This window comes from Acinonyx jubatus, chromosome A3, assembly GCF_027475565.1.
Source record: "Acinonyx jubatus isolate Ajub_Pintada_27869175 chromosome A3, VMU_Ajub_asm_v1.0, whole genome shotgun sequence".
Classification (NCBI taxonomy): domain Eukaryota; kingdom Metazoa; phylum Chordata; class Mammalia; order Carnivora; family Felidae; genus Acinonyx; species Acinonyx jubatus.
The window spans coordinates 28564775-28635251 of NC_069388.1; the positions used below are offsets into that span (position 1 = coordinate 28564775).

At 51.1% G+C, this 70477-nt stretch overlaps 1 protein-coding gene across 1 annotated transcript; it reads left to right on the top strand.

The window, feature by feature from the left end:
* Window positions 1-21778: 21778 nt before the first annotated feature.
* On the top strand, window positions 21779-60641 carry TGM3 (transglutaminase 3). Its single transcript, XM_027069730.2, has 13 exons — window positions 21779-21910; window positions 33089-33262; window positions 33606-33848; window positions 34471-34589; window positions 35804-35932; window positions 38638-38815; window positions 38906-39041; window positions 48598-48701; window positions 49844-50089; window positions 53502-53810; window positions 56202-56359; window positions 59508-59641; window positions 60015-60641. Exons 1-13 carry the CDS (start codon window positions 21904-21906, stop codon window positions 60160-60162), a joined length of 2085 nt encoding a protein of 694 aa, XP_026925531.1. The 5' UTR covers window positions 21779-21903; the 3' UTR covers window positions 60163-60641.
* Window positions 60642-70477: the final 9836 nt, after the last annotated feature.

The following is a 70477-nucleotide window of genomic DNA, read 5'->3' on the forward strand; positions in this document are numbered from 1 at the left end:
GTACAGTTGTTTCCCTTACCTGTTTCCTCCCAGATCTAGCTCTTAGCTCTCCCACGTGGACATTTTTTTTTTGCCTTAAGCCCTCAGATATCTTCAGGTATCCAAAGCTCTAACCACCTCTACTTAGTACTCATGTCTAACACACTCCAAAATGTCTCCCAGAGCTTTTCGAGAGATAAACTTTGTAACAGACATGAGAGAAACAGAAATAGAGAGACAGAGAGAGAGGGAGAAGAGTTACTTATGGAGGAGAGAACAACCTAGGAGGGGGAGGTTGTGGGGACAGGAGAGTCCAGTCAGGACTTTTGAGTCTTTGGGACGGTACTGAGTTGTCTTCCGGTTTCCTAAACGGGCATTTTTCTTTTCCTCTCTCTCAAGGAAGTGGAAATCCAGAAAGAGGAAGTGACTTGCCCAAGAAAACAGGTAAGATCCTTACACTAAAAGATTCTTGGTCCTGTTTCCTTGCTTTCTGCCAAACGGGGACATCTGGGCTTTACAGTCCTGGAAGAATCAAAATGCATCTTTAAAAGTAGGCTCTGCTATTCAAGACAAAACAAAAACAAAAGCCCTGAGACTAAATACTTCTCAAATCCATACTCTTGAAGGTCAAGGACCCAGTAGTTCCATGATGCAAATGAATGGGCACTGGTGGAAGAATCAGCCGCCTGGAGGAGATCTCTCATCACATGAAGCCAGTGGGGAGAAGAGGGCTCAAACGTCACAGACCCTACTGTTCCTACTGAAATTCATTAGATTTTTGTAAATAAATGTTTTTCAACTTTCCATACGGCTTTAGAATGATTTCCAGGGACTTTAAATGGTCTATAATTTTCCACAGTGCAATGGTTGTCTCATGGTAGGAGTCGATTGAGTTTCCCATTCTGCCATTTACACACTCACTCCTCACAGTGTGACTTTTTCTCCTTGGTATTTACCTAAAGTAACCGAAAACTTACGTCCACCAAAACCTGCCCAGGGATGTTTATAGCAACTCTACGCGTAGCTACCAAAACTTGGAAGCAACAAAGACGTCCTTCAATCAGTGAATGGATAAATAAATGGCGGTACCTCCAGACAAGAGAATATTATTCCATGCTAAAAAGAAATGAGCTGTCAAGCCATGAAAAGATATGGGAGAATTTTAAACACATATTAGCAAGTGAAAGAAGTCAGTCTAAAAAGTCTGCATACTGTACGATTCCAATTACATGACATTCTGGAAGAGACAAAACAATGGAGACAGAAAAACGATCAGGGGTTGCCAGGGCTTGGGGAGAGGCAGTTGAGTAGATGGAACACAGAGGACTTTCAGGGATGTGAAAAGACTGTATGATACAGTAATGGTGGATACGTGTTATTCTACATTTGTCCAAATGCATAGACTCTACAACACCAAGAGTGAGCCCTATGGACTTTGGGTGATTATGACATGTTAGTATGGGTGCGTCCATTGCAACAAATGTCCCCTTTGGTGGGGGATGTTGATAATGGGAGAGGCTGTGTGTTGCTGAGATGAACTTCCAGAAAAGCTCTCGAAAGGGGCCATAATCCGCAGGCAATGCTCTTTGCCCTTCCACCTCGTGGCCTCAAAGACAGGGGTCCTGCCTGGAGGTATAGAAGCAATTCGTGAGCCTGGGGCCAGATGCTGGCCACAATCTCAGGAGGGTGGGACAGATTGTTGCAAGAGTCTGAATCTTTAACTACGTTATACCAGCTCCAGACACCTGGCCCCAGACTTTTCATTTAGTAGGAAAAATAAAACCACGTGTTTGCTTAAGTCACCATTTCTCCTTTACCCACAGTCAATTGAATATGTATTCATTGAATACATAGTCATTGAATATGTATGTACATATTCCTAACTGAATATGTATCCAGGAAAAAAAAACAAACAAGCGATGAGTATACAGTAAAAAGTCAGCCTCTTCATTTCTTTAACTACCAGGTTCTTAGGTCCTTTCCCCAAAGAAAAACCACTGTTAGTATCTTCTAGATCCTTCCAGATACTGTCTGCGGACATGCGCGAAAATGCAGATGTGATTGTGTACGTGTCTATTTTTTTCAGGGCTCTTCTGATGATAATTTAAGTCTAGATTCCTAAAAGCTAAGGGTAGGGGGCTGAAACATACAAAGATGATTTTGTTCAGAGATTCTCAGTGGCGGTCAGAGAATGAGTGGAGTTAGCCACGCTGGTTGACAATCGCTGTGTCTAATAAGAGGCGTTTTGATGAGTGTGTGGACAGAAGAAGAGGTTGAGCACTTCTGATTTCGACCAAACTCCTCATTTTCCGTGGGCTCCAAGTGAGATAAGTGACAGAGCCAGGACTAGAACCTATATTTCCAGGCATCTAATTCCAGGCTTCTTTTTCACCCAAATGCAATCATTGAGGACAGAGACTCCGAGCCTGATGAAGTCCTCCTGGCTGCTTTGCTGCAGGGCAGAAGGCGAAGAGGGGCCAAGTATTTGGGGCCTGTTGGGACTGCCTCGACTGAATAATTCCATTTCCTGTCCCTCCGCACAGGTCGTATGAATATTGCCACATCTCTAACAGCAAGACTTATTTGGACTTTCCAGACCTTTACGTTCCAGAGAGGTGAACAAAGCCATTCTCAGAACTCCACTCCCACCTCCCCCTCCCCCACCCCCCAGCCTTCCGGTTATCCCAACTCTTCCGGGACCCGGAGATTTCTAGCATCATTTGCAAGCCATTCTGCCAGGGCAAAGTTATTAACCTCCTTGCTATGAAGGCCCATGTTATGTCAGGACAAGTCTTACAGCTTTCTTTACGGGTGCATGAAACTAAGATCTCAATCTACTGCATGGGATATCCCTACTCGCCCTTGAGAATGAAAGAAGTTGGATAAATTTCATAAAGACCCCAACTGCCAATCAAATGCAACCAAGAGCCAAGACTCAAACTGAAATAATTCACTCATAAGCCATCTAGGGCTGAATTCATTTTTACTTAGCTATTCAATATGTACCAAGATCAAATCAGAATGGAAAGGGGACCCCCACACTCATTCATGGCTGCCTCGTCTGAAAAGATGCACGCTCACTTGGTGACGAAGCCTGATGTTCACGGGGGCTTGGCAGGCAGCTTATAAGGAGTTGATCCAGTGCGGCCTTTCCACAGCTGAGGATGCCTTTCCTCCAGTTTTTGTTTGTTCATAAGGACCTTGGAAGCCAGGGCCCAAATGTTCTCTCTTCCATACATCCTTTCTTACCCCATTTTGGTTATTCACCTGTTATAGAAGGTGAACCTACAGAACCTTGGTGCCTACTTCAGTCAAGTATATCCTGCTCTCACCTCGTCTGTTGAATTGTCAGCTCTTTAAAGGCAGGGACTCTAGTTTAGTTTTACTTTTTAAAAAATGTTTATATATTTTCGAGAGAGAGAAAAAGAGAGCGTGAGTGGGGGAGGGGCAGAGAGAGAGGGAGACACAGAATCCGAAGCAGGCTCCAGGCTCCTAGCTGTCAGCACAGAGCCTGACGAGGGGCTCGAACTCACAGACCGCGAGATCGTGACCTGAGCCGAAGTCGGACGCTTAACCGACTGAGCCACCCAGGCACCCCAGTATTTTATTAGTACTTTCTTAGAAAAATAAAAACTTCCTTTTCTTTTTTGCTACATTTTATATATATGTATATATAAAAATATACATATATAAATAATATATATTTTTATATATGTGTATTATATACATAATATATGTATATATGTATATGTAATATGTATATATGTATGTATATGTATATATATGTATATGTAATATACATATATATATATGTAATATACATATATATATATATATATATATGGACACCAGACAATACAGCAAAACAAAATCAGGAATACAAACCCTTTGCATTGTATTGTACAGCATTCTAGGCTTTTAAAATTCCTACACTGGCAGGTGCTTGGGTGGCTCAGTCAGTTAAGTGTCCGACTTCGGCTCAGCTCATGATCTTGTGGTTTGCGGGTTCAAACCAAGTGTGCTGACAGCTCAGAGCCTGGAACCTGCTTCGGATTCTGTGTCTCCCTCTCTCTCTGTCTCTCTGCCCTTCCTCCATTTGTGTTCCCCCCCCAATAAATAAATAAACATTAAAAAATAGTAATAAAATAAACTTCCTGCATTTGTTATAAAGATGCACCGAGGGGCGCCTGGGTGGCTCAGTCGGCTGAGCATCTGACTTCAGCTCAGGTCATGATCTCGCAGTCCGTGGGTTCGAGCCCCACGTCGGGGTCTGTGCTGACAGCTCAGAGCCTGGAGCCTGCTTTAGATTCTGTGTCTCCCTCTCTCTCTGCCCCTCCCCTGCTCACATTCTGTCTCTCTCTCTCTCAAAAATAAACATTAAAAAGAAATTTTAAAAAAAGATGCCCCAAAATGGAATCATCCTATACATAGTTTTGAATCTACTTTTATATTTCTTTTTTTTTATTTATTTTTACTTTTTATTTTAGAGAGAGAGAGAGAGAGCACACGAGTGGGGGAAAGGGGCAAAGGAAGAGACAGAATCTCAAGCAGGCTCCACTTCTAGCACAGAGCCCAACGCAGGTCTCGATCCCACAACCCAGGTATCGTGACCTGAGCTGAAATAAAGGGTCAGAAGCTCAACTGACTGAGTCACCCAGGTGCCCCATCTACTTTTATATCTCAATAAATCGTTAACATCTGTGATTATCTGGTCACCTTTTTTTTAAAAAATATTTTTTAATGTTTATTTATTTTTGAGAGAGACAGAGACAGAATGTGAGTGGGTTGGGGCAGAGAGAGAGGGAGAAGCAGGCTCCAGGCTCTGAGCTGTCAGCACAGAGCTTGTCACGGGACTCGAACTCACAGACTGAGAGATCATGACCTGAGCTGAAGTCGGACGTTTAACCGACTGAGCCACCCAGGCGTCCCAATCTGGTCACTTTTTTTAAATGAGAATTTGAAATTGGTTTTTTTTTTATTGTAAAGATGTGTGATATGGTTTATAATATGATTTGTAAAAATTGAGAGAATATGGAGTCGTATAAAGCGTCAAGATTTTCTTTCAATCACAACACAGAGACCGCTGTTTACATTGTAGTTCAATATACTGAATGTACTAGATTTTTTCCTGTGACAGCAAGTATATGTATATGTATCACATTCTTTCTTTCTTTCTTTTTTATTTATTTATTTATTTATTTATTTATTTATTTATTTCTTCGGTTTCACACCCAGCATGGAGCCCAACATGGGCCTTGACCTCACGACCCTGAGATGAAGACCTGACCCGAGATCAAGAGTCAGATGCTTAACTGACTGAGCCACCCAAGTGCCCCCGCATACGTTTCTTTAAATATGTTCATTCTTACACCCAAGTTTGGTTTTTACTGAACGTATCAATGGACATCTTTCGATGTCAAATATATAAACATCAACATCTTTCTAATATCGGCCTGTGTAGATCTGCCACAATTTAATAAACTTCCTACTATTGAGCACATTTTTCCCTAAACTATTTCCTCTTATTAACAGATGTTATCAATGGTTTAAAAAAAATTTTTTTAATGTTTTATTATTTATTTTTGAGAGAGAGCGAGACAGAGTGCAAGCAAAGCAGGGGCAGAGAGAGAGGGAGACACAGAATCCGAAGCAGGCTCCAGGCTCGGAGCTGTCAGCACAGAGCCCGACGCGGGGCTCGAACTCACAGACCGCGAGATCACGACCTGAGCCGGAGTCGGACGCTCAACCGACGGAGCCACCCAGGCGCCCCTCAATGATTGTTTCATATGCATTTGTCCTTGTACACTTTTCCAGGTCTTGATACGCATTACCCTCCCATAAAACGTGTTTGTTTTTCAATTTCCCAGAGTGTCAGAAGAGAGCCCCGTGCGCAACGGACATAATAAATGTTGGGAGGATACATGAATGGATTCCAAAGGCATTTGCCCCTCCCTCAAATCTTTTTTCTTTTCTTTTGAGACCTCAGAGAAAGATCAACGGAGGCCCCAGAGTAGAGGCAGGGCGTGCATAACCACCTCACGTCTCTTGGACCCTGAGAGGGCGTGCCTTGTTCTGAGTTCGCCTGTAGGTGAACCTCAGGGCTGGAGCCAGGGCCCGCTCCCTGTAGCTAGCCAACTCAGCCCAGCCTGTGCCTCCCTCCCTACCACACCCCCCTGGACCACCCTGCACCCCTGTCCAAGGCTTTAGGCCTCTTCATAAGTCACATTTACATTCCACAGGCTCATGCTATGTCATATGGCAAAAATTAAAGCAAAGCACAGCATGTACAAGTTACTATAAAGCATTCAGCACAGGTGTGATACTGAACATATTTTTTTTCTCTTAATAAAACTTATTTACTTCTTTTGATGGAGGGAGAGAGAGAGAGAGAGAATGAGAACATGAACAAGGCAGGAGCAGAGAGAGGAGCAGAGAGAGAATCCCAAGCAGGCTCCGAACCATCAGCGCCGAGCCCGATGCGGGGCTCAAACTCATGAACCGGGAGATCATGACCTGAGCCGAACGTGATTTTTTTTTTTAAGTCTATTTATTTATTTTGAGAGAGGGGGAGAGAGACAGAGAACGTAAGTGGGGGAGAGTCAGAATCGCACCGTCTACACGGAGCCCCGTGCAGGGCTCGAAATCACGGACCGTGAGATCACGACCCGAGTCGAAGTCAAAAGTGGGACGCTTGACCAACTGAGCCACCCGGGCGCCCCTGAGCCCCATTCGTTATTAGCACCTAACACGAAGTGGGGAAGGAGTACTGAATTTGGAATCCCGGGTCTCAGATTTGAGTCTGGCTTCTCCCGAGACACAGAGCTCCTTCTGCGCATTCACTCGCTCGCCTGCAACATGGCGGCTGTACTGAGATGGGCCTCCTGGGAGCTGGGTTAGGATCAGAATGAGGGGGTGAATACAAGAGCAAAAGGGGTGACCGTTGTACAAGTGTTTAAAGATGTTATTAACGTTTGCCGCTCCACTTGCTACATTTCCCTCCTCTTGGCCTTCCTAAGATGGGTTTCTCCGCTGAAAGAAAGGAACGGACTGACATGGTGCGGAGGAAAGCGGGTCCAGGGGCCTAGAAAGGCCCCATTCTAGTCCCGGGGGATTTGAGCTTCAGTGTCGGGTAAGAGGAGGAAGTGAACGACACGAACCCTAAACGCCCGTCTGGCTCTGAGATGAGGGTCAGTCAGCTATTCTGTGACTTCAGGATTCTGTGTTTTCTCAGAAGGCCTCCGTTTCCTCTTCTCGAAAATGACGGGGTCAGGCTGGGTGACCTCTCTGATCATTTCCTTCTGGGATTTTACACAACCCCGGTGACCTGCCCTCCGACACCCTGTCCTCTGGTGCCCGGGCTCTTGTGCCACCCACCACCGGGCCTTCCGGGTGGTGGCCTCGGGGAGCCCACAGGTCATGGGCTGTGGCTTCTTCTCTCCTCGCTCTTTGGCTTTCGCGCTGCTGCTCGCTCACCGACAGCCGAGTGACAGCTTGGCAGGGTAAACCACCCCTTCCATCAGGAGGTGTCAGTCCCAGGGTGAGCCGGGGCTGCCCGCAGCTCTGCCTTCCCCATGCGTCAGGATTCAGCACCCTCATTCTGTTTCAGGGTGGAGCTCGGCCTCTCCAGCCCATTCCCACTGTCCTTGGGCCCTGAGTGCTCTAGATCAACTCCTTCTAGATCATCTCCTTTTAGATCAACTCCTTCTAGATCATCTCCTTCTAGATCATCTCCTTCTAGATCATCTCCTTCTAGATCAACTCCTTCTAGGTCATCTCCTTCTAGATGAACTCCTTCTAGGTCATCTCCTTCTAGATCAACTCCTAGGTCATCTCCTTCTAGATGAACTCCTTCTAGGTCATCTCCTTCTAGATGAACTCCTTCTAGGTCATCTCCTTCTAGATGAACTCCTTCTAGATGAACTCCTTCTAGGTCATCTCCTTCTAGATGAACTCCTTCTAGATGAACTCCTTCTAGATCATCTCCTTCTAGATCAACTCCACAGACTTCCCAGGCAGGGTCCCATGCTGTCCCCTGCTGAATTCCCTCCTGCCTGGAATGTCTCCCTATGATCTCCTTCAGGGCATGCCTGAAAGGCGTCCTCCTCAATAAATAACTCTTATCTCCGCCATCTTATAAATCATTGCTTCTGAACTCTTTCCACGAGCGCTACACAGCTTTTAGCTCTTATTGGGTTCCGTCTTTAAAAAAAAAAAATGCAAGGCACCTGGGTGGCTTGGTCAGTTGGGTGTCCGACTTCGGCTCAGGTCATGATCTTGCAGTCCGTGGGTTCGAGCCCCGTGTCAGGCTCTGTGCCGACAGCTCGATCCTGGAGCCATCTTCGGGTTCTGTGTCTCCCTTTCTGTCTGCACCTTCCCCACTCGCTCGCTCTCTCTCTCTCTCTCTCTCTCTCTCAAAAAATAAATAAATAAATAAACATTAAAAAAAAAATGCTGTTGCTCCCAGTCTAACTCCTCCGGGGCTAGGGGTCTCTTAGCACCAACGACCCACTTCACGCGAGCAGGCATTGGACGAGAAGAGCACACCATGAGTTACAAGGACATTTACGCGTCCACTCTTCCTTCAAGATTTTAGTTTGTTTGGGCAGGAGGTGGCAAACTTGGGCAGAAACTTATGAAGGTCAAGGCTCTGAGATTCCTCTTGGGAATGGCCTCGCCCTCCTGTTCAGCCCGAGTTCCTGAGACCGGCATCCCCGGTACCAGGAACAGTCTCCTGAAGGACGGACGCAGGCTTCACTGAACCGGCTTCACTGACAGCCTCTGCTGTCCGACAAGCCTGGATTCGGATCCCGGTGCTGCTGCTGGTGAGCCATGTGACCCTGATACGTTACGTAGCTTTTCCCAGCCTCTGGTTTCTTATCTGTGCAGTGGAATAGGACTGTCTCCCTCACAGGCTTGTCACGAGGCTTGGAAGTTAACTGCTGTGGAACCCCTCAGCTCGGGGCTCAGGACACGGCGGCTGGCCACGGGGACTGGTGTACTCCCTCCTAAAGAGGCATCACCGAGGCATCTAGATTGTGTTTTGTTGGAGCCCGCTGAACGGCACAGGCCAGGTTCGAGAGGCTCGGAGGTGGGGAAGTCGAGGCATCTTGTCACTTGCAGAGGGCTTTTAGTACATCCTGTCACCATTCCTCCGACTGCTCTAAAGGGTGAGGGGGTGCAGGCCTCGTTACATTTTTCAAAGGAGAAACCTCAGGCTCCGGGAATTTAAGCCGTTCACCCAAGGTCAGTGTGATGATAAAAATACGCGCTCGCGATGAGGGAAAACGGGTCTCAGACTTCGACGTAGATTTGCTTGTTTCCTTGCAAACCCTCTTTCCACAACACGCTGGCTGGGTCAGGAGGAGGGGAGGGGCTCGCTACGGGCCTTGGTAATGATGAGACCTGGAGACAGAAGGAACGGGGAAGGTGTTCCAAGCAAGGGCGTTTTAGTATCGAGGCAGGGACAGTCAGGTTGGATTGGAGGAAACAAGATGAGATGTGCTTTCTTGAATAGGAGGAAACAATGGAATTAAGGTTGAACATACACTGGAGGGCCTTGAATGCCAGACTAAGGAAAGTGGGCTGCGTTCCCAGGAAAGCCATTGAAGCTTTCAGAGGAGGGGACCCACGTGATCTCGCCAAGATGGGGAGGGGTCTCTCAATCATGACTCATGAGAAATGGTCGAAGGAATTGATGTCTAACCTGGAAAAGAGAAAACTCGTGGTGTGGCGGCGGGGGCGGCGGGGGGGGGGGGGGGGCGGCGCGTAAAAATCCGTTTGCCAGATTTGGAGGAGAACAGGGTCATTGCTGGGTGAAGGGAGAACAGACAGTTCACGTGGGCTCAATGAGGGATTGGGGGGGGACCGAAGCAGCAGGGCAGATGCTTTAGGGAGACCAATTCTCAGCTCAAAGGAGGGAGAACTTTCTGGTCCTTTCAGTGCTCTCGAACCCCAGTTTACCGACAGTTCATGGCACGCCCCTGGCCCCGGGGTGCGCTGGGGATGGGGCAGTGATGGATACGGACAGCTCCTGCCCTGTCCTGCCCTGCCTTCATGGAGCCCCTGTGAAGATACACCTTGAACAGAAGCGCCCCAGAAATGGATGTTACAGCCGGAGCTGCCTCGCGCGAGTTTAGGCTGCTTTGACAGGTGCAAGCCCCCCACCACCCCCGTCACGGGCGTTTTCAAGAGAAATTTGTCAGGAAAGGGGATGCTTGTGCTCAGAGAAAGCCTGGGCCGCTGACCTCCCCATAAGACTCTGTGCCTCTCCGCAGGTTGCAAAATCTCTGGCAACCCTAAATCCCATAATTGGAGGGAGAGAGAAAAAAAAAAAAAAGGTAAATGATGAATTAACGTTGCCTTTTTTTTTTTTTACAAAGCCCAGACTCGCACGTTCATCTTAACCGAGGCCACGGTGCGGAGTGTGGCCGAGCAGGAATTTCATCCTGCGTGTCGCTGGGTGACTCCACCTACGAGCTGAAAGTCATTTAGCTAGAATTGTGACATAAACATGCAAATTATGGCCTGCCTGCAGGTCGGGGCTGTGTCTAGAACCGTGGTGCAATCCTCCAGCACCTGACATTAAGCCGACTCCGGGCAGACTCTGGTGGCACCGGTGGGGCCCTGCCCCTGGCTAGCAGGCTGCAGGGGAGCGGGCTGGGGCGGCAGGGAGGGGAGGAAGGAAGCCAGCCTGATGTCTTCGCCACCCCACCCTGTCTACGGAGGAGCGTCGTATGTCATATCCACGATTGCATCGCGTTGAGCCTGGCTACAACCCTGGGAAGTGTGTAGGTAGGCCAACGAGGAAACTGAGGCCCAGAGAAGTCAAAGGATCCTACCAAGGTCACACAGTGGGCCAGCCACAGAGCCCGGCTTTCCGTCAGGGTCTTCTGGGTCTGACCTGGGCGTCTTTCTACCACACCCGGGTTAAGACTGATCAGCCACAGACCCTTCCAAGGGAAGACCAAGCGGCCAGGCGCAGCTGTCCGTGCTTGGTGGGTCCCAGTGAAGAATCTGCACCACTCGGGACGGGGGGTTCTGTAAGGATAATCAGAATACTAATAACGTCGATACTAACGGATGGCATTGGGCTATGCCAGACAGACATGGGCTAAGTGCTTCATTTCCTGTTTGCTTTGATTCTCGCTCTATTTCAACCTGTCAACTTCACTAACGAGGAGACCGAGGCTCGGAGAGGTGAGGTGACGTGGCAGAAACAGAATTTGGGCCCCTGTCTCTGTTACCTCTGGGTTCCTCTCCAAGGGCAGCACTGCCTCCCGGTCACCTCTGCAGGTGGCCTTGCTAGGTCACTGAAAGGGTGGGGGAAGAAAAATTTCCTCTGCCCCTCAACGCTCATTCTGGCTGGTCTATGAATGAAACCGATAGGAGCCAGATTAGCAGGAGGAGATCGAATTTAATTACATACATGCGGGGAATTCACATAAACGTGAACGATTCCCGAGACCGTCAGGCAAGATGAGGTATCTGTGCCATCTTGGACTAAGGGGAATGGGGTAGGGGTCTGGGGCCTCCGAGCGAAGGAAGGCAGTGCACCCCTGGAAGAACGGGAAGGGCCAAGGTTTGTTGGGTCACTGAGGAACAACGGGACAAAGGGAGGATTTGGATCAGACAGGCCTTGCTGGGCTCCTCCCTATCTACCAAGCCAAGGTCATGTCACACTGCCATTATCTATGGTGATGGCACCCTTCCTGGAGCAGTTCCTTTGTAAAAAACCATTTTAGGCCACTGGGGAGGTGGGAGGCCAACGTTTCTGCCTGACCTTGATTGTTTTCAGCTTGAAAAAAATCCACGTGCCCAGAGTAGAACATCTTAGGGCAACTCACGCTGAACCCCTACGGTTCCGGCCACTGAAACTTCCCCGGAAGTTTCCCATATTAAAAGATGAGCCCGGGACTGTGGAGCGAGAAAAACGGGCTAGTAGCCGAGTGGCGAGGGAGCTGCAAAGGGAGGGAAGACACAGATTCTAAGGAGGACAAGCCGGAAAGAACAAGGGGAAACACGTGTGCCCGCAGCCCCTTAAAGCGGCTCCCAGTCCCAGGAGTGGGGCTGTCCATAGTGGGGCCAGGTGTGGCCACCTGGCCCAGGGGATGGGCAGTTTGCACTCCACCTGTTGACAAAGAGAAGCTGATAGAGGACACAGACGGAAAAGGCGCCCATGGAGGAAATTGGGAGACAGGAAGTAGAACCGGAAGAGATACGTGCTCTCCAGCCGGCTCTCCGATTCATAAATGCGGGAAAGTATGAATAAGGAGAGTTTGGTTTTGTCGTTGCTGTCGGGTCGCGGCGTGAATGTAGGGTGCTTTTTGGTTGCTGGCCGGCTGGTTTAGAGGGGGGATAAGTCGTCTGCTTCGTGATGCTGCTGGCTTCTGGCGCCTGGGAATTGGCCCTGGAAATCCTCACTTTAAGGTCAGCTGTAGGGCTTGTTGCCAATGGTCTTGAGAGCAATGAGCTGGGTCTGCTTTGGTGTGGTTTGCATGATTCCAGGAGGATTTGTTCTTTTATTTTGATCATGGTGTAGGTGGTTAGCTTTACCTCGTAAGGTCTTCCCCAGCGAGGTGACAGCTCACGTTTTCTTCTAAAGACCTTCTTCTAAAGGCCAGGAGACTGGGATGGTTGGGCTTGTCCAATATTCTGGACCTTTATAGGAGGCAAGGGCACTGCTTCTGGACATCGAAGCCCCGTTTCTTGACAGAGTTTTCCTACACTCCTTTTTCTGTCTAGACTGCTACTGTCCCCTTGCCCTGATGATCGAGGGTGATGCAGGGTATGGAATTTTAATGAGTACCCCTGAGTTTTTGCAAGTCAGTGGTTCATCTCTGCCATAAAATGAGTTTCCCAGTCCGATTCAATCCATAAAGGGATGCCAAAATGAGAAAAAAAAAAATCTCAGTTATTAATGTCCTTGCCACTGCTGTGGCATGGGCTCATCCAGTTGGATAGCATCAATCCATCCACCAAACATGCAGACAATAACCAGTGAGAACAGCCCGAGGCCAAGGGCAAATGTACAAAATCCATCTGAAGTACAGGAAAGGGCAGGGTGGGCCTAGGAGGACTTCCTGGGGGGGGGGCATCACTTCCTTCCAGAAATTTGGTGAGATTCACAAGGAGTACACAGGGAAACCATTTGCTCAGAAATGTTGTGGATATCAGGGCAATATCAATTGACTCTTAGTTCCTTCACGATCCCCTGTCTGCACATATGTCCCATTTGGTGCAAGAAAAGTACAAGCCAAAGGATTAAAAAAAAAGGGGGGGGTAGGGGGCTCTAGGAGGTCCGTTTGGCCTGATAAATATATAATTCATCTGGTAATTGTTTGGCACTCTTTGTACACGACTGTCTTTTTCAGATGGTGGGGCCTGAGAGTTAATAACATCCGTCAAGGATAAAGGCAGTTTAAAAATTGGGTGAAGAGAGGTGTCTGAGAGATCCTCTTGTGGCCTTGAGACCATTTTGATACTCGTAAGGCAATCAAGGGGAAGAGAGTGGGCTCTCCGTGATCAGGGGATAGTAAGGTAGCTGGATTTCAAGTGTTAACAACCACGTAAGATGATGGAAGCGTTGGTCAAGAGCTGGTTCACAAGTGGTCTGTCACTGTGTAGAGGGGTGCTGGGTCTTACGAACTTGGAAGAGAGCAGACACCGCATGGGGAACACGGAGGGGAATGCGGGAGCCTAACGTAAGAGCGTTGGCTTTGTCGATCCGAACGCTGCCGCTGCATGTAGACGTGGGGCCGCACCTGATGCCGCAAGGTCTAACTGGCGTGAGCAACATACTACGAAATGTATCTGAGAGGCAAAAGATCGTCCTAAAATGCCTGCAGCAATCCCATGATTTTTATGGCAGTATAGATAAAAAGGTTGGTTAAATTCGGTAAGCCAAGAGCTGGGGGTGCTGACGATGTCAATTTCAAGGCCTCAGAGGAGGTTAATGTCTCTGAGGGCCAGGGAACATGCTCTGAGGGAACACGTCTGGGAAAAGGGGACACAAGGTTTGCAAGGGTTGCAAAATTAGGGATGCATGGGTAGCCTTAGCCAGCTGCCTCTAAAAAATTACTCTTTCGTTTGGGGAAGAATTTTGGACAAAATTGACTCAAGGCATTTTAGGGTGAGCTTTTAAATGCCCTGGGATCATCTCATGTCCTAAGCAGATAATAGTTGTTTGCCCCCATTGAAGTTGGAGCTGGACGCCCTCTGGCCTCATTCAGCTAGTGCCTTTAGGAGAATGAGGGTCTGTAAGAGCTTAGTTTGATTACAAAGCAAAAGATCCGTCAACATATTGAACCAGCGGTGGAGCCTCTGGTAAAGGTCACAGAAGCTAAGTCTGCTTTAAGTACGCGGAAGACATTGAGGGAGACTCCCAGTGTTCCTAAAGTTCACGAGTCAGTACTAAATTGTGTCCCTCTGTGAGTGTGGAAAGAAATTGTGAGTCGGGGTGCAATGAGATCGAAAGGAAAGCTGAGCAGCGATCAGTTACTATAAACCAGGCGTCCTCAGCATCAGCGGGAATCGAGGTAAGAATAATAGCCGGACTGGGGACTGAAGGGTACAGAAGTAGTACAAAGGCTTACGGCCCTTCGATCTTGCACCAAAAGACAGATATGATTCCAGTCTGCATCAGATGTACCTTCTTTCTTTACGGGCAAGCCTGGAGTGTTACAGGGTGAAGGTAAAGAAAAGCACGCCCTCCTGCAAGAGAAAGTCTAGCAGAGATTCAACTCCTCACTCGGCGCGGCCGGAGAGAGCATTCAGGCGTCCCTCGCTTTTCCAAAAGTTCGCATCACACTACTTGGCTTTTACGAAAGACCCACACTGGTCCCTGTTTTCGCTAACTGCCAGAAAATCCCAAGAGGATTTTTGTTGTTGTTGTTGTTGTTGTTTTTAATTTTTTTTTAACGTTTTATTTATTTTTGAGACAGAGAGAGACAGAGCATGAACGGGGGAGGGGCAGAGAGAGAGGGAGACACAGAATCCGAAGCAGGCTCCAGGCTCTGAGCCATCAGCCCAGAGCCCGACGTGGGGCTCGAACTCACGGACCGTGAGATTGTGACCTGAGCTGAAGTCAGACGCTTAACCGACTGAGCCACCCAGGCGCCCCGAGGATTTTTGTTTTTTACGGGAAAAGGCAAAAAGCATTTGTCTCGTAGTGAGCCCTTATAGAGAGAGGCTGCACACACCCTGAGCACCGTGAGTGCCCCCCCCCCCCCCACCAAGCTCCTTCCCCGGGAACTACCCTCAGCATCTCAGCGTCAAAACACCAAGAGCTTCCACGTGTCTGTGAGCATCTGTGCTTTGTCTTGATGTATTTTGTGCATCGGTTAGCAAGATGTGTCTTGAGGTATCAGCAGAGCCTAAGAGAGGTTAATTTTGAATCTTGGCTGTCGTGAGATTTCATAGGGGTGCTCTGCCTATGTATAGGGAGGGAAACCTGTACTGAGCTACTGCTAGAACCCATTTATTCCTTCCCCAAATTAATGCCATGCATGCAGGCTCAGCACTCAATCCAACCCCGTGTGCATGTGTAGCCCAGGAACCAATTGGGACATCTTAAAAAAAAATTTTTTTAATGTTTACTTATTTTTGAGAGAGACAGAGACAGAATGTGAGCAGGGGAGGGGCAGAGAGAAAGGGAGACAGAATCAGGAGTAGGCTCCAGGCTCCAAGCTGTCAGCAGAGAGCCCCACGCGGGGCTCGAACTCACAAACCGTGAGATCATGACCTGAGCCGAAGTCGGATGCTTAACTGACTGAGGCACTCAGGTGCCCCTAACTGGAACATCTTTTAAAGACATCTTCTTCAAAGGTGCCTGGGTGGCTCAGTCATTTAAGTGTCTGACTCTTAATCTTGGCTCAGGTCTTAATCTCAGGGTGGTGAGTTCGAGCCCTGCATTGGGCTGCACGCCAGGTGTGGAACCTACTTTAAAAAAAAAAATTAAATAAATAAAGACTTCCTCTTCAGAGGAATTAAAACCAAAATGAGTTTTTAGCAAGGGAAGTAAGAGATTTGGGGCTAGGCCTGAAGGAAGGGAGATAAAAATGCCCTTTTCATTGCATTTTATAGTGGCATTAAATCTACATAACATATTTCTACCTAAAAGACTTGCTGGTGAGCAGTTTGAAACTAGAAAGGTGTTGGGCACCTGGGTGGCTCAGTTAGTTAAGCATCTGACTTTGGCTCAGGTTCACGAGTTTGAACCCTGCTTCGGGTGAGCCCCTCTTTTCTCTTTCTCTCTCTCTCTCTGTGTGCATTGTGGGATTCTCTTCCTCTCTCTCTCTCTCTCTCTCTCTCTCTCTCTCTCTCTGGCCCTCGCTCACTTGCGCCCTCTCTCTCTCAAAAAAGAAAAGAAAAGAAAACTAAAGAAAAGACAAGAGAAGAGAAGGAAAAAAAAGAAAAAGATATTGGGGAGGGCTGGGATGTGTGCAGTGAAAGGCTGCCCAGACTCTCCGACAGCCTGAATGGGATCCGAGGGGACAGGTGGGGAAAATTCTTTGAGCCGATAGTGGAGAAAATCACACAGTGTCATTTAAGAAATGTTCCCCATCCTCTATTTTTGGCTTAATAGTGGGTTCTGGGGTGTGGCTAGATTCAGCTGACCCGTCATTTGAAGGGGAACTGTCCCTCAAGAGGAGATAAATGAACTTTCTGACGGTGATGGGGTTTAGGGAAATTGCTTCTTAAACTTTTCTTTTTCTTTTTTCTTTTTTAAATGTTTAGTTACTTTGAAAGTGAGAGTGGGGGGGAGGGGCAGAGAGAGAGGGAGGGAGAAAGAATCCCAAGCAGGCTCTGTGCTGTCGGCCCAGAGCCTGACACGGGGCTCGATCTCACGAACCATGAGATCATGACCTGAGCCAAAATCACGAATCAGATGCTTCACCGACTGAGCCACCCAGGTGCCCCAAGCTTTCCTTTTTCCAAACCGCGGCACAATTTTTCTTTTAATGTTCTAGATTCTTACCATATCTGCAAATGCCTGGAGGCAAATAGGGAACGGGTTTTGCATTCTGTCAGAGTCACGCTCTTGCCTTTCCAAAGATTCAGATTCAAAGATTCTTGCAAAAGCAAGAATCATTGCTTTAAAGTCTTTTTTTTTTTTCCCTTGCCCCCTGGAAGCCGGCTCGGTTGGGCAAAAAGGAGGTCTTGGAACCCCAGTCTCTTCCACTTCTGGTTAGCGCACCTCCAGATGGCAAGGACCAGAGAGATAACCCTCCCTGGGCTTAAAGTTAAGCTCTCAGTTAAGAACACAGAACACGATGAAAGCAAAACCTTTCCCAGTTTTTTATATATGCACATTCACAGCTTTAGCTAAGCCCTGGTTCTCTCCGAGCCACAATGATACCTCAGAAGGGTGGGGGACAGTGTGTTGTCCAGTGTGCCTGGTTGGACAGAAGTTTCCTTGAGGTCAGCAGGGGATCTAGTGTTCATCCGACCTATTCTATGGCCAACTTATTCTAACCCGGGAGTCTCTGGGCAAGGGGGCTAGTGCTCTAACAGCTCTCAAGTGCCCCACCCACGCCCACCAGTTTTGTGACGTTGGCTTCCAAGATGTCCCTTGGCGACAGCTTTTTTTTTTTAATTTAAATTTAAATTTTATTTTATATTTTATTTTATTTTATTTTTGAAAGAGAGAGAGACACAGAGACAGAGTGTGAGCAGGGGAAGGCCAGAGAGAGAGGGAGAGAGAGGGAGCCACAGAATCCGAAGCAGGCTCCAGGCTCCGAGCTGTCAGCACAGAGCCCGACACGGGGCTCGAACCCACGAACTGTGAGATCACAACCTGAGCTGAAGTCGGGCGCTTAACTGGCTGAGCCACCCAGGTGCCCCTTAGCAACAGCTTTTACCTCGTGGGCATAGTGACCCACAGCAAGCTTGTCTAAACAGACACTGGTCTGGGAGAACCATGAACTCAGCAGTCTGTGAAGCCGACTCCATCAGTAGGCTTATAGGACCTACGCTTGTGTTCGTACCCTTCTTATGACAAATGACACAGAAGACACAGAAAAACGGTGACTATCTCTGAGAGGAAATGGGTCAGTAAAACCCAAGAGCGCTCTATCAAATTTACCAGAGTCATTAAAACCGAGGAACGACTTCCCCATATGTTTTTTCCCTGCTCATCTCAATTTAGAGACAGAGAGAAAGGACTCCCTACTTTTGCTCCACCAGACGCCGCAGACAGAGATTCCGGGCTGCTGCCGTGGTAAGAATTCTTACCTCTGCCGGCTGTTTGTCCTAGGATCTCTCTCCTCTGTAGCGTCTCCAGCCAGGACAGTCTACCCTGCTAGCGGCGCCAACTATTGAGGAGGAAAAGTCTTCCTCTACTCCTCAAGGTTCTTCTGGCTGGTCTAAGAATTAACTTGATATGTGGGGCACCTGGGTGGCTCCGTCGGTTAAGCATCCAGCTTCGGCTCAGGTCATGATCTCGCGGTCTGTGAGTTCGAGCCCCGCGTCGGGCTCTGTGCTGACAGTTCAGAGCCTGGAGCCTGCTTCCGATTCTGTGTCTCCCTCTCTCTCTGCCCCTCACCTGTTCATGCTCTGTCTCTCTCTGTCTCAAAAATAAATAAACGTTAAAAAAAAAGTTAAAGAAAAAAAAGAATTAACTTGATACGAGACAGATTAGCAGGAGGAGATCGAATTTAATTACATACATGCGGGGAATTCACATAAACGTGAGCGATTCCCGAGACCGTCAGGCAAGATGAGGTATCTGTGCCATCTTGGACTAAGGGGAATGGGGTAGGGGTCTGGGGCCTCCGAGCGAAGGAAGGCAGTGCACCCCTGGAAGAACGGGAAGGGCCAAGGTTTGGTGAGCAGGTTGCTGCTGGGCCACCCAGGAACAACGGGACAAAGGGAGGATTTGGATCAGACTGGCCTTGCTGGGCTCCTCCCTATCTACCAAGCCAAGCCAAGTTCATGTCACACTGCCATTATCTGTGGTGACGGCTCCCTTCCTGGAGGAGGTCCTCTATAAAAAACCATTTTAGGCCACTGGGGAGGTGGGAGGTCAACGTTTCTTCCTGAGTCTTGTGGGCCTTGACTGCTGTCAGCTCGAAAAAAATCCACGTGCCCAAAGTAGCGCATCTTAGGGCATCAGACCCATTCAGCCGAAATGATGCACGAAGTTCTTAGGGTCTCGAGTCACAGCCAGTGGGGGCCGAGACCCCCACTCAAACCTCCTCGTCAGGGTCCAGCACTCTTTGTCATCCACCCCTCTGCTCTCTTCTTGGTCATGTACAAGAGCCAAGGTGGGGGGGGGGGTCACATTCTGCCTGTCATGGGTGTGATGGCACCTCGCTTGGCCAGCAGACTTCAAACAGGCTCTGGAGTTGTTCACATATGGGTGTGAATCTCCCGGTTTGCAGAGACTCAAGTTAACCCCGTTTCTCCCGCTGTGAGATAGCAATGATAGTACCTATGTCATAGAATTGCTATCAAGATGAGAAAAGGTAACAGATGTGAGATGTTTGATCTGCCCACGGCGAGCACTAATTTGACGGTGGTTAATATGTCCATGTTTGGGGCCCCTGGGTGGCTCAGCCGGTTACGATCTGACTCCCGATTTCGACTCAGGTCGCGATCTCAAAGTTCGTGAGCTCGAGCTCTGAGTTGGGCTCTGCGCTGACAGCTCGGATCCTACTTGGGATTCTGTCTCCCTCTCTCTCTGCCCCTACCCGCCCCCCCCCCCAAAATAAGTAAATAAACTTTCAACACTTCCGCGTTTACGGTGATTGATTGATTCACTTATCCAAAAATACGCGTGCCAAGCCCGACGCTAGGCTCTGAGAAGATGCGAGTAACACACAGCCTGTGTTTCCCAGAGCTTAGTCTAGGGATGGGGGCAGACGTAAACAGGTGATCTGGTGTGGTGACATGCATGGGTAAACGAGGTCCCAAAGTGCGCACGGCGCAAAATGCCCGTGGGAGCTGAGAGGATGGACAGAGGATGCTGATTCCTCTTTTCCAACCCACCTGTCTATTCCGTCTCAGCTTTCTCAAGGCCCAGCCTGCCCACCTTGTCCCTAGAGACTGAAGCTTGTCTTTGTGGTGCTAGATCTCCATTCCCCCTCCACCTCTGGGGGAGGCCTTGAATCGTCTCTGCTCTGTCATGAATCTTTGAAGCATTATGCTACATTTTATTATTTTTTTTTTTTTAGCGTTTATTTGGTTGTTTATTTATTCAGTTCGTTGTTTTTGAGAGAGAGAGAGCAAGCCGGAGGAGGGCAGACAGAGAGAGGGAGAGAGAGAATCGCAAGCAGGCTCCTCGCTCTCGGCGCAGGGCCCGAAGCCGAGCTCGAACCCACGAACTGTGAGGTCGTGACCTGAGCCCCAAATCACGAGTCGGATGCTTCACAGACTGAGCCACCCCAGCGCTCCGGCATTATGATGTTTTTAAATTTTTTTTTTTTAACGTTTATTTATTTTTGAGACAGAGAGAGACAGAGCATGAACGGGGGAGGGGCAGAGAGCGAGGGAGACAGAATCGGAAGCAGACTCCAGGCTCTGAGCCATCAGCCCAGAGCCCGACGCGGGGCTCGAACTCACGGACCGCGAGATCGTGACCTGGCTGAAGTCGGACGCTTAACCGACTGCGCCACCCAGGCGCCCTTTTTTTTTTTTTTAATGATGTTTTTAAACTCCTTTGTCGATCACAGGAAACCTTGGTGCTTGTAAATACCCACAAGAGGGGTTTGGGGGAAAATACGTAGATGACAAACAAGCACACACAAAAGGTAGACTGTCTGAGTCCCCCCCACCCCCATGCCCCCCTCCACCTTTTTTAAACCGGTGTGGAGCCTGGGCCCAGAGACAGACCATGCAGGACCTACCCTCCCTCTTACAGAGAGCACACGGCAGAAGTGGCATGAAACCGTGTCACAACTACGCATTCTGTGGCTGTCCCTGCTGCTTCTTTAGAAAGAGCAGTTTCCGGGGCGCCTGGGTGGCTCGGTCGGTTAAGCGTCCGACTTCGGCTCAGGTCATGATCTCACGGTCCGTGAGTTCGAGCCCCGCGTCGGGCTCTGTGCTGACAGCTCAGAGCCTGAAGCCTGTTTCAGATTCTGTGTCTCTCTCTCTCTCTGCCCCTCCCCCGTTCATGCTCTGTCTCTCTCTGTCTCAAAAATAAATAAACGTTAAAAAAAATTTTTTTAAAAAGAAAGAGCAGTTTCCTTTCAAGCTGGTTTCGTCCATTACGGTCCACGTCCATGCACTTCACATTGCACCACCTCATTTGATTGTTTCCACCACTTAGGGAGCAGAGAAGGGTGCACACGATCACCCCCTGGCCGCGGATGGTGGGGCTTCCAGGGCTTTGAGGTTCCGTGATGGCCCCAGGGCCCTGCCAGCCTCAGAACCTACCGCGTCAAGCTCCAAATCAAAGCTCTTTCTGCTGCAACTCTGAGCAAGCAGGCTGTGATGAGCGTCTCCTGCCTCTTGTGCAAGGAGGAGACACCAGCACCGTGTACCCTGAGAAGGACCAAGCCATTTTCTGCTTCTGGGTTCTGTAGAAACATTTCTTTGACCTCCCGGAGGACTTCTTAGCACCAACTCTGGACAAGGTACCTGGAGAAAAGCATGACATCATTTCCTAAACCCTACAATCCAGGAAGTTTGTCTTAGGGGAAAAAAAAAAATCATAAAAGTGAACGCCTGGTGTTTCTTATCTCCCTTCTTCTCCCTAAGCTGGTCTTGCACAAGCAGGATGACCTTCCATTGGGTGACAAGTATGTCGTAAGTGAAACGTTTACACGCACGACAGGAATGACCTGGTGCCTCGCCCACCTCATTAGAATTCTAATTGGATGTGTAGGAGAGGCTGCTATAAATGGTAAGGAGATCCCCAGCTGTCTCCCCACATCTTCTGTCCGTCTGTCCGCGCCATTCCCAGAGAAGAGGCAGAGGAAGGCGAACATGACGGGTGAGTGCGTGGCATCTACTCTACAGGTCCTTGCTGGAAGCTTCTCCTGGACCAGCCTGAGAGGCCAGTGTTCAGCTCGGGACAGCTGCCCCAGGGGCTCTGAAGGCTAGATCTTAGTATTTAAGGAGGGCATTCGAAGGCGCCTCTTCCTCAGTGGCTGCCTAGTCCCTCCAGCGTGGTTCCAGGGGTAGAACATGCTTGGAATGTAGTCCAGAGTAATGGGCCGTGTATTCAACCCAGCTGGACCTCACGTCCCTTGGACAGATGGACGAGTCTCGCCCCTTTCAAGCCGGCTGAGACCTGCTTCCCGTATTTCTCAGTGCGGGTTTTCCCAGCTGTCAGTCATGTCGACAAAGAAAAGCACATCTCAGAGCTCCAAGGGAGAGAGAGAGAGTGATGGCGTGTAAGTTGATTTAAAAAAAAAAAAAAAAAAAAATCATTAGCGCGGCTGGAATGTTCCTAAGTAAACCACACATCCGGAAGCACCGCAGGCTCTTTTTGAAAGGGACTTGATGAGCTGAAACTTCCCCGGGGCGGAAGGAGCAGGTGTACCACGGACCGTCCCTGCAAGCAGCACCGGGGAAGGAGGTGAAAAGGAGCTACAGAAAGTACAGGTTTTTTAGTTCTGCGGTCGCCGGTCGCCGGTGGAGGCTCTGGGCTCTTGTGAGCACCCCTGCCAGGCAGCGTGCTAATTATTGCCTGTCATGGGTGCTCAGCCTAGTGGGTTGCCAGAGACGCCAAACCCAAACAAGGCATGAGTCAAACCTGTAAAATATCGCGAGTGGGGGTTAGGACCTGGGGAAGGTTTGCCAAAGAAATCGCTCAGCACGATGCAAACGGCGAAGGCCGGTTACTTCGGAATCCCAAAGAGCAGGACGGGGGGGGGGGGGGGGGGGGCTGCAAACACGAACCCCCCCCCATGGTTCCCCGATTCCTCCTGTGCACCTGCAGCATTGCTGGGTTGCCGAGAAGAGCCCTGGATCCTGTGGACGTTAGCACGAGGGGATGTCAGGGTCCCCTGGGCCGACTCCCTCCCTCTAGGCCGACTGTCGGGGCCGCACAGAAAGTTGGTAGCAGAAGCCAGACTGCCCTTTCCAGGGGCGCCTGGGTGGCGCAGTCGGTTAAGCCTCTGACTTCAGCCAGGTCACGATCTCGCAGTCCGTGAGTTCGAGCCCCACGTCGGGCTCTGGGCTGATGGCTCAGAGCCTGGAGCCTGTTTCCGATTCTGTGTCTCCCTCTCTCTCTGCCCCTCCCCCGTTCATGCTCTGTCTCTCTCTGTCCCAAAAATAAAAAAGAAAAAAAAAAAAAGAAAAAAAAGAAAAAGAAACAGACTGCCCTTTCCACTCTGTCCTGTTACCAGAGCTGAGCTCCTAGATGAGCGTGTGTGACCTCTGTGACGTGGAAAAGCGGTTCCGAACTTGAACTCTCCTCCCCAGCTGCTTTTGTGTTCCTTAACGTCACCGAGCCTCAGGTTTCCATTTGCAAGAGGAAAGGCCTGGAGTAAATAGGCTCCAGGCTCCTGCTAGTAGGAAATGCTGTGCCATGAGAGGAAAACCAGGGGCGGGGAGCATGGGCCCCAGGGCCTAGTGTACCCCCCCAATAGCTCTGCAGGCCCTGCAAGCCCCGTCCCCCCAAACCTGCCCGCCGTGAGGCTGCTCCACACGTGTGGGCCCGGCGTGTCAGTGCCTGTGACTCGTGGAGACGCTGAGCTCTAAGAGCTCAGCATCTAAATCGACCAGAGATGTCCTAAGGTCACAACAGAAGGTAGACAATAGCCGGTTGGGGGGAAAAAAATCAATTTTTTAAAAAGGCAGGGGAGAGACAGGTGAATTATCTGCACTCCCTTCGACGTGTCACATTGTGACACAGGCAGTTCCTAGCTCAGCGTTTAGTCCCCCAGCCAGGCGGTGCTCAGAAAGTGTTTTCCGAATGAATGAATTTTACCTGTTGGACACCTCGGGAAAGGAGCCAAGGGGAGGTGTAGACGGGGACAAAGACAAATGAACTGTGGTCTCTGCCTTCCGTGAGCTCTCAGCCTGACAGCGCTTGGAAACACCAGTGGGTAGGCAAGTGACCCGCAAGATGGACTGTCACGAGGCTGCATTGCGAATTGGACCCCCGTGCTGTGGGGGCCGAGGGGGGGAGGAGATTAACTCAGCCAGGGATGGCGCCGGGCGAGCGAAGCAGACAGCATTTGGTCACAAGGAGTCGGGCACGGCGAGGAGTTTTGCGGGGTGAGGAGTGTTCTGGGCACAGGGAACAGGAAAAGAAATGTGGGTGGGCCAGCAGGCGTGACCCAGGGGACCGGCAGGGTCCCACGTGTGCTGGTTTGAGAGGACTCTGTGTCCTGTTCCTAACTTAAGGTTCTAGTTGGAATCTGCAGGGGCTCAGAGAGAGCAGCCTGGGCTGCGGTGGGGACCACGGTGGCAGAGGAAGGCGTGGCTGGCAGCGGTGAGGGGGTGTCCTGGGCCTGCTGCCCACTGGGGACGTTGGGCTCACCTGCAGGGGAAGCCTTGTTCCCTCTCCCCCAGAGCCACTTGGGGGCCCGGGGTCAGAGGCAGAGTCCTCAGGGTACAAGCCTGTGGGAGGCCAGGACCGACCTTCTGGGGACGAAACCCTCCGTCCCCCTGGGGCCGTCAGCTTTCTTGCCAATTGCTTTACTGGGCAGACCACTACCTTCCGGGCCTCGTTCCCGATGTGCAAAGGACCCGTGCCATTCTGGGCCGTGGGTCTGTCGCAAAGCATTTTTCCCCGGAGCTGGGACATCGGCGGCTCTTTCTGCTGTAGAAACAGTCGGGCATTCCTGCTGGGGTCCTGCCTCCGTCTGCAGACCCAGAAGCGTCCAGGACTCTCCTCGCAGGGGCCCTCGCTTTGTGTGTCAGCCCCTGGGACCAGAGCAACATCTAGGCTCTCTCTGCAGGCCGAGCCACCCTGTAAGGCTCCGGGGCTCAGGGTTGCAGCCCTCAGGCTCAGCTTGTGGAGGAGGACAGCTGCCCCCTGCCTGCCTCAGGCCCAGCGGCTTCCTCTCACCTGGGGTCGCCGCTGCTGTCCCCCTGCCCTCGTCGGACCCAGACGTGCCAGCGGCTGTATCCCCTTGCAATGCAGGCTGCCCGTTTCCACTTTTGCTACCCAAGATTGTACGGGGAGGTCGAATCGCCGAAGGGTGACAGGCTCCCATCCAGAGAGGGGCCCTGGGTTGCGTCTCAGCTCTGTCTCTGCCAGCTGAGTGACCTTGGGCAGCTGACTTAACCGTGTATCTCAGCTGTCTCCTCTCTGAAATGGGGCTCTTTCAGGGGCGCCTGGGTGGCTCAGTTGGCTAAACGTCTAACTCCAGCTCGGGTCATGATCTCGTGGTTCGTGGGTTCGAGCCGCACGTCTGTGCTGACAGCTCAGAGCCGGGAGCCTGTTTCAGGTTCTGTGTCTCCCTCTCTCTCTGCCCCTCCCCCACTCGTGCTCAATGTCTCTCTCTCTCTCTCTCTCTCTCTCTCTCAAAAATAAACACTAAAAAAAATTTTTTTAATGGGGCTCTTTTAATATCCCCTTTCTAGATGCTCAGGCCGCGTGGCTCATTATTACTTGGGAACTTCTTTTCCTGAGCCTAGTTCCTCCTTGCCTTGGGGTCTGAAGACAGACGCTATAAGATGAAGTTCCTTTTTTTAATCGAGGAGTTTTTCCAAGGAACCTCTCCCACTAAGACCCCCATCCCCGACCCCCTCACCAGCCCCTTCTCAAGTCCCCAGTTCTTGTCTTTGTGTCGTTTTTATTCACCTCATATAACTTCTCAGTCTGTCTCCACCCTGCTGGGCTGTGCTCCACGGATGGGGCAATCCCTCTCCCCAGGGCCCACATGCCGGCCTGGGGTGTGAGCTGAAGGCAGGAAATTCTTTTCCCTATCACCTCGGAGCGGAGCGGAGGGAACAAGGCCCCAGGGTTTTTGGTAGGGGCTGAGGGACGGGTTCGGAAGGTGTCTGACCTTCCCTGCTCTTAGCCTTAGCTTCCTCCCCCTGTAAAAAGGAGGCAGCGATTTCCCCCTCCTGCTTCCCAGAGCTGCCGTGTGGCTCCGGTGAGGCACTTAGTTGTGAGAGTCCTCTGATGGATGTCCAATGACACACAGGCCTACGGGAATGATTCTCCGTCCTGCTGGCGTGTTAGAATCACCAGCAGGGTTTAAAACAGCAAAAAACAACCAACAAAACCCACCAAGGCTGACCCTAACCGTGAGATCCTAATTTAGTTGGTCTAGGAAGGGGCTCAGGCCAATAAGACTCTCCAGACCATTCTTATGTGCGGCCAGGCCGGAGACCCACGGGGCCAAGAGGTTCTCACCTGTCTTTGGAAGTGAAGGGGCCAAGGAGTCCTTCTTCCTCCCCGTGCCCCTGACCATGTAATGTCAAGGCAGGGAGTAGGCCACGGGGGGCCCCTTCTCTCTGGCAGCTTCCTGGCACCGTGCCGAAGTTGTTGGTGGCAGCTAGGAGTCACGTGTGGTCAGGCAGAACTTGGCTTCCAGTCTGGGCTTGGGTCCAGGAGCTGCCTGAGCACGTGCTACTTGGCAGATGACGTCAGCCGACTGGATTTTCCAATCTCTCATCTGTGAGATGGGCATAACGACATCGTAGGGGTTTTGTAACTATCGAAGGATGTAACGCAGGTAAAAAATGCACGGTGCCTGGTGCATCAGAGGCCCTCGATGGCAGCCCATGAAAAAGCTCAAGCCCTCTTCTATCCTGTGTTGCTATTGCCATTATGTGTGGGAAGGAGCCCAAGGGATTTGTCCCTCTGCCCCGCCCCCGCTGGGGCCCAGGCGTTAGTGAAGGGCACACGTTGGATCCCGGTAATAACCCTACAAGGGAGGATGTTCAGGTGTCACTGTCCCTTCTACAGATGGAGATGTGGGGAGCTTGCCCAAGGCCCTCCAGACTGCCAGTGCAGGGCTCATGCCCCAGCACCCCAGGGAGCTTCACCAGCCCCTTGTTCAGCTGCCCGCAGAACCCCGTCTTCCCCACCAGCTGGGTGCCAAGGGACAGTACCCACCCCCCCTATGCTGCACAGGGATTGAACTTGTCCGAACGTGGTGGGGGTGGGGGGGAACGAAGGGAAATGGGCCAGGCTCAAGAGACCTGAGATCTGAGAGGAAAGCCCTGTGTGCCCAGGGCCAGTGGGAGACTGGCCAGGAACTAGGGGGTGTTCCAGGTGCCCAGAGGGGAATGACAAGGAGAAGAGGGAGAACTGGGAGTGGTTCACAGCCCCTCAGTGACCAGGATTTCAGACCTGGTTTCTGAGCCAAGCTCTGCTTCTAAACTACCCTATAACCCTCTGGGGGCCTCAGTGTTCTTCCTGTAAAACGGGAATATGGGATTACATCACTGTTTTTCAAGCTGCCTGTTGTCACTCATTAGAAGACTGTAAAATCAGTTTAGTGGATTATGACCAGCCATCCAAAAAAAAAAAAAAAAAAAAGGAAGAAGTAGAAGAGAAAATATCGGTACATTGTACATAGTAAAGGTTAGTATTGTTTTGTGAAACTTAGTTGTAGACCCATGTATCTAAACACTCTAAAGTTTCCTTTCTTTCTCTCTCTCTTTCTTTCTTTGTTTCTTCCTTCCTTCCTTCCTTTTCTTTCTCTGTTTCTTTCTTCCTTCCTTTCTTTTCTTTCTTATTTCCTTCCTTCTTTTCTTTTCTTTCTTTCTTTCTTCCTTTCTTCTCTTCTTTCTTTTCTTCCTTCCTTCCTTTTCTTTCTTTCTTTTTTTCTTCCTTCCTTCCTTCCTTCCTTTCTTTTCTTTCTTCCTTCCTTTCTTTTCTTTCTTTTCTTCCTTCCTTCCTTTCTTTTCTTTTCTTTCTTTCTTCCTTCCTTTCTTCCTTCCTTTCTTTCTTTTCTTCCTTCTTTTCTTTCTTTCTTTCTTTCTTTCTTTCTTTCTTCCTTTTCATTCATTCCTTCCTTCCTACCTTCCTTCCTTCCTTTGAGAGAGAGAGAGAGAGAGAGAGAGCATGAGTGAGTGGGGTAGGAACAGAGAGAGAGAGAATCCCAACCAGGCTCCACTCAGCTCAGAGCCCGACTCAGGGCTCAAACTCATGAACTGTGAGATCATGACCTGCGCCAAAATCAAGAGGTGAACACTTAACCAACTGAGCCACCCAGGCACCCCACACTCTGGAAAATGTACTTCTTAATGTGGTCTCTAACAAAATGCTTGAAGACACTCAGCTAGACGGTGTTTAGTGTATCTAACAACCTAATTAGGTCTAGAAATCTGTACGATAAACAGCTGTCTTGTCTAGAGACGGGCCCTGGGCAGGTGGGGAAGACCTAACCACTTGAGTATCAATTGTGTCCTGTTGGATGACCGACCAGCAATTGCATGGTGTGGCCCCCCCAGGAATAGGAAGGAAGAACCCCAGCCACACAGCTGGCAACCTCTGCTGCTGTCCTGTCTGCGGTGGGTGATTCAATTACAGAGCCAGTCTGATAAAGATGGAGACAGCTGACTAGTAGCACAGTCTGGAATCTGTTCTGTGCTTCTCATGCTATCCCTGCCAAAGGCAGACCACAGAATGAGTGGGTGGGAGTCACATTTCGGGTGTATGCTATTAGGTTTGGTAATGAATAACACCGAGTTCCCAAGGAGCAATGGCTTAGAGACACAAGACAGGAGTTGACTTCTTCCTTCAACAATTGATCTTGATGTAGGCAGTTCTGGGTGTGGAAGGCAGGCGCACGGATCCCCGGGGGCCCGGGGCTCTGGAGGTAAGCAGATTAAGGGCATTTGTCAACTCTTTTTATTTGTTTTCATTTTTTTAGTTGATTTCTTTATTTTGAGAGAGAGAGAGCGAGCGAGCATGCAAGTGAGGAAGGGGCAGAGAGAGAGAGAGAGAGAGAAGGAGGGAGAGAGAGAGAGGATCCCAAGCGGGCTCCACACCACCAGTGCAGAGCCCGACGCGGGGCTCCAACTCATGAACTGCGAGATCCTGACCTGAGCCAGAATCAGACGTTTCACCGACTGAGCCACCCGGGGTTGCCCCTGCCAACTGCTTTTAAAAAGAGGTTTCCTTAAAGGAACTGAAAACAGGTATTCAAACAAATGCTTGCATATGAACATTCATAGCAGCACTATCCAGAAGAGCCAAAAGGCAGAAAGAACCCAAATGTCCCTCAACTGATGAGCGGCTGAACGAAATATGGTATAGCCATATCATGCAGCCAGAGGCAGGAATGAACTCCCCCAAAACGCCATCACATGGATGAACCTTGAAAACGTAACGTTAAGCGAAAGAAACCAACCCTAAAGACCACCCCTCTGTGTGGTTCCTTTTATACGAAATGTCCAGAAGAGGCCGGTCCATGGGGAACAGAAAGCAGGTTAGTGGTCGCCAAGGGGGAATGGGGATTGATGAGTGGTTCTGAAACCGGATAGTGGTGATGGTTTCACAACATGGTGAACGTACTAAGCGCCTCTGAAGTGTCCACTTTAAAACAGCTAAAGTGGTCAATTTCATGTTCTGTGAATTTTAGCTCAATGAAAAAAAAAAAAAGAGGTGTCCTGGCAGTTAACATATAGAACTTCTGCCTATGGGTCATTGGCCAGAATTCATTCACGTGACTACTCTTCCCATCTCCGCCCCCGCCACCGGCTGCAGGGGGGCCCAGGAAATGTAGTGCCCAGTTATATGGGGGACTTAATTACCAAGAAAGAAGGGGCGAGGAAATATCGGGAGGGACACTTAGTAATCTCTGCCCCATTGAGACTGCTGGTGGCAATGCTATTCTCAGGAGAAAGAGCTGGAGACGTGGCCCCAGGCCTGACATGAGAGGCGAGCAGAACTCAGGGAGGTGGCATGGGACCAGGAGAACACGGGAATGAGAATCCAGAGTGTCCCATTGCAGGCAAGCCACCTTCCAGGCCTCCCTGTGCTCGTATTCGGAATAAGTACGTGAGCACATGATCCGTCTCCAAGGTTCCTTTCCCTCTGATGTTTTTTTAAGAGTGTGTGTTAATGAGTCCACTGTCGGAGTCACATCACACAACTCTCCCTTCCTCCCTTTGTTCTGTCCGGACTGGTGCAGAAAACTGCCCTGAGGCTCGTAAACCTGAGAAGAACCTTACATGGTTGTGTCCCTCCCCCACTCCCTGCCCTTCCCCTCCCTTCCCCTCCCTTCCCCTCCCTTCCCCTCCCTTCCCCTCCGGCAGAGGGGGGCTGTGATTAGGGGGACGTGAAGGGGTGGAGGGGAGAGGGAAATGAGGAAATCCACAGACAGGACGACCAGATCCTCGATTTGGGGGCTGGCAGAGCCAGTCCTAGGGTTCAGAGGCAGGACAATGACTGAAGGTGGCAGCCAATGGAAGGAGAAAGGTTCCAGAAACCACACCGGAGGCTTCACGAGCAGGCACTCGAGCTGCCCTGTCCACTCCGGGCGGCAGGGACAGGCTGCTCCCGTTTCACGCACCCCCCGTGCAGAGCGAATGCTGTTTGGGAACACATTTCCCTTCCCTGCCCTGTTCACTCTCTCCTCTTTGTCGGAATGAACATGCCCACGGGGAGGAAAATGCATGGTGAGGTCCACTCACCCCCTGGGTAACTTCTGGACTGAAGGTCCTGCACGAGTCCCCCTTCCAGGCAGGGACCCGGGGGCCGCCGGCAACAGGACGGTGCCAGGAAGACCTGAGTTCAGAACCTGGCTCTGCCAGTTACTAGGCCTACGGACCCCAACTCAGAAGTTTATCCCCCTGAGCGTCAGTTTCCAACGCGTATGAGGATTCCACCCACGATGTCGGCCATGTGCTCTGTGTATTGTTAACAGCAGTTGGCCTATGCAGGAGACCGAGGCCACATGTGAGCCCCGCTCTCCTCACCTTCCCGCTCAGAGAGGCCCCGGTGCATCCCGAAGGCACCCTGCTGCGGAGTTTGGCTCCTTCGTGCCGGGGCTCACGCTTGGTGTCAGGAGATGCAGAGAAGGATACGGGGGTTTAAACCCTGAGCTGGTGGCAAGATCCCTCCCTGGACCCGCTGTCTTCGGCTCACACCAGCCCGGACAGCCTGCATTTCACTTGGGAGTGTCTTTGATGAGCTTGTACCCACCTCCCCAGCTGCTTGGGTCGGAGCCCCTGGCCCCAGGCCTGCCTCGGAGGCCCACCCTCTCCCACCTCCCCTTCCTCTTGTGCCCAGCGCCTCTGCGCTAGCCAAACGACACCCTTGCTTGCCCTGCCTTCGGATTCCCTTCCCCCACCTTCTGGAATCCCTTCGCATCGAACAAAACTCTCTCCAAGACCTGGCACTGCCAACGAAGCTTTTTCTGATCTCTACGACTGGAAATGGTTCTTTTCTGCCTGCCTCTCCTAGCCACCTTTTATCGGGGGAGAGTGGACTCACCCCCTTCCCATCATCCAGTCCCACTTGGGCTTGTCTTACCCACGGCTGAAGCTCTTGGAGGGTTAAAACATGTTTACACCCCCGGCGTCGTGCTTAATGTAATGTCCTGCAAATACTAGGTACTCTAGATATGTTTGGTGAGTGGATGCCCCCTACGCACCTTTCCTTATGGACTAAATTTTGAGCTGTCGTCATCATGGCCATTGCGTGACTAGTTTTTTTATTTGTTCAGTTATTCCTTCATCCATTGGTTTATCTACTTGTCCTAACACCACCAAGCAAGGCGCCAGGCATCAGAACGGGAAGATCAAGAAGGCACATTCTGGGTGGCTCAGCTGGTCAAGCATCTGACTTCAGCACAGGTCACGATCTCACGGTTCTTGGGTTCGAGCCCCGAGTCAGGCTCTGCGCCGACAGCTCGGAGCCGGGAGCCTGCTTCGGATCCTGGGTCTCCCTCTCTCTCTGCCTCTCCCCTGCTCAAGAGCTCTCTCTCTTTCTCTCAACAATAAATAAACATTAAAAAAAAAAAAAAAGAAGAAGAAGGCATATTCTGATGGAGAGAGACAGACACATATAGCAAAAAAAAGTTGTGCCCGGCACGTCTATGGGAATGCGTCACCACACTCCCATCATAAAGCCAGAAAAACGGTTTGGTTTGCAGAGGAATGGATCATAAAACATCTCAGATTCTTGCTTGAAGGAATAAACTTTCTCAGAAGGTTTATGCAGGTGACACTCCTTGTACATCATGTCGTGTGTCATAAACCCTTCTCAGTTTAGTTCCACAATCACATAAGAAGGGGTTTGGGGGCGCCTGGGTGGCTCAGTCGGTCGGGCATCCGATCGGTTCAGGTTATGATCTCGCGGTCCGTGGGTTCGAGCCCCGCACTGGGCTCTGTGCTGACAGCTCAGAGCCTGGAGGCTGCTTCGGATTCTGTGTCCCCCTCCCTCTCTGCCCCTCCCCTGCTCATCCACTCTGTCTCGTTCTCTCTCTCAAAGATAAGTAAACAGTAAAAACAATTTTTTTTAAAAAAGAAGGCGTCCGAGATGTTTGTCCTCAGCATCTTATCCAGAGAACTCCTGGAGCTTTGACTTGTTGCTATCTACCACTGTTTTCGGTGAGCATTTGAAAGTCCCCTCCAGACCAGTGATCGCCCCATCTCTAGGCCTAGAAGTGCTCCTTAGAGCACTAAGGAGTCCTGCTGTCCTCCTCAGCCAGCAGCAGAGACCCAGGCCGACGTCCGGGTGCTGCACATCTAGGGAAAGCAAGAAATACACGGGTCAGTATTTGCTGGATGTTGGAGAGCGAAAAGGCACTTGGTATCTGGGAAGGCGCGAAGGGGAAAAAAGCAAAGCGAGGCAAACCAGCGTGGCGGATTTGAGAGACAGCGCCCCCTCCCGGTCCGGCGTGAGCCCCCCCACCCCCAAAGCAATGACGCTCCCGCGACAGAGTGTGATTACTCAGGGCTGGTTACCTGGTTCTCCTGGCTGGTTGGGTGAAGCTATGCTGAACGCGTGGCCTGTTCTTTCAGGGTCGAGTGACGGGTGATCGAGTGGAAGAGAGGATATTCTCAAGCCTTGTGGGTAGTGTGTGCAGAGAGGCTCAGCTGCCTGAAGGGACAGAATGGGGAAAAGGATGTGAAGGGCTCACCTCCCTCCATCAAGGTCTTTGAATTTTAATGGGGTGCTTCCTAGAAGTTGGACTCTCCCCCAACCGGCCCCACCCAAAAGCTTGTCCTTGTGGTAACGTACGCCTTTCCCCACCCCACCTTCCCTCGCCTTCCAGGGCCTTAGGTCCCCTCTTCTGTCTTCCAGCTTTAGAACCCCAGAGTATCAACTGGCAGGTGACCTCCAACCGGCAGGCGCATCGCACAGACAGGTTCTCCGGCCAGCAGCTCACCGTGCGCAGAGGCCAACCCTTCAGCTTCTCCATGATCTTGAACCGAAGTCTTGACAGTGGAGATAGTCTGGGCTTCATAGCCTCCACAGGTACCTGCTCCCCGCTCCCACACGCCCTTGGGGCAGTGCTTCCAAGGGTTCGGTGGTGTCACACTGGGCCACTAGGCTCTGGGTCCTAACCCCGCTCTGCCATTGATACTTGGTGTGACCTTGGGCAAGCCTCTGCCGGTCTTCGAGCCCAAGAGTCCTATTCTTCAAATCAAGAGAGATTTGGCCTCCCTGCTCTCTGTCGTTGCTTTCGGCGCTCTTCTGTGGTGCTTCGGGGGATGACGTCCCCCCCCAAAGCGCCCCTGTGGTTAGGTTGGAATCTGATCGCTCCCCACTGTCTGGCCAGCACTCTTCGGTTTTCATTGCCCTCTGTCTTCTTCTACAGGGCCCTACCCCTCAGAGTCGGCCAGGACAAAGGCTGTGGTTCCGCTCTCCAGTGGGATAAGTCGTGGTGGCTGGAGCGCACAGCTCGTGTCCAACAAGGACAATGTTCTGACCATCTCCATCTCTAGTCCTGCCAATGCGCCCATCGGATGGTACACGCTGAGCACCCAGATCTCCTCCCAGGGCAATGACTTCGTTCAGAAACTTGGGACGTTCATACTGCTCTTTAACCCCTGGGTGCAAGGTAGGCATCCAACCAGCCACACGCCTAGCCATCAGCTAAGCAACACCGATGGCAAGGAGATGGGGGGATGATTTTTATAGGCTCAAGTTTGAGTAGCAGGAGTGCGTGGGATATGGAAATAGCGTAGAAGCCAGAAGTCAGAAGTCACGGATTTTCATCCCAGCTCCGCCACCTAATCAGCTCTGTAAGTCTGGGCAGTGGCTCTATCCTTCTGAGCCTCAAATTCCTTACGTGGAAATCCTGCTGTCGCCTCTGGGGCTACTGTGGGGACCCCATGAGCTTTTACAAAGCACGTCACGTGGTGTAACTATAAAAAACAATGACCACAGTATAATTCTATAGCCTGGAGGCCGCTTCTTGCCCGAAGGAGCAAGTATCTCCCTCCTAGGGTCTCATTTTCTGCCCTCCAGGTCATTTCAGGTTCTCTTACAAGTTTATAGTTCCCACAATATGAGTTGGAAACATTAGAGCTCACAGGCTTCGTTCCTCGGTGGAGGTTGGGGGACGGGCTGCAGGTGTGGCCTTCTCCAGCCACCAGGCCGGCCCTCAGGAATGGGAGAACAGGTCTCCATAGTCCTCTGTAGGAGTCTAGTTCCTGGGATCTGACTTTTGTATCAAACAGAGGATGGTGTCTTTATGAGCAACCACGCGGAGAGGGAGGAGTACGTTCAGGAAGATGCCGGCATCATCTATGTGGGGAGCACAAATCGAATTGGCATGGTCGGCTGGAACTTCGGGCAGGTAAAAGGGTCTTAAGAAGCTCTGTGGCAGTCCCAGGGGAGAGGCGGAAGTTCCCAAACCCGCCTACCTGCCTGCCCTGCTAGTCATACATGTACTCGTTCAGAAGACATTTATTGACCAGCCGCTGTGTGCCAGGCCCCAGCCGCACACTCGAGACACGGAAGGTGGAGAAAAGCACATTTTCTGTCTCTCTGAGGGGGACACAGTCTAGGGGGGCAAAACGAATATACAGCTAAATCAATACATTGAGGAATTATTGGTGTCATGACAGACGAATGAGGATAAGACCTAGTAGAGACGCTCGGGTTAACCACAGACTTTCTGTTAATCGTAATTCCGCGTAAGAATACGACGAAACTTCCCTAGTGTGAGCATTTGGCCTCTCAAAGCCGTAGCCTCTTGGTCCTTCGTTACTGTGACCCCTCCACCCCCACCCCCCCAATCTGAGTCCACAGAGTTCTCAGCTGTGCTCAGCCTAGTTAGATGTTGGCCCTTTGGGTCGAATTGCATTGGAAGGAAGACAAAAGGGGGAAAAATGTATAAGGGCATACAGTGCACCCAGGGGTGGAAGGCAGGCTGATTTCGACGGCATGGTCTGGAAAAACCTCTCTGAAGAAGGAACTTTTAATGAGAAACCTGAGAAAGGGAAGGGAGCCAGATAGATATCTTGGAGAAACACATTAGAGGCAAAAGAACAGCACACACAAAGCGCCTAAGGCAGGAGAGAGCGTGGCCTTCTCTGAGAAGCAGTGACAATAAATAAGTCTTATTTGGGGAACACTGCTTCAAAATCTTTTAGTGAGATATTTTATCTTTATAACTAGTTCCCCGGAGTCTAAAGACTATGCTCAAAATCATAGGGCCAGATGGAAACTTTGGGATGAGCTTGGCCCAATCCCCTGTCGTACAGATGGGGAAATCGAGGCCCAGGCAGGCTAAGTGATTTGCTCCCCGGGCCATGACAGTGAGGGGGTCTCGTCCCCTCTCGGGACCTCGGCACGGGACCTCGTGCATGGCGAGGGCTCCGGACGAGGTTGCAGGTTAGAGGCTGGGTGAGGTGGCTGCTCCTAGAGAGCTCCGTGTCCCAGAGGCCACGGAGTGAAAGGGCCCGAGTCATTCCTGTGGTTCCCACCGGTATGTAGCTCCCGTACCCTTCAATGGTGAACGCTGCTTGTCATTTGTCTCATCGTAACGGATGGTCCCATTTGGAACAGTTTGAAGAAGGCATCCTGGACATTTGCCTCTCAATCCTGGATCACAGCCTGAATTTCCGTCGGGACCCTGCTACCGATGTGGCCCGCAGAAGCGACCCCAAATACGTCGGCCGAGTGCTGAGTGCCATGGTGAGTGACACGAGAACCATAATAACTCGTGGCTCCCATAGATCAAACCCAACTATGGGTTAGGCACCTGCGTCCTTTACACCTCTCATCCTATTGAAGACTCACAAAATCTAGTTGGTGGCTATAACCATCCCATTTGGCACATATGGAGGTGAGGCTCCTCTAAATTAAAGACACATGGTGAGTGAATGGCAGAGGCAGAAACTGGCCAGGCCCCAAGGCCCTTTCCGTTGTATCCTGAGGCCTTTCCCCAATGATAAGGGCACTTGCCCTTTTGCTGTCCCCCACGCTAAGTAGGGTGCACAACTGAAACGTTGCTCCATCACCGGGCCCCCTAGGGGGGAAAAGGTGAGTTCCCAAGTGAGTCCGGGGTATCAACCCGCCTCTGCTGTGCTCCATCCCGTGCAGCAGAGTGCTCAAATGTCAGACTGGAAAGGCAGCAGGCTCACCCGCTCTTTATCTAGATGGGGAAACCCAAGTGGGAGCCAAAGTGGGAAGCCCTGGGGGAACCGAAGTGACTTGCTCACAGCACACAGCCTGAGTCAAACCAGAACAAGTCTGCAAGCTGCCTGCCCACGGCCTCTGGCATTCACTCAGTTCTTCCACGTGGAAGACCTGTGCCCCCTCCCCAAGCACACACACACACACACACACACACACACAGAGGCTGGATCTTGGAGGACTCTCTCTCTCTCAGGTACTGGCTGTGTAGAAAAAGCCTCCATTAGAAAGGGTCCAAACATGGTGTCATGTTACCAGTTAAAAAGCTGAAAGTTGGAGCGCCTGGGCGGCATCCGACTTCGGCTCAGGTCACCATCTCACGGTCCGTGAGTTCAAGCCCCATGTCGGGCGCGGTGCTCACAGCTCGGAGCCTGGAGCCTGCTTCAGATTCTGTGTCTCCCTCTCTCTCTCTCTTTCTCGAAGATAAACATTAAAAAAATTTTTTTTTAAAAAGCTGAAAGCTAGAGTTCTCGAACGTTCATCCTCTGAAACTAATTGCCCAGAAGGTGTCCCCCTTTCTGGTTGTTGTTAATGGACGAGGCATTCCCGGTCTCTACTTTTGAGTTGGAGCCTGAGTTAATGGGCTCGTTACGTTGTTAGAAATTGGAACCATCTTCTGACTGCTTACTAACCAAAGGGCTTCCTGCAAGGGCATGGAGTCTAAAACGGAGCCTTGCAGGAAAGGAGAGGGGAGGCCCAGGGAGTATGGAGGCGGTGGGCTAGAACCAGGGAAGTGGGGCCTGGGCTGAGCCTTGAAATCCAAGTGGCCCGGGAGGGAGGGGACGGAGCTGAGGCCCAGGTTAAGGGAGGCTGAGCCTCACAGGCCCAGGAGAGGGTGGGTGAGGCCAGCCGGCCCTGGCAGCTGCTGACTCACTCTGACCCTGGGGACAAAGCACTGTATCTCAGTGCCAAGTTCCTGAGCTGCACCTCCCTGCCGCTCTCTCCAGACCTCCTGGTCGGGCTGGGCTTTGAGCTAATTATGGCCTGTGCAGCGCTTTGAGATGCTCTGCTTTCAGCTGGAGATGACCCTGCTGATTACCACTCCGGTGGCTGTGGCGGGGGTACCTGTGACTCAGGAGATGGGCTGGGCCGTGCAATCTCCCATCTTGGAGGAGGCCCGTCTTGCCTGATTCCACGATTATAGCCCAGGCCTTCCTGGAAGCTGGGCAGAAGAGCACATCCCTCATACGGGAGGGGCTGCGGGAGGCTGGGTGAAGATCCTTCTGGGTCCAGACTATCTGTTCTCACCGGTCTTGCCACTCGCGGAGCCCCACAAAGAGAGGGAGCAGGCCTCGCAGCCTCGATGGTTGGGTTAAATGCCTGTCAAAGTTGCCTAAACTTCGAACACTTGGGCCGCTAGAAGTCATTTGTTTCTAACTTTCCCTGTAGGGGAAGGAAGGTGAAGAACCAAGGCCCAGAGAGGTTGAATGGCCTGCCCATAGTCACCCAGCGGACAAGTGGCAAAGTTGGCCTTATAACTTGGTTTCTCCTTTCTTTCTCTTTTAACTTTTCTGTCATGGAAAAGCCCAGAGCTTCGCAAAAGTAGAGGAAAGAGTAAACTGAACTCCCGTGGACCCACCCCCAGCTTCAATAGTTACTCTACCCAAGGCCAGTCTTGTGTCATCTCTGACCCCCTCCTTTGCAGATTGTTTGGTGACATCATTTCATTCGTAAAGACTTCAATATGTATCTCTAAAAGACAATGGAACTCCGGTCTCTTGACTCCTAATCGGGTGCCCTGTTCACATTGCATCTTGCTTGTTACTTCCCCAAGAATCACGTCTTAAGTTGAATGAATGAATGAATGAATGAATGAAGTGAATGAATGAAAAGCAATATTCCGTCTTTATGCGTTCCAAGAAGAAGTTGGCTGCTTCATAGACTCCCAAGTCAGACATCAACGACAGTCCCTGAGTTCTGGCAGGCTGGGGTACTGACGCTGCCTTGCCACTGAAAAGCCATGGAGCCTCAGTTGGCCATGTGAGGATTGATAGATGGGTCATGGGCCATCGATCATGGCCCAAAGCACTTTTAAATTGCTAAACTTTTCCGTGCCCCTAGAGGATCGCTATTACAATGATCATCCCCAAATCAGCCAGAAAGACACAGAGAAACCACTAGACCATCTCCCCGGTTTCCTTCCTCATCTCCCCGCCTTGTCCCCTGAACTCTACGCTGATTCATGTGGGGTTTTTCCTGCCCAGGTCAACGGCAATGATGACAACGGTGTGATCTCTGGGAATTGGAGCGGCAGCTACACGGGTGGCCGGGACCCACGGAACTGGAATGGCAGCGTGGAGATCCTCAAGGAGTGGAAAAGGTCTGGCTTCAGGCCAGTCCGATATGGCCAGTGCTGGGTCTTTGCTGGGACCCTCAACACAGGTACTCTGCATCGGTGGGCCGCAGTCGGGGGCCCCAGGAGGGTCATTTCCACAGCAGCCTGGGTCCTCATATGGCCCCCTTGACTTGCAGTGCTGCGGTCTTTCGGGATTCCCTCCCGGGTGGTCACCAACTTCAACTCGGCTCATGACACAGACCGAAACCTCAGTGTGGACGTGTACTATGACGCCTATGGGAGACCCATGGACAAGGGCAGTGATAGCGTGTGGTGAGTAGTTGACCCTTTCTGAGCACCAGCCCTGAGCAGCTTCTGGGACCCAGCTCCCAACAGGAGCTGGGAGGCAAGTTAACGCATCGACACAAGCTTTAGAATGGAAACGTGGGCAGTGCTGATTAGACGTCTAGGAAGATCCAAAACACCCCTTCCCAGGGTCCTGGGAAGTCTGGCAGGACCTGCCTTCAAATGAAGGCTCTGATACCAGTGAAAGCCAATGGCTCATGGGCTATGCGCAATCGCCCTGAATTTACAGGGCCCATTAGACCCTCTGTACTTGAGAACTGTAAATGCTGAAACTATTGATTTTCCGTTGATAAATATAAATTTACCTTATTTCAGGCGACTCGTATGACTTAGGGGCTTTCTTAAAGGAAAGCAACACATTTTCTCTTACACATATGTACTTTTCGGGTACCTGGATCGATACGATAAAAAGCTAGTTTATTCTGGATTCCAGCTGAACATAAGAAGCTTTGTATGTAATTGAACATATACATTTCTAACCGTATATATGGCATGTGCACGTGTATCTATACATACACATACACATGTAATGTATAATAGATGGCCCCCGGAGGCAGGCTATATAAAACTTATAGACATAGACCTATGACTTCATACGGCAATATATATACATGCAATAAATATTATTACAGCTATCTGAGATTGTGCAGTAAGCCAAGTTATTACCAAATGGCAACTGAAAATAATTATGTCTATATCTGTACATACATGTAGATATCTCTGTGCCGATATATGCAAAGAACTACAGGCCCATGTCAATAATCTACTGTTTTAATCCATTTCAAAGGCTATCCCCCCCCACACACACAATCACTCACATGCATACATATGGCTAGATAACCTGATGCGATCTATTTCCAGACGTTCAATTCTGAGACAGTCTTATAAAATATTCCCTGTTACTTAATATTCTCAGAAGAGGGAGGTCCAGCTTTTCTGAAATGCGCTTAGTGTAACCGGTTGAATGAGTCAAAGGGGACTAAATACTAATGGGAAAAGTTGTTCAGACAAATCAACAACAACCCCCACACCAACAATGGAACTGAGTGATATCAATATCCCCTCGCCTCGGAAGGAGAGTAAGGCTTATGTAGCTCACCCAAGGTCAGATGGATTCCAGGGAGTAATGAGGGAGAGAAAGCTCATTTCAGGATGCCCTTTCTTGATCTGGGCACGTACAACTTCCTCTCTAATGGCATTGCTGCGTTAGCAAGATTTTGTTTTCCAGCTTCTCGTAAGTGGGTACCTTTTCTTCTCCCTGGTTTTCTTCTCCTTTTTGTTGTTGTGTCCAAAATCCCACCGCAACCTGTTTTCATCACTGGGGCAATGTCACTCCTGGCCTTGGTTTCCTTCACAAGAGTTGATGCTCGGCCCAATACCATTTGGGAGGGGAGGTCCCATTGGGCACAACCCTTCTGTGATTGTCCTACATGCTAGGAACCTCAGAGGGACCAGAGAGCTCGAGACTCGGTCCCTCTGCTGCTGTCAGAAGACAGGGAAGGCGCAAGCCATTAGTCGAGACCGTTTAGCGACACAGGATGGCGTGTGGTATGCCAGGGAAACACATCAGACGGCAAGCACCGTGGGAGCTCGGGAAAGGAGGCCTCAAGGAAGGCTTCCTGAGAACAGAAATGTGGGGCCTTTAAGCTGAATTTGGAATTAGGATCCAGCTCTCTTGGTTACTGGTTCACACTACCACACCACATTAGCTTTATAATTCATTCCAAATGCGACCATCTTAAGACAAGCATGGGCCCCTGGAGGCATTCCAGGGTGTCTCTGCTGTCTTTTTTTGGGGGGGGGGCCTTGTTGGAGGGTGTCAGGCCCCAAAAGCTCTGATTCTTGCTGGGGGTCTCCTCACCCCTCACCCCTCACCCTCTCACCCCCCACCAGCTTCTTCTGAAGTGTCCTCAGAAAGCAGTGGCAACCAGGGGTCCCTCCCCACCCCACTCCCTACCGGTTGCAGGTGGGGACTGGTTGATAGAAGGACAGGGAGGCCTGAGTCTTGGTTCCAGCCCGACTACCATCTTGCCCGAGGACTTTCGGTAAGCTGCCTCATCTTTCTGGTTCCACGCTTATCCATCAGTGACATACGAGGGTTGGCCCCAGGCTAACGCTCCCTTAAGACTCTCACCAGCTTTCGTTGTTTCGATTCCCTGCAACTCCGGCTCACCCCACTTTTTGTCTCCCTTCCCAAGGGACCCGTGCTGTCCCTTCTGTGCAGATGCCGGCGGTGGGGGGGGGGGGGGCAGAGAAACCACAAGTCGTCCTCCGCCTGGAGGGACTTCGCTAACCTGTTAGTAGAAGGATAGTCTGGGTTTGGACAGAATAAACCTTGATCCGAATCTCTGTGGGTTGCAAATGTTGAAAGCCTGGAGAACCTTGCCCGGATCTGCCTCAGGTAATAAATAGAAGGTAGGGATCAAACGAGGTGAAATGGCCAATAGTGCCTGATAATGACAGCAGCGACGAATAGCCTGTTGAGCAATCGCTGCTTACCGGACACTTCTCTCGGGGCCTACGTGGGGTCTTCGGGAACAATGAGGTAGGGCGGTATCGTCATCACCCCCGTTCTGTAGTCAAGGAAACTGAGACACAGAGTCACCCCCCCCCACCCAGGGCACATAACCAGCAAACGGTGAAGGTGGGATTTGGAACCCAGGCAACTTGGTACCAGAGACATGCCAGAGAACATTGTTATTATTCCTGATTAATGTTACCTTGAGCAATCGAACCCTGCTGACTCTGAGATTTTCCTGGTTTGGCTGGATGCCAAGCAGGGCTGCGGTGAGGTTGGGTGCCGTCCAACCCGTGCAGATGGAGGGGCCGGGTTCTTTGATTCACACTTAGGTGGCAGATGGCCCTTCTCTGGGAGACTGAACGCTCTCTCAGGGCACCTGGGTGACTCAGTCAGCTAAGTGTCTGACTCTCGATCTCGGCTCAGGTCAGGATCTCGCGGTTCAGTTGGTGAGATCGAGCCCTGAGTCGGGCTCGGCGCTGATAACCAGGGGCCTGCTTGAGATTCTTTCCCTCTCTCTCTGCCCCTCTCCCGCTGGTGCGCTCTCTCTCTCTCCCTCTCTCTCTCTGTCTCAAAATTAAAAAATACACATCGTTTAAAAAGACTAAACGCTATCTCATGGACTCAGTGAGGGGAAATGGCTTGCCCAAAGTCAAACTGTGAATTTGGGCCCAAGTGAGGGGTGGAACACAGATCCCTGTCAACGGGACTCTCCCGAGTCAGAGAACCTTAGGAGACTGGAAGGATCCTGGGGAGGGACCTGCTGATTCCGTACATGAGAAAACAAAGGCCCGGAGAGAAGTAAGAGAGACATTCAGGCTCTCTAAATTAAAGTGTATGACTTTACATAGGTTCCTTAACTTTTTTGTGCCTCAGTTTCCCATCTGCAAAACGAAGGGCTAGGCCGGGGGACCTCAGCAATTTCTTCCAGATCTTTCTTCAAATCGCATTAACTGCATCCAGTGGGGTAGGTTTTCTTCCAAGCCATGCTGCTCATGCCAGTGGTTCGGCTTAAGAGGGACAGGGTTCTGGAGTATTCGCTTCTCGAGAATCAGGCTCCTCTGGGGGTGGGGGCAGGGAGCTTAGTTTGAGATGCTTCTTTCATTCGGTTCCTTTCCGAGCCACTGCAGAGGAGGCCTGTGGGGCCTTGTTCTGTCACTGAACGCTAAGCAAAAGATTTGGAACAAGTACGGCCAAGGTTATCGTTCCCTTGACATCTCTGGCTTGTTTTCTTAATTCGCCTGACTCGATTCCCCAATTTCTGGAGTCACAGACCTGACTCTGCTTGTAGAAGAGCTTTATATAGCTCTGAGATAGAAGGCACGTGGGGCCCACTCTGCCCCGTCACAGGGAGGTAGAGTTGCCCAGTTCTGGGGCAGAGCTGTTGGTAACCACACCTCAGCCTGTTAGCTGGCTCGTGATGCAATCTCTCCATGGCTACCGGCCTCCACTAACACGCGACCGCCCCAACGCGCCTCGCTCACACTTGCGGCGAGGCAACCAAGGCTCCCAGAATGGCCCGGGCCCCAGAAAACACGATGAAGTGCGTACCCCGTGCCAGGCCCTGCCCGGGGCCCAGGACCCCAAGAGGAGCGAGACGCAGGCACTGGGCCAGAGGAGCTCGCGGCTTCGTAAGGAGACTGGCAGGTGTGGAGGAGGAAAGGCCAAAAAATCGCATCCTGCGCGAGATTCAGAGATAGCCCAGACGTGCGGCCGGCACTGGCTCCCCGCGTCAGGAAAAGACTTTTTGGAGGAGGTTGTGTCTGGACTGCTTTGAGGACAGATGGGAGTCTACCAGGGGAAGGGAGAGGGCTTTGGGGGTTCCTTTCTAGATGGGGTCTCCTGACCCCATGAATTCAGCAGAGGGCAGATGCCGTCTCTAAGGCAATGGTTTACAAACTTCCAAGATTATATCAGAACCGACTTAGGTGGGGGGGGGGGTGGGGGTAGATAGGGGAATTCGCATCTTTTAGTAAACGCCTCAGGTAGTTCTAACACCTGCAGTGTGTCTTTTTCTTGAGCCTCCCCCCCCCTCCTCCTGAAACCCCTCGAGAGACAGGCACATGCATCCCAAATAATCGTGCGTAAAGTCCTGGCTTCCAAATGAGGGAGGGACCAGGATGTAATCTGTTATCTGCTCTTAAATTCCCGCCCTGCAAATAAATATTAAAATCCAGCGACTTATCGATTTTTGATACAAACCCGCCCTTCCCCTAGGGTTCACTGCCAGGAAGTAGACGAACGCGAAACTTGGTGTTCCCTACGGCTTTCCCATCCCTGTCCCGCCCCTTGATCACCTCACACCCCCTGCTTTCTCCCCGGGCGAACTCTCACTGATCTTGGAGGCCCGTTCCAAAAGACTTGTGGACCTTCCTAGCAATCCTTTCTATGATGACCCTTCCCCCCCGCCGGCCCCCCCCCCCCCCCCCCCCCCCGGTTACAGGCAGTTTCAGAATAAAGACATGCAAGCCATCTGTAGTCCCATTGTTCACATACTTTGAGTAGTTGATCGTTTTCCACCCAATCTTTCCTCCATCAGTTGTTTATGGAATTGGGATTATACATTTTACGAGGCAGGGCACAAGACGGAGCATATCACAGGTGCATCCTCCTTTTCTCCGCACCTGGAAACGAACCTCGCTGTTTTGTTTGTTTTCTATTTTATTTGTTTACATGTATTTACTTTTGATAGGAAGAGAGAGACAGAGCACTAGTGGGGGAGGGGCAGAGAGAGAGGGAGACACAGAATCCGAAGCAGGCTCCAGGCTCTGAGCTGTCAGCACAGAGCCTGACGCGGGGCTCGAACTCACGAACTGTGAGATCATGACCTGAGCCGAAGTCGGATGCTCAACCGCCGGAGCCACCCAGGCGCCCCCTGTTTGTTTGTTTTAAAGTCCTGTGCTTTCGCCCAAACATTATATGATGAGCATTTTCCCTATGTCTTTAAATAATCTCCAAAAATAAGGTTTTGAGTGTGTCAAATTCCACTGTATGGTTGAACCATTATTTCTTTTCCTACCTTTGCTATTACTATAATCCCTATTCCCTAGGTTACCTATCTATTTCCCTGTTATAAATAACACAGGAATGGACGTTCTCAGATATAAATCTTGAGCACAATCTGTGATTAGTCCCGTAAGAAAGATTCCTAGACATGGCATGTCCTGGATTAAAGGGAAGGAACATTTTTAAGGCTTCTGACATCTACTACTGTTGCCTTCCAGAAAGATTGTGATGACCTATGGTCACTGCAGTCGTGAATAAGAGTGTTGTTTTTCTTCACTCGTATCCTTGCTTGGTATTATTCTTACTCACCTGTTTATTCACCTCTTACAGCCTTATCCCCTTCTGCCTTGTGTTGGAGCTGACTTTTTATATCTCCCCTCGTTCCTTGCAGGACTAGCAGGGTCATGTGGCACCCCATAAGTACTGACGGGGTGCTTCTAACTCCTCTGGTAACTGCCTAGCATACACAGATTCCCGTCTGGCCCCACAGGAAGCCTCTTCCAAACATGCAACATAAAAACAAAATTTTTCCCGATTATAAAATAATAACAAAGAAGTAAATAAGTAATGCGCAAAATTACTTCCCAAAGAAAAACACTAATAACATTTTGAGATGGATTCTCCCAGACCCTTCGTCCTGTTTCTATTCACACACATTAGATGGATGTGGGGTGGTTTCATGACCCAAATAGGATCAAGTTAAACTGTCTATTTTATAATTTTTTATATCTTTCTATGTCAATCAATAAAAATTTAAATTTGTTTATGTTTCATTTTATATTTGAGACAGAGAGAGAGAGAGAGAGAGCTGGGGAGAGGCAGAGAGAGAGGGAGACACAGAATCCAAAGCAGGGTCGAGGCTCTGAGCTGTCAGCACAGAGCCTGAAGCAGGGCTCGAACCCACGGACCAGGAGATCGTGACCTGAGCTGAAGTCAGGCACTTAACCGACTGAGCCACTCAGGTGCCCCTTTTTCTTTTTTCTTGGCTTTTCTTTTCTTTTCTTCTCTTCTCTTTTCTTTTCTCTTTCTTTTCTTTTTGTTGCATTTTCTTTTCTTAAAATTTTTCAATAAGTAAAAATTTAGAGAGACAGATAGGATCGTGTGGTGGTTAAAAATCAGGGACCATGCACCATTTCTTACTTGATATATTTTAGACATCTTTCCACGTAAATGCTAGCTTGATTTTGCTCATTCTTTTGGACGGTTTTCTGATATTCTGGTGCATGGCTGTGCCGCAATTTCTCTGGCAATTTCCCTCCTGACGAATTTCTCCCCCATTGTTTTTGCTATTGCAAACAATGCCATGGTGAGCGCCTTTCCATGTGTACCTATGTGAGCCTGTGTGAATTATTTTATAGAAGAAATCCCTAGAAGTGGAATTACCAGCTCAGTGGGTATGTAGATTTTTAAAGGTTTTTCGTACCCATTACCCAATGGCCCTCCATACATGTCACCCCAATTTAAACTCCCACCAGTGAGCTCTGACAGTGCCTGTGTTCCTACATCTGGAAACAAGCATCACACAACCACATGCATCATCCTGGGCCTGTCTTTTTCCGTGCATGGGTGTGATGGTATCTCTTTGTCACTTTAATTTTCTTTCCGTGGTCATGGGATTAAACATACGCTAGGGTAATCATATGTTCAGTGATCGTTTGTATTTCTTTTTTTTTAAATATGTTTACTTGACAGTTTGGTTTTTTTTTTTTTAATTTTTAAGTTTTTATTTTTTTAGTTTTGAGAGAGAGCACATGAGCAGGGGAAGGTCGGGGGTGGGGGAGGGGACAGAGGATCTGAAGCGGGCTCTTCGAGGACAGCAGAGAGCCCGATGTGGGGCTCAAACTCACGAACTGAGATCGTGTCCTGAGCTGAAACCAAGAGTTGGACGCTTAACCAACTGAGCCACCCAGGTGCCCTAATCGTTTGTATTTCTTACCAAAATTGCCTGCTCATTGTCCTTTCTTGGTGTGTTTGACCTGTCCTCTTGTGTTTTTCTTACTGATGTATAAGTACTTCATAATATTAATTATAGTAAATCTCTGTCTATGTATATGTTATATATTTTTTCCCTATTTTATTGATCTTTTTTCAACCACTTTTCTCTTTCTTCTTCAGCTTGGACAATTTCCACTGGTCTATCTTCAAGTTTACAGAACTTTTCCTCTGGCCTCTCAATTCCACAAATAAGCTCATCCATTGAATGGTTTAATTTAAGATATTCGTCTTTTTTCCGTTGAGAATTTCCATTTGGTTCTTTTCTTTTTTTTTTTTTTTTCTTTCAAATAGTTTCTCTTGCTCGGCTAAAAGTTCTCTTTTCATTTGCTATTGCCATATTTCCCCGTATTTCACTGAGCCTCATCCCGAGAGCTGCTTTAAAGTCCTTGTCCAATAATTCCCACATCTATATTGGTTCAAGGTTACTCTCTGTTGTTGCCTTTTCCCTTGAAGAATGGGTCATGTTTTTCTGGTTCTTCCTATGTTGAGTCATCTGGGACTGCATCCCGGGCATTGAGTATGTCTGGATTCTGTTATTTTATTTCAGCAGCCTGCCTGGGCTGGGTCCAAACTGCAAACCTCGTCTCACCCTATGGCAGGAAACAACTCGAATCTCAGCTCACGTTTTTTATCTTTAGCCGACTGCTTGCTGTCTGCTGTATACATGCATGGGTCAGAGTCGCCCAGAGGCTTGGGCAGAGTTTATATACATATCTGGGATTTTCTTTCTCTGACTCCCTCCCTCCAGGGCTTCCCCCTCACTGTCTAGTGGCCCTGGTTGACCCAGGCTGCTTCTTGGCTCCTCGGGTCAGAACCATGTGGGCTACCCGTTGAAGTTTTTACTGCCCCGCACCTCGCCCCAGAGGTGGTCTGACTCAGGGCAAAGTCACCCAAAGTGCAATTTGCCCCATGCTGGCTCCTTCCTCCAAGTTCAGACTCCTTTCCAAAATCCTTCTGTTTTGTTCACACTCAGGTAGTTGTCTAGTGTTTTTGGTTTTTATTTTCTTTTTGTTGTGGGGGGGGGGCTTGTTTTGTTTTGCTTTCCTTTTCCGAGTTTATTGTTACCTGCAGAAGGGACCACGTACAAGGAGCTTCCTCTTCCATACGGGAAAAGGAACTACACTTTGCTTGCTTGGCTGGTATAGGCAAGTTTAATATCTTTGCTTAGTCAAATGTATCGATCTTTTTCCTTTATGGTTTCTGAGTGGGCACTCGGCTTCAAACTGTCCACCTCACGAGTATAAAACGCTGTGTTTCCAAGTCGAATGGAAGTTGGATTCGTGTCCGATGTACAGTTTCTTCTAGTTGGATCAAAGCTGCCAAAGCCAAGGCTAATGTAGTTGCAGTGGGCGTAGAGAGGACAGGAGAGGGCAGAACCACCAGGTGGGATGACGGAGACATCGGCTAATTGGCTATCCCTGGAGACGCGACTGAGCCCCGCGGATTGGGAGACGAGGTGACGCGGTTGACGAAGAACATCTTTGCGCTGGCGTGTGTCATTCTTCAGCCAGACCTCAGCCCAGAAGCACGTGGCTCTTAGCCAGACCTGTCACTCTTGCTGCAGCCCCATTTATTTTCAGCTGCCGTGAGATACAGATGTGTTTCCCAGCAGGACGCGCAGGAAAAAAGCTGTGTGGGTTTCCCTGCTTGGATGCTCGCTCCCACCGGGGGCCATTCTGCTCCTCAGAAAGGCAGTAGAGCATCGTGGTCGAGGACCCAGGTGTGGGGGTTAGGGGTGCCTGGATCCAAACTCTGACCGTACCGTTGGAAGCTGCTTAACTTCCCCGAGCCTCAGTTTCTCCTTCTTATGAGATCGGCATTAAGGCACTGTTTCCTAGCGCTGTGAGGACTTAGGTGCTCGGCGAGGTTTAGCACAGTAGCTGGCGCAGGGGAAACTCGCTCGGTGACTAAGGGGCGCCGCACTGTCAGGCAGAGGCGTGGTATTTTGCCGCCTCCTGCTGCGTGGCCTTTGGCCAGCTCTGCAATCTGTGGTTCTGTCCGCAGGAATTTCCACGTCTGGAACGAAGGCTGGTTTGTGCGGACTGACCTGGGCCCCTCGTACAGTGGATGGCAGGTCCTGGACGCCACCCCCCAGGAGAGGAGCCAAGGTAACCCTCCAGCAGCCCTGCTTACCGCCCCCTCCTCTGGGTTTCGCCCTATGTCCCGGCCTCTCAATTCTGCGCAGCAGTAGACGAGGCTCAGGAAAGCCACCCGAGGGCTCGATGGAAGGAAAGGAAGGCTCGATGTCAGGAAGGCTTGATGGAACGAAGACAAAATATTTTCAGCATAGATTTCCCATCCTAATTTTCCTTGGCTCAGGCTGCTACTTGGACGAGTGGCTTCCCTGCGCCCACGCGACTGTTGTCACTGCTGTGGAGGCCCTGGCACGTGCCAGGCGACAAGGGGAAGACGCCACGCTCTGCCAACAGGGGTTTCCCCACACTGCCTTGAGGAGCCTGTCCCTCCCAGCACAGAAACCTTCTGGTCCCCTGTTGCCCAGGGATTTCGCCCAGAGTCCCCCGCTCAGCTGGAGACCTCCGTGATCAGGGCCCCCAGCGCCTCTGTCCCCTCCACGGTGCCCCTTTGCCAAGCCAAGCTCTCCTCATGCAGGCTGGCCCCCTCCCTGTCCCGGTGCCCAGGGCTTCGGCTCCCACTTCCGGCCTCTCCCTTTGCGGCTTGGGCCCCAGACTCTCCAGGAAGTTTTCTTCTTCCCGCTTGTGACCCGCGGGCCGTGTGTCGCAGGCTACGCTCATGTTGAGTGTCACATGAAACTGTATCCTGTGTATCCACATCTACACCTGTCTCTACCTATCTGATCCACCTCGGCCAAGTGCCGGAGGCGCGAGGGGACAGGCAGGGCTTGGAAGCTCAGAGGAGCAAGACCCCTGCGGGCTGGGTTTAGGGTATTCTTCTGGGAATAGGGGGTGAGGATTTGGGAAGGTAGAAAAGGGCACAAGACGGCAAGATTTTCCTCTTTAGGAGACAGCCCCCGGGGCGGCCAGCGGGTTGCAGGACTGGCCAGTCTTCCAGAGAAGTGCCGTCTGAGCGGGGTGTCGCCGCAGCAGATAACAGCACCCCCGGGAGGGCCCGTGCCGAGGGCCAAAGGAGTGGGGCTGGCAGCCGGGGCCGAAGGAGTCTCAGGGGGTAGAGGCAGAGAAGCCGCGTCGCCGTGGGCGGCCTCCCCGGGGTGGGCTCTCGCCCGCCTGGCCTGGCTTTGGCACGTATCCAATCTCTACGCCTGGGCCACCAGGGGTGTTCCAGTGCGGTCCCGCTTCGGTGACCGCCGTGCGAGAGGGTGACGTGAACCTGGACTTCGACATGCCCTTCGTCTTCGCGGAGGTGAACGCCGACCGCATCACCTGGATCCACGACGCCCGCAACAACACCCAGAAGCAGAATTCCACGGACGCCCGCAGCATCGGCAGGTACATCAGCACCAAGGCCGTGGGCAGCAACTCTCGCATGGACATCACGGAGAAGTACAAGTATCCAGAAGGTAGGAAGGGGGCACGGCCCCTGGGGGCTGCGCCGCCCACGGCTGGGCGGTGGGAAGACGGCTTTGAGGGCGGAGGAGGGAGAGAATTCCTCCTCCTCCTCCTCCTCCTGTGCTCTCAGCCCGTTCGGCCTGAATGGGAGGACTGCTCCCTGGCGCCTAACGCCCAGTTCCTCCGACTGTTTCCAGTGGGGACGGAACCATCACAGGCAGACGCGGCGCCCGTGGAATGTTGCCGTGGGGCCTGGCAGCTGGCAGTGCGGCTCCTCTCCGGCCGCGTCCCTTTCCCACAACTGGGGTGACAGCCCTGTGATGGGACATCACGGGGAGAAACACGACTCCCGTGGGAGGCTGCCCTGGGGACTTTAGGAGAAATTGCTAGCCTCCAAGAAACACAGGCAGGAAAACACTATCCGGACTCCGAAATGGGCAAAGCCCCCGAAGATGTGGGTCCCTGCCTCCGTGCTCCCCTAAAGGGACCCAGAGCACGCCCTGGAGTGAAGCCCAAAACCCTCACAAATGCTGGCTGTTGGTGTCGGCTGCAGCTCACAAAAGAGGAAAGCTGAGCACGGGAGACGGGGTCTGACTCCAAGTCTGGTGGCGGAGGGCAGGGAACCTGCCCGGGTAGTGGTATTTATGGGCATTTGGAAGCATAGGCCTAGGGTAATGAGATCGGTAGCCTCAGTTTGGTCCCCAAGCTGCCTCTGCAGGCCATCCCCAGGGCTGGGACCAGACAGCCCTTCTCTCAGTCAATAAACATGGACTGAGACCCAGCTGGTGCCCGCTGCGTGATCGGCTCCAGGGAGGCAATGAGCGACACAGCGGACGGGGGCCCTGCCCTCCCTGAGCTCACAGGCCAGGGGGAAGGGAGATGTCGAAGAATTTTCAACACTGTCATGACGTAGAAACAAGGGTAGGGGCCGGGGGGCAGGAGGTCGGTTCCCGTCATACATCTATAACCAGGAGACCTCACGCAGGAGTCTTAGGATCTCTGATCCCTGGCTCCCTCCCCGGTAACATGAGAACAGCAATGCCTGTCTTCAGTAGGATTTAAATGAGCTTGTGCAGGGGCGCCTGGGTGGCTCTGGCGGTTGAGTGTCCGACTTCGGCTCAGGTCACGATCTCGCGGTTTGTGAGTCCGAGCCCCGCGTCGGGCTCTGGGCTGACGGCTCGGAGCCTGGAGCCTACTTCGGATTCTGTGTCTCCTCCTCTCTCTGCCCCTCCCCTGCTCATGCTCTCTCTGTCTCCCAATAATAAATAAACGTTAAAAAATAAATAAATGAGTAAATGAGCTTGTGCACAGGAAGGGCCAAGGGCAGTGCCTGGCACAGTGAGGATGTATTAAATAGTGGTGATTTTTATCAACTTGGACTTCTGTCGCTGCACTGAAATGATGACCTCTCAAGGTGCCTTTTGAAGGGTACTGCTCCCTTGGACATATGTCCTGTGGATTTCCTTACCTTGCTGTCACACCTTGATTCTGCTTACTGAGGGGCTCTGCCTGTCCCAGCCAAACCTCCTCACCAATGGAGAAGGGCTGGGCCGTGGCCAGGTTGGGGTGAGTCCATGCAGGACAGTGCCCCAGCCTCTGCGTGACAGCAGAGCTGATGACTGTTGTCCCCAGTTCTCCTTACCTAATGATGCCGGCTGGCCCGTCTTCGAGGGCCCCGGGGAGGAAAAACTCATAAAATGGGTTGCTAAGCATTTGTGCAACGTCAACACCAAGGGAGAAGACAGTAGCAGGAAGCTGAGTCTTGAGTAAGCTCAGCAGGTGACCTATATAGGTATCTGGGCTCTGCGCCTCGTTGTGCAAACACGCCTGCTTTGAGGTCCTGGGGACAGAAGGCTCAGCTCCCTGCACAGACACCAGCCCTGGGTGTGGACTTACAACTCTGCTAGAAGATGGGAAGGCACCAGAAAGAACCCAGCCCACCAGGAGCTTTCAGCTTGGGTAATCTGGCTGCCTGTCTCCTTTTCAGTAGGATGTTCGGGGGGAACCTTGGACTACGGGTATAGACACATGGGGACTGGCCTTCTTCTCTGCTTCTAACCCCACGATTAGACCAGTTGCTTGGATCGGTCGCGTCTTCTCTTAAGGCCTTCCTTTTAACACGATGGCCTTGGATGGGTTGGCCTCTGAGGTCTCAGCCAGTTGTTACGTGTAACTTATGGGAAAGGCCTCGCTAAGTTGTAAAGTGCTTACGATAAGTCATCTGGTGTCTTAAAAATGTCACAAGTTGGTTGGGGAAGACGGGGGCCGTTAAGAATGGTCTGCAGATACAAACATGGGAATCCTTCCTTGTGTATGTCTGTCCACATTCCTGGAGGGTCAGTGCACCTTCTCCTTGATCTTGGGTCTATCTTCAGGTCAAGGCAGGGAGCCTTATGTGAACTGTGTGGCCACCATTGGCCCAGAGGCGTGGAGGTGGCTACTCACCTTAATGCCCAAGAGCCACGACCTTGAGGGTCACCATGACCATTCTCCAGGGGACATCTCTACCGTCCCATTTAGCAGTGTTCACAATCTGAGTCGGAGTCAGAAAATCCATCCTTGGGGTTTTAAAACCTGGAGTCTCTCGACAATTTAAACTAGTCATAACACGGAACCAAACCAACCACGGGAAGTTCTTTTTTGACATGGACAGAAGTGCCATTCTTTGACCCCAAAATACCTCTAGAAACAAAGCAGAATAACACGGTGAAGTGGTTTGGAAAAAAAAAAATTTTTTTTTAATGAAGCCAATTCTAAATCATAACCTTTTTTCCCCTCTTTTTGCTTATGAACTCACTCTAACCTTTTTTGACTCCGTTTTTCTTACTTTTTCTGTTTTAAAAGCTCCTTTCTTCATTTTGAGTGAGAGAGCGCGAGAGCGAGCGTGAGAGGGGAAGGGGCAGAGAGAGAGGATCCCAAGCAGGCTCTGTTGCTGTCCTTGCAGAGCCTGGCATGTGGTTCGAACTCACGAGCCTTGAGATTATGACCTGAGCCAAAATCAAGAGTCGGACGCTTAACCAACTGAGCCACACGAGTGTCCCCGTCACTTATTTTTAAAGTACCTGCTTGTTCTCGCCAGGGACCTTTTATCCAAACATAAACAAATAAAACAAAGAGAAAGGGCACGAAATCTACACTGATTAAGCTGAGCAAAATATCAAGCCAGATGGTAACTTGGTGCCGGTGTTGCTAAAGCTTTCCCCACTGAAAGGGAAAGCGCCACAGACTGGTGGGTCTGTGAGCCTCGCGTTAAGGAGGATGAAATGGAGGCCCCGAGAGCGTGGCCACTTGCTTCCATGAGAATCGTGGCTCAGTGGGCAAAGCCAATTAGTCCCAGGCTGCCTTTCCAGGTAGAGCGCTGTCCTTTGTCCAGGCTCCACCCCCTCCCTGAGATGTTTGTTTCCCTCTTTTCCAACCACACAGGTTCCAGCCAGGAGAGACAAGTGTTTGAGAAGGCTTTGGGGAAACTTAAACCCCGCATGGCTTTTGGTGCCACGTCTGCAAGACACTTGGAAAGAGAGGGGAGGGAGCCCAGCATCTCTGGGAAGTTCAAGGTCACTGGCATCCTGGAGGTGGGCAAAGAAGTCAACATGGCCCTGATACTCAAAAACCTGACGAGCGACATGAAGACGGTGACCGTGAACATGACGGCCTGGACCATCGTCTACAACGGCACACTGGTACACGAAGTGTGGAAGGACTCTGTCACAATATCCCTGGATCCCGAAGAAGGTAACTCGCCCTGTGGTTTGTGGGGACGCCATGCATCCAAGGCGGTTCGTGTTCTTTTGGGGTTGGAGGGTTCCTGTTGGAACGGATTCAGCTGACTAAGAGAGCAGCAGCCCATGGTCGCTGTGGTTAAGCCTTGGGTTTTGAAGTTTTGAAAGCTGTCACAGTGAGAACAGTGCAGGTCAGGGCGGTGCCAACCCAAATCCTTCTACACCCCGGGGGGGAGGAAGGAAGGAGGCTTTGGCAGTTAATAGCCACACCGCGACGTCCCTTGCAGGTACACGCACTTCGCTCAGCGTGCAGAGAGCTTCTTCACATCTTCTCTCATTTGATCTTCTGAAACGGGCAGATTTCAGTATCCCCTTTCCCAGAGGCAGAAACCGAGGCTTGGAGACATTGTGACCTTGCTTTAAGAGCTTACGCGTCACAGCTAGCAGCAGTACGGGGGTCTCAGCCCTGGGCGTCCTGATGCTAAATCCAGGCCCACCCCCCATTTTCTAGATTACATGTCTGCCTACCCCTCCCACACGCCTCACCCCCACCCCCCCCCCAGCGCTCCCCACCCCCACCCCACAACGAAACACTTTTCAGATTTGCCCCCGGACGGGTCGCAATACAGAGCAGGGCCTTAAACCCTTGTCCAATGTTCCTTCCCACACCGCAGCCACGGGGGAAGCTTCCCGATTTCCCTCGGCAGTGATGGGTGTTCTTGGAGGCCAGAGAATCTGGGAGGAGCAGAAACTCCCCGGTCCTGGGTAGCACAGATGGGAAAGGAGCGAGGCGGAGCAGAAAAAGGCCCGGCGCTCTGAGAGGATTAGAACGCAGGCGTGCCCACGTTGGCAAAATCCGCCAAGCTGTTATGAAAAGTTGGGACTTACAAAGCAGATTAACAAGGGTGGGGTGGCTATTTGCTTCCCATAATAAAAACTGATTAATTATACAGCCCGTCTTGAAAGAAGAGCTCTGTCTGTAGGGACACTGAGATGTGTTACACCTGTCAGGAGGCTGCAGCCCTAGCAACCTGTTTTCTGGCAGAATTTCAGCAGAAATCTTCCCCCCTCCAGAAGCAACCGCCGGGCTGCTGTCTCCCTTCAAAGCTCTAGGGGAGAGCTATTTTTGTGGACCAGAAAGAATTCACATGAGAGAAAGGGCTGAAACAACAACAACTCACTCTGCACATCCATCTGTACAGTCGAGGCAGGCCTCGTACATTCCTCCAGTGCGAACAGCCAAGGCAGCTTCCCTCTCAAAGGGCATAGGGGTGCCGGGGCACCCCGGGCCACCCAGCGTGACCCCTGGGAGAGAGGCGGGAATGGCCTGGACCACAGAGGAAGGAGAGGGGCCCTGAGACTTGGGAAAAGCCAGGTGAATGGACAGAAGCTGGGGGAGGCATTTCTACCCGAAGGAACCTTGTGGTTTGGCCACCATGTGTCTGTGTGGTCAAAGGAACAATGAGAATCACTGAGGGCTCTTTCAAGGGGGAGGTGAGTTGGGCTCGGTGATGCAGGGCCAGACTGACGCATCGGAACGTTATTTCTTTTCTTTTCTGTTTGATTTATCGTCAAGTTAGCTAACATGCAGTGTATGCAGTGTGCCCTTGGCTTTGGGAGTGGATTCCCATGATTCATCACTTCCATACAACACCCAGTGCCCATCCCAACAAGTGCCCTCCTCAATGCCCATCCCCCGTTTCCCCCACCCCTCCCCATCAACCCTCACTTTGTTCTCTGTGTTTGAGAGTCTCTTATGGTTTGCCTTCCTCTCCGTTTTTACCTCATTTTTCCTATTCTTTCCCCCTTATGATCATCTGTTCGTTTCTGAGCCAGCAAGGAGCTTTTTGAAGTAGCATGGGAGAGGAGGAACATGATTTTGGAGGGGGTGGGTGGGGGGAGCACTTCCGAAGCCGCGTCCGCCTGGTGTGTGGGGGGGACTCGGAAGCAGGAGAGACCAGCGGTGGCGAGGTGGCTCGGGGACCTGTCGCAATAGAATCCCAGGCTATTTGATTTCTTCAGCCGATCCCTGGCTTCCCTTCCTAGTTAAGATTTTGTTGTCATCGCCATTGTCGTCATCGTTAGGCAATCGGCTAACATTTGTATTCTTCCCTGCCCTCTGACATGTTCCAGGAAGGGAAGTGTCTCCAGCCCATCCAACCCATCCTCCTGGGAAGCTGCCCAGCCAGCCGGAGTCCTGGTCCCTCCCCAGCCTCGGCTCTAGAGTCTGCACAGAACAGGGGCCTGTTTCCCACCGGGCCCAGCAGGGAGGGCTCAGTCAAGCCCCGGGCTGCAGACATTCCCGGCCGGCTCCCGCAGCCTTGGCTTGGTATCATCAGCTCTGAAGTTTCCAGAAGTCCACCCCACTCTCTCTCACTCTGCCCTCCCCGGCTTCTCCTTCCAGAAATACAGCATCCCGTGAAGATTACATACGCTCAGTACGAGAAGTACCTGAAGGCAGACAACATGATCCGGACCACCGCCGTGTGCCAGGTCTCCGATGAGGCAGAGGTGGTGGTAGAAAGGGACATCATCCTGGACAACCCCAGCCTGACCCTGGAGGTAAGGGGGGCGGTGAATGGGCGCCTCCCCAGCCAGCCCAGCCCTACCAATACCCCCAAAACGCAAAGCAGCTCCTTCCCCGCTGAGAGGGTCAGGGACTTAGGTCCAGCCTCCGCCAAGTGGATGGCCCAGAGCTCCCGCTCAGACCGGAATCCTTGTTTCTGGTAATAAACAAGCACGTTTGCCCCTGGGCTTCTTCGGATCAGGTTCCAGATGCACTGGGGGCATCAGCTGAGAAGCCGCTGGAGGGGTTCCTCAGCTCTGAGCACCTGCCGTGTTCCGGGCGGGGCCAGGCTCGAGAATCACAGAGACTCACAAGGGGTGGGTCTAGCCCACAGTCTAGCCGCTGGCCATGTTTGCAGAGCATCGTCTAGACCATGCTTCAGAGTGGGCAGTGGTCCCCCACCTCAGAAGGGCAGCCCGTGTCCTGGCCAGGGAGTTTAGGGGAAAGCAGAGAGGGGCAGCCGTTCAGCCCTTGGGCCTGACCTTGTATCCAGGCCCCACCATTTACCAGCAGCCACCCCGAGTTAAGTCCCTTGATCTCTGTGGCTCCATTGTTCTATGTCATCTCTATAATAAAATACCTCCCTTGCAGGGGCCATTTCCCCAGACAAGCGTTTCCTGACGCGCCCCCTCCCTGCCCCGCCAAATAAGGCTCGGTCTCCAGTTATACGTCCCCGAGAGCCTTCTGTGCTCTTACTTTATGGCATCTGTTCTAGTTGAAGTTATACCTGTATTTGTGCACTTTGATCTTGGCTCCGTTCTCCTACCCGTCTGTAAACTCCACCCGGGGAGGCACTGCCCCTGCTCTGGGCCCATCACTGGCTCCCCTGCTGCCACATCTTAGAAGCTAATCAGATTTTGTAAAATAATCATGAGCAGAGCAGGGCACTTGGCTTCTGGCTTGACTTCTTCCCCACCCACGCGTCCTCGTCGTCAGCCGGTGCTTGTCCCCTGTGTGCCAAAGCCTCTCCTGCTTCCCAAGGCATTTCCAAGAACCGCGCATCCTCTCCGTGGACGTGATGGACAGCCGAAGCTGGGAGGGGACGCTGGGTAGCAGCTGGTTCAGTTATGAAAACATTCTGTGTTAAAATGATCAGTGGTTAAGTGAAGGTAATTTTCTCCCCATTATACTCCTTTATCCAATATCGTCAAATATTCTTATAGCTTTATCTTTTTTTTTTAAATTTTTTAATGTTTATTTATTTTTTTCATTTTTAAAGCTCATTTATTTTTGAGAGACAGAAAGGCAGAGCATGAGCAGGGGAGAGGCAGAGAGAGAAAGAGAAAGAAACAGAATCGGAAGCAGGCTCCAGGCTCTGGGCCGTCAGCACAGAGCCCAACGCGGGGCTCGAACTTAAGAACCGTGAGATCATGACCTGAGCCAAAGTCAGACACTCAACCACCGGAGCCACCCAGGCGCCCCTGTAGCTTTATCTTTTCCCTTTTATTCAACACTGTTGTGCAACACTGTTGCTTTTGGATTTCCATATCGAGTGGCCTTTGTCTTTGAAGAGACTATAATATCTTTAGAAAGGAGGTCAGAATACAAATAGGCTGGAAATGTGCCACCAAGAACTCCCTTACTTAATCTTTCAAAAGGGCATCTGATCTCTCTTCTTTCGGACATCTCTGTGCGAATTTGCTCCTAACAATCTCGCCTTGACATCAACTTGCAGAGCACCACGCACTCTTACCTTGATTTGAAAGAATCCGTGCACAGCTCACTCAGAGCAGGGTGCGGATTTTTAAACCCGTGAGGGTAATCTGTATGAAAAGGTAACCATTCGGATGAAGTCCCGTTCTCTAATCCAGCACGGATTCGCAGCAAGCATTGAGGACGTTATACTGTGGAATCAGACCACGAAATCTGAACTTTGTCCCAAAGGGTGATGTCCCTCACGTTGGCCCGTGAACCACTGATAATCAGATTCAGATTTCTGGTGGCTCTTAGCCTCCCTTTTGGGTGCACATACAGATTTGGGTCAACGGGATAGGGTGGTAAGCAGGAATAATGCAAAAAGAACAAATAACACGAAAACCGAATATCAGTGTGAACACTACGTCAGTGTTTACATATCCATGAGCTCATCTGGCTCCTTCTTTGGAAGGCAGGGAGGGACAGAAGCACAGCTCTCTCTTCGACAGCAAACAAATAGTGCAGGTTGCTTTCCTGATGGGAACCCGAGGCTTCTCTGGCCAAGGACAGTGCGGGGCGGGAGCCCCGTCCAGACCACACATGACACACAGGGAAAACTTTGGCTCCAGAAGTTTCAAAGGACATCGATAGACCGGGTTGTCATCAGAGAGTGGCCTGAATTGAGGGGCCCAATGCCATGTCCTGTGGAGAGGAGCATGAGGCTCTGAGTGGGGGTCTGAGTGGGCTCGGGCCTCCCAGGGAGGGGGCTTCCAGGCTGGAAGGGAAGAAAAAGACCGGTGAGTGGAAGCCTCAAAGAAAATACTGCTTTTCTTTATCTTTTTTTTTTTTTAATTTTTTTAATGTTTATTTATTTTTTGAGAGCGAGAGAGAGACAGAGTGTGAGTGGGGGAGGGGCACAGAGAGAGAGGGAGACACAGAATCCAAGGCAGCCTCCAGGCTCTGAGCTGAAGCTCAGCACAGAGCCCCACGCGGGGCTCGAACTCACGCACAAGTGGGGGAGGGGCAGAGAGAGCGGGAGAGAGAGAATCCCAAGCAGGCTCCATACCGTCAGCGCGGAACCTGACGTGGGGCTTGAACTCACGAACTGTGAGATCGCGACCGGAGCTGAAGCCAAGACTGGGGGACGCTTAACCGACCGAGTCACCCAGGCGCCCCAGGAAAGTTCTAAGTTCAGAATGAAACAGTCCCCCGCCCTCTGAGCAGCCCACATGGAACGGGGCCATCCTGGGAAGCAGGGCTGCCCTTCCCAGCACGACCAGGAAGAGGGGCAGAGAAGACAAAGTGCTCTCAGTCACTACAATGTGCCGCCTCTCCCTCTGAGCCGGGGGTCCCGTCGGAAGCATGGGGACTGGCAGCAGTCTCCTAGGAAGCCCCTGCAGGGGTGTCTGCCCGTCACTGAGCTGTCCACCCAGTCTGCGTGGGCTCTCACCAAGTGGCAGGTGAGGCTAGCAGCCCATGTCCTGACTCCGGCAACCCTTTTCCTCGTAGGTGCTGGACCAGGCCCGGGTGCAGCAGCCCGTGAACGTCCAGATGCTCTTCTCCAACCCGCTGGATGAGCCCGTGAAGGACTGCGTGCTGATGGTGGAAGGCAGCGGCCTGCTGCTGGGAAGCCTCAGGATTGAGTGAGTGCCAGGCCTGAGGGGCCTGTGTGGGGCGGTGGGAGGGGGTCAGAGGCGGCCTCCCCGCAGCCCCTGGGAGAGTCCGCACGCGGGCACGCACATTTGCATCTGGTGTGGGGGTTGACCAGACTTGAACTCCCGGGAAGTCCAGATCACCAGTGCTTGGAGCCGGTCCTCAAGGGCTTTCCGTATATGGGAGATCATGGGGCTCCCTCCCTCCCCGGCTGAGGGGCCCCAAGCTAGCAGGGGGTGGGGCATGACTCAGGGAGGGAGCCAGAGGAGCCCCACCAGCGCAGGACTTGAGGCTGCAGGGGGCCCCTCTAGCCCGAGGTCCGCGAACCTGGCCATCAACCCTGACGGTACACTTCCCCACCAGCGTGCCGACCCTGCGCCCCAAGGAGCGGTCCCGGGTGCGTTTTGAGATCCTGCCCACCCGGAGTGGCACCAAACAGCTGCTCGCTGACTTCTCCTGCAACAAATTCCCTGCGATCAAGGCCATGCTGTCCATCGACGTGGCCGAATGAAGGGCGCGAGGGGGCCCCATACAAACTTGGGTAACACGGGGCAGGCGGCGCTCGCCTGTGGAGTGAGCCCTCCCGCCCATGATGTCCAGCCTGGGAAATCCACGACGTCCCCCGAGCCGGCCCGGACGGGACCCCCAGCCTCCGGCACACGCACGCCCCCCCCCCCCCCCCCCCCCCCGCTTTCCCAGGCTGGGCTGGCTACCTCCCGCCCTGAGATGCATTCACTTTTGCACGTTCCCATGAGCCCCGTGGCCCTGCTCGGCCCTCAAGGCCAGCAATGCTGCAGGACAGAGTGGCATCTGACCCAGCGACTCTCTGAATGGAGGAGACAGTCCGGAAGGTTTGCTGATCCCAAGCCTATGCAGTTGGGACATTCCCGCTCCTCCCTCGGGCCACCGCGGGAGGCACTGTCCCGCACTCACATTGTCGTGGCACTCACATCTTTACACTCAAAATAAAAGTTAAAAAGAACACGATCAGCACGGGCTGTACTAGACTGCTGCTTTGCCTAAGGTGGTGGAGGAGGAAGGGGGGTGGCGGCCATGTTCTTTTGGAGAAGGGATGACCCAAGGACATTTTGTTCCCCACATGCCAGTGTCCAAAGGGAGTGTGGGCTTGTGTGGGACAGATCACTGTTCAGTGGATAAACTTTCTAATAGGATGTCCAAAAATAGACGAGGTTGCCCGGAGAGGGAGCCCCTTGTCCCAGGCAGGCTTTGCGTGCTCTCTGTGTGGCTGCTGGGCCGAGTGGGAAGGGACCTAAAAGTCCTGCCTGGAACCCTTTTGCAGAGAAGACTCCCGGAGAGGCCCAGCCTCTGCTCACACCGGGCTCTTCCCTCCTCAAAGCCCCACCTCTCCTCCTGCGGCCAGGAGGCCCCAGCACTGCTAACTCAGCCGGAACCTTCTCTGCCTTCGCGCACGCTTTGGTGATTCCTCAGTCTCCCTGCCCCTCGAAATGACCCCAAGCAGAGCCCATAGCTTTCCGGTCCCTTGTGCTGACAGATTCCGTTTTGGCAATCGTACCATGCTCTCTTGAGTCGGCCAGTCCGGGCTAAACAGAAGCTTCTGCCTCAACGTCCAGCTCAAAGCGTCTGCCTTCTGCTCCGCTCAGGCCCGACCTGCTCCTCCTTCCTCCCCCCTTCCCCTCGGATGGCTTGATCCACTGATGTCGGCCAGCGTGTGAAGGCAGGCTTTGGCCACTACGTGTTCCATGATGGGGGCAACATGGCCCTTAATTTCGGCCCCCAGAGATTCACCCCACTACCTCTAACTGCACTGGAAGGTCCTGTGCTTTTTCCTGAGCCACTTGCCCTTAGTGGGGTCCCCTGGCCCATGGGACGCTCGCAACCTCCTTGATCCACCAAAAGGGGTGAGCTGGCCGGCCCCAGCTGCCTCTCTCTTCCTCCTGCCACTCAAGCCGCTCCGGGCTCAGCTTCCCACCTCCACGGTTTCCTGGAGGCAGCCGGCACCAGCACTCGGGCCCAACTCTGCTCCCAACATCAAGGAACCATCACCAGACCCCGGCTCCCGTGTCTAAACGCAGCAGAGGCTTCCCCTGCGGAGCGAGGGGCTTGTCTCTCTTCCCGAATGTTCTGCCACCCTCTCCAAGCGTTCTGGGGGCCTTGGCCCTGCACTAGGCCTGAAGATGGGGTGTTGCGTTCCTCCTCGGAAATTCGGCAGCAGTCCCCAGTGAGGTAGGAGAGGGTGAAATCAACAGACACCTACTCCGGTCTCTGAGAGAAAGAAGGAAATCCATATCTTGCCATCCCTGGGAGGCCTGCCCCAGACCTTACTTTCCACAGACATCCATCTTATCAGCAAGCATTTCCGGAGGGACCTACTTTGTGCCAGGCTTTCTGTTGGGCATGGGGTCAAGAGAGATGAAAAATCAACCACAGCATGATCCCTATCCTTGGGTTTCTCCTGGAGTGACACTCCTAAGGCGTGACATTAAAAATCCATCTGGAGGGGCGCCTGGGTGGCTCAGTCGGTTAAGCGCTGACTTCAGCTCAGGTCATGATCTCACGGTTCGTGAGTTCGAGCCCCGCGTCGGGCTTTGTGCTGACAGCTCAGAGCCTGGAGCCTGCTTTGGATTCTGGGTCTCCCTTTCTCTCCGCCCCTCCCCTGCTCATGCTCTGTCTCTCTCTCTCTGCCAAAAATAAATAAACATTAAAAAAATTTTTTTTAAAACAGGGAGGGGGACAAAACAGAAGAGAGTCATAAATTTGGAGAACAAACTGAGGGTTTCGGGAGGGGTTGTAGGAGGGGGGATGGGCTACATGGGTAAGGGGCACTAAGGCATCTACTCCCAAAATCATTGTTGCACTAGATGCTAACTAATTTAGATGTACATTTAAAAAAATTAAAAATAAAATAAAATAAAAACAAAAAAAAAGAAAAAAATATGTTTTTATTTACCTTCACCTATTCCTTCTCCAGTGCTTTTCCTTTCTTTATGTAGAGCTGAGTGCTTGAACTAGATCATTTTTTCCTCTCTCCAACGAGCTGCTTTTAGCATTTCTTGCAAGGTAACAAATTCCCTCATTTCTGTTTGTCTGAGGAAGTCGCAATTTCTCCTCACTTTTGAAGGATAATTTCACAGTTCTAGGTTGATGGGTTTTTTTTTTTTCTCTTGACACTTTAAATATTTAGCTCCACTCTCTTCTTGTTTGCACGTTTTCTGAGAAATCAGACATAATTTTTATGTTTGCTCCTATATAGAGAAGGTGGATTTTTTTTGTTTTTGTTTTTGTTTTTCTGCCCCACCTCTGGCTTCTTTCAGGATTTTTTTCTCTCTCTTTGATTTTCTGCAGCTTGAGAATGATATATGTAGATGTAGGGTTTTTTTTTGGCGGGGGGGGGGGTTGTTTGTTTTTGTTTTTGTTTTTTGTGGGTTTTTTTTTTTTTTTTTTTTTTTGGCATTTATCCTATCTGGTGTTCTCCGTGCTTCCTGGCTCATAGTTTGGGGTCTGACATTAATTTGGGGGAAATTCTCAGTCATTATTGTTTCAAATATCTCTTCTATTCCATTCTCTCTTTCTTTTCCTTCTGGTGTTCCTATTACATGGATGTTACATCATATATAGTTGTCCCCGAGTTCTGGCATATTCTGTTCTTCTTTTTTTCTTTTTTCTTTTTTTTTTTCCAGCCCTTCTTTCTCTTTGCTTTTCTCTTTGCTTTTCAGTTTTGGAGGTTTCTATTGAGAGATATCAAGCTCAGAAGTTGTCTCCTCAGCAGTGTCCAGTCTACTAATAAGCCCATCAGAGACATTTTTTTTAAGTTTATTTTAGCTATTTTTTGAGAGAAAGAGAGAGAGAGAGGAGGGGGAGCGAGCAGGGGAGGGGCAAAGAGAGAGGGAGACAGAATCCAAAGCAGGCTCCAGGCTCTGAGCTGTCAGCACAGAGCCTGATGTGGGGCTTGAACCCACAAACCATGAGATCATGATCAAAGCCGAAGTCAGATGCTTAACTGACTGAGCCACCCAGGGGCCCCCCATCAAAGACATTCTTAATTTCTGTTATAGTGTTTCTGATCTCTTGCATTTCTCTTTTTATTTTTCCTTAGGATTTCCAGCTCTCTGCTTACATTGTTCGTCCGTTCCTACATGCCGTCTACTTTATCCACTAGTGCTCTGAGCATATTAACAGTTGTCTTAAATTCTTGGTCTGATCATGCCAACATCCCTGCTATATCTAAGTCTGGTTTTGATGCTTGCGCTGTCTCTTTAAACTGTGTTTTTGCCTTTTAGTATGCCTTGTAAATTTGTTTCTTGAGAGCAAGACAGGGTGCACTGGGTAAGATGAACTACTGTAAATAAGCTTTAGTGATGTGGTCATCAGGTGTGGGAGGAGGGGAAGCATTCTATAGTTCTATGGTCAGGTCTGTTTTGTAGTGTGTCTGTGCCTCTGACCTGTGAAATTTACATAGGCTTCTCAGTCCCTGCCCCTCCTCCATAGGGGGTTGGGACTGAAAGGCGGGGGTGTGCGGGAGTTGTGTATTTCCCTTCTCTCACATGGAAGGCTAGAAGGGGCTGAAATTGGGTATTTCCCTTCCTCGTGGTCAGTTAGGCATTGACAAAAGCCCAGCTCTGGTTAGTTTCTCCTGGGGGCCCGACCTTGCTAAGAAGAACAGAATGTTCTGGCATATTTCAAAATAGTTTCTTTTCTCTTCCCCCTCCTGAAGCCTAAGGAGATTTTTCTCTGATCTTCACTGTGAGAGTCTGGTAGCTTCCTGGGGGGTAAAGCTCACAGAGGTGTTGAGTGCCCTCTAGGATGGGGCCCCTCAGGGATTTTAACTCTCAGACTTGTCCACACCGAGCCTCTAGCCATTCATCAATAACCATTCAGGTTTCCCTACCCCGGCACTGGCCTCTACAGAAGATGCTATTCGTGGGTTTCTGCTCCTGTAAATTATGATTCTCTATTCGCCTGTCAGTGTCTCCAATTTCGGGGAGTGGTTTGCACCATGAAAAATTGGTTTGTTCAGCTTTTTACTCGTTAGGATGGAGTGGAGACTTTGAAGCTTCGTTTGTGCCAGACCAGAAGCTGGAAGCCGGAAGCCTGTTCTAAGCGTCTCATAGGTATTTGTTGATCTACTCTTTGCAATAATCTTTTGAGGAAAGGACTAATAATATTGCCGTCACTTTACAGATCTGAGAACCGAGACTTAGCCAGTGAATTGGGTCACGGGAGAGTTAGCAAAGGCAGGCTGGCTCCAGTGCCTCGCCTCGGTGTTATGCACGAATTCTAAAAAGGTATCCAGTGATGAATTCTATCCCAGGTTTGCAAAGAGACAGGGGCTAAAGGATGCAGAAACTTAAGGACGTGTGTCTGTGCAGTGGCACCCAGCCCCAGAGAGCCACTCTTGGATGCCTCCTCCCAGACTACTTTCCTGCGACTGCTTGGCTCCTGGCTCTCACATTCCGAACCTAAGGAGGTGCCATAAGCAAGGGACCTCAGAGTCCTTCTTCCCAGAAGCAGCCTCCTCATCTGCCCTGCTTCTGGCTCTCGACCCCTCCTCCTCCCAATCTTGATCATACGTGCCTCAGAAGCCAGCCTCAAACAACTGGATTCAACCAGCATCTCCCGGAGCCTGCCCAGTGGGAGAGGTTCCCTTGTTATGTTGTTTCCCCCCTGGCAACCTTCAAAAAGGGGACAGTATTTACCCACCGTTGTACCAACGGGGAAGCAGAGGCTTAGAGCAAGCGCTCTCCATTCTTCGTTCTCATTCTAGCCTTCACATGCCTTTATGATCACCTACAATATTTTATGGCAACCATTTATCTGCCAATGGTTGCCGATCTGCAGGGCGCAAACATTGGCAAACATGCATAAACACGATTTATTGATATCACATTAGAATATATGATACATTCGGTGACATTGCATGATAAATTCAACGTGTTTGAATTATTGCACGGCATAATTCGTTGTGCTGTGCAAAACTGCGACAAAATTGGAGTGTTAACACAGCGATTCCATTAATCCTGCATGCTGCCTTGGATGATCTATGTTTCTGATTTCCATCGAGTAAGCCCACACTTTTAGCATGCCTCGGAAAGTGTATGCGAGGGGGTTCAATCTGGAACAAAATAAAATAATATTACTTATGTATTTTGAGTTTATGGCCACTCCATAGTAAATTAGCTTTCTGTCTTGTGAAATAAAAAATTTAAAATATACACACACATTTATTAAAATATTTTTATGCAAATATGTTCGCAATATAAAAATTGCTTAAATACAAAAGCATGCAAGAGTGAAAAGATACACGGTTCCCTTTCCCCACTTCTCTTCCACTTTTTCCCCCAAAGGACACCCGAGTTTTGAGATTGGAGTGTGCGCCCTTCCTGATTTTTCTGAGCCCTTGAGGGATGAGTGGGGTGCCTCCCACTGGTCCACTGTGGGAATTGCAGGCTTTTCTAAAAGCATCTGATGGCCAATGCTTCAGACTGAAGGCCTAGCCTTCTGTTTAAACTTGAAATGCCCTTGGGGGCTGGGGGCACCACTCTACAGAGTGATTTTGGTATTTTTGTGTATGACACCGGCAGTCTGACTCACCTGATCGTGGAAGTTGTGACCTCCCACGGTCACCAAGCCATTAAAAATTCCATGGCCAAGATCTCACTGAATCACAGATGATTCATGGGCCCCAACCGTGAGCAGGTTCCAGGGATTCAGCACGGATGATCTGTGCTTTCTGGAAGTTTGTCATCACGGGGAGGCAGAGGTACAGGGATGGGTGTGGGGAGATAGGTAATAAAAAGAGTAATCGAATAAACACGAACTATAATGGATGAACAAAATCCAGGCTGTGGGTATGTGTTGGGGAAGCCCTCTGAAGGGGGGTATCTGGGTAGAAACCCGGTGTGGACTTTGAGGGAGAGTGAAGATCTAAAGGAATGGGTTCCAGGAACAGTGAGGACAAAGCCCCGAGGCAGGAGTAACAGGGGACACAGAGGAAGCACCACTCTTGCTGTGAGCAAGGGAGGGCGGGAGGAGCGGTGGGGGAGGGGGAAGGAGCAGAGAATCTGACTCGTGTTTTTCTTTTTTTTAATTTTTTTTTAACGTTTATTTATTTTTGAGACAGAGAGAGACAGAGCATGAACAGGGGAGGGTCAGAGAGAGGGAGACACAGAATCCGAAGCAGGCTCCAGGCTCTGAGCTGTCAGCACAGGGCCCGATGCGGGGCTCGAACTCACGGACCGAGAGATCACGACCTGAGCCGAAGTCGGACGCTTAACCGACTGAGCCACCCAGGCGCCCCTCTGACTCGTGTTTTTAAAGAAACCCTCCGGCTGTTGCCAGGCGTCCAGTGAGGAAGCGATCGTAACCAACCGTCCGGGGCAGGGGTGCCGGTGGCTCTGACCAAGGTGGCAGCAATGTGGCGTGAGACGTGGTGGAGAAGGCAGAACCCACCAGCGGTCCCAAGGGATTGGATGTGGGGCGTGAAGGAAGGAGGCCGGAATGACATCGTCTGATAGTCCGAGCCGTTCGATGATGCCACACCTCAAGCAGCACGGCTGCTTTGCTCTTCCTCCACCAATGTGAGCCGTGGGAAACGGTAAAGTGGGAGGCTCTTTACCTCCCCCTCCAGGCTCCCTCCTGCGCCCCCATTGGCCGTCTTTCTGCGTCCAGCCCCCTTGGCCACTGTGCCGGGACCCTGGCCTAAGCTCGCAAAGTATCTTCTTCAGCCAAGTTCCCAGGTGCTGAGAGCTCAACGCTAGTCCTGGAAGGAGGAGCAGGGTCCAGCGGGGAAGAAAGCTTGAGGTCCAGCTGGGAGGCCGGGGCAATCAGGGCGGACTTCTCAGAGGAGCCGGCCTGCAAAGGATGTTAGGGCTCCCTCACCCTGGCAGGGGGAGACAAGAGAAGGAAGCCATCTTGGCTCAGTGTCAGAATGTGAGGCTGGAGAGGCGGGTGGCCAAGGACCAGAGGAAGCCTGACCCTGACTGGCCAGAGTCCACTACAGTTTGGCGGGGCAGAGCAGGGGGAGGAGCCGTGCAGCGGATGATGTTTTCCATTTTTCCGGAAAGGGCCACAGCGCTCGTGAGAATTCCATCCATGCTCTTCCAGACTCCATCAGAAGGTGGAGTCTAACTTCCTCCCTAAGAGTTGCCATTTGAGACGGCCTTCACAAACGGAGCGCAGTAGAACATAAAAACTATTAATGGATGTTTTATACCGCTAAGCCTGGGGGTAGTTTGTTATGCATCGATAGCAACTGGAACCATCCCAACACACGTCAGCATGGTGGATGATTTCCTAGTGCCATTTATGTCTCCATATTATTTCCAGGGTTATCAATGTCTGAGTAGGCGTTATGCACAGGCGTTAAGGCTAATTATGGCCTTTTATCTAAATATTATTTTACTTTCGTTCCCCATCGTGCTTGGCTGGTGCCTGTGCGTTGGGGAGGCAGGCGCCCTCCCCACCCAAGGCAGGGACAACCCTTGTGATCCTGTTTAAGAGCAGGGTTTTCTCTTCATAATGCTTTCTCGTAATATGACCTGCCTGCTCTTCGTGAAGGGGGAGACTGGGGGGAGGGCGGGGAGTGGAGAGATGAGACCCGAGATCGGGGGCTTATCTGCCCATCGGGTGCCTCCCAGGTCAGCCCCGTCCCAAACACGCCATCCACCAGTCATGTCTGTATCGCAACCACCTGGAGCACCTGCTGTGTGTCTGGAACTGCACCCCACACACGAGAACACGATGGTCTGTGGCCTCCTGGAGCCTATACTATAATGCGGAGCCAGACAGAACAAGCGAACAAATAAAATACAAACCGTTTGCGATCAGCGCGGTGAAGGAAAGCCAGGGGGGTTGTCCTGGGGAATAACAGGCCACCTTCCCTCCATGGCCAGCGAATGTCTCTCTGAGGAGTCGTCTTTCAGCCCAGACCTGAAGGGGCCACACTTGGTAGGCCTGTCCACAATCCACGGAAGCCGACTCTGGCTGGACCCAGGAGAGGAGGCAATCTCAAAGGGACCTCAGGAAACTCCCAGACCGGGTAGAGAAGACAGAGGACAAGGCTTAGAAAGCGGCAGGAGCAAAGGGTGACGACACGGGCAGCATCGCAGCGAGAATTGCATCACAAAACCCACGGAGTGAGCACATGATTGCCGACCTAAGAATAAGATATAGAAGAACCCATCTGGGCCCCCAGAGCCATCACCATCGTCCCCCAGAATGGAGTCCTCACTGTCCCCAGTCTTGCCACCACCTCCCAATTAACAATTCCAGGTGAGGGGCGCCTGGGTGGCTCAGGCGGTTAAGCGTCCGACTTCAGCTCAGGTCATAATCTCAAGGTCCGTGAGTTCGAGCCCCGCGTCGGGCTCTGTGCTGACAGCTCAGAGCCTGGAGCCTGCTCGGATTTTGTGTCTCCCTCTCACTCTGCCCCTTCCCTGCTCATGCTCTGTCTCTGTCTCAAAAATAAATAAAAACATTAAAAAATTTAAAAAAAAATTCCAGGTGAGCACATGTGCTTGGTTGAGCCTAAGTCACATGATGATGCTCTTGCTGCATCCAAGTCTGGGGACTTTGGACAAGATATCTGGATCTGCAGCAGCCACCTACAAAACAAGTGTGGGGGGCACCGCCGGTTAAGCATCCGATTTCGGTTCAGATCATGATCTCACGCTTCGTGAGTTTGAGCCCCGCGTCGGGCTCTGTGCTGACAGCCCAGAGCCTGGAGCCCGCTTCAGATTCTGTCTCCCTCTCTCTCCGCCCCTCCCCCGCTCACGCTCTGTCTCTCTCTCTCTCTCCCTCTCTCTCTCTCTCAAGACTAAATAAAACATTTGAAAAAAAGAAACCACAAGCGTGAAGAAGAAAAGCCAACAGCCAAGGAGAGCGTGACGGAAAGCCGAAAAGAACAAGGCCCTTGATGACACTGCCGAACTGCTACACCCGCCTTGAGACTGTCTCATTCTGGCCATTTTATTAAGCCGACAATAAAGTCCTTCAGAACTTAAGCCACTGTTGTCAGAGGTCCTATTACTGGCAGCAAAAGCACTTTTTTTAACTGTGATGGAGGGAAAGCGACACGTGCTCAAGTAACTCACGTCTAAGATGACTGATAGGATGTGCTCTGATGGGTGAAGGAAGCAGGGCAGTAAGGTTGCTCGCTTTTTTCTTTTCTTTTTCTTTTTTTTTTTTTTTTTAATAAATCGGGATCAACAGGGAGTTCTTGTTAAATGCACATTCTCACAGCCCATCATCCAAACTCACTGGCTCAGAATCGTGAGGCATATGCATTTTATGGCATCCAGATGTATCTGATGTAGGCGCTCGATGAGCATCGCCGATGGATTCTGCCAACACAGGCGCCCTGACTCAGAGGAGCTTCGGGACAGGCGAACCCGAGTCTACGCCATTTTCTGAGTCCTCCTCTCTGAATGTCGACTTCCCATCTGCAAAACTACATGTGGTCGTGACGATCAAGCACTCAGAGGTGCTTGGACACAGAAACGGTATGGTTAAAAAATTAATAGTAAATTAATCATCAAACCAAGTATTTAAGTTATTAAATTACATTATTAAATGAATAATGGTTAAATGAATTAAATTATTAAAATTATTTAAAATAATACATAATATTATTTCTCGTACCAGACTGCCTGGGGGACCCCAGCTCTGCCTCTCAACTGGCCGTAGGACTTTGGCAAATTACTTAAACTCTCTGTGCCTCCGTTTCTTCATTTGTACGATGCAGATTAATACCTGTGCCTGCCTCACAGAGCCGAGTTAATCATGTTGAGCTCTTAGAACAGTGCCTGACAGAGTAAGTGTTTGGTAAAGGGCAGCTTTAATTATTATTGCCA

What these genes read in the sequence shown, in the direction of transcription:
- TGM3 (XM_027069730.2), top strand. An exon ending in AAGGGCAGTGATAGCGTGTG is followed by an intron (nt 39,042 to 48,597) that starts GTGAGTAGTTGA and finishes TTCTGTCCGCAG; the next exon opens with GAATTTCCACGTCTGGAACG. An exon ending in GAAGTACAAGTATCCAGAAG is followed by an intron (nt 50,090 to 53,501) that starts GTAGGAAGGGGG and finishes CCAACCACACAG; the next exon opens with GTTCCAGCCAGGAGAGACAA.